This window comes from Notechis scutatus, chromosome Z (assembly GCF_049901735.1).
Source record: "Notechis scutatus isolate UNSWTSFEM ecotype Mainland chromosome Z, rNotScu1.2, whole genome shotgun sequence".
NCBI lineage: Eukaryota > Metazoa > Chordata > Lepidosauria > Squamata > Elapidae > Notechis > Notechis scutatus.
The window spans coordinates 25,884,876-25,956,964 of record NC_142025.1 but is presented as its reverse complement, the minus strand read 5'-3'; the positions used below and the strand labels follow the sequence as shown (position 1 = coordinate 25,956,964).

Sequence of the window (72,089 nt, the reverse complement as noted above, 5' to 3'; positions counted from 1 at the left end):
GCTTAGCATTAGACAGGATGACGTTCTAACATCAATAGACCTCACAGAAACATATTTACACGTCCCAATTTGTCCTTCACATAGCAAATTCCTCAGATTCTGCTATAATAATCTACACTTTGAGTACATCACCCTCCCTTTTGGACTAGCCTCTGCTCCCAGGACCTTTACTAAGGTTCTGGCAGCCCTGGCTGCACATCTCAGAAGTACACCTGTCAGGCTACAGTGTTATCTTGATGACATTTTAATTTTGTCATCTTCCTGCTGACAGGCCAAAATAGATACTCTTATTACCCTGCAGTCCCTGCAACAACATGGGTTCTCTATAAATTGAGCTAAGAGTTACCTAATTCCCTCGACCTGGCTAATTTACCTGGGAGCCATTATAGACACTGTGGAAGGCAAGGTCTTCTTATCCCCAGACAGGCAGGAGAGCATTGGACAATTATCTCAGGAGATCAGGACCATCAAACGGGTGCCCCTAGCCCTCTTATCCAAATTGCTGGAAAATGATCTCCTGCTTCTCTATTGTTCCCTGGGCCCATCTCCATGCCAGAACCCTGCAATGGTACCTGCTGCCGTACCAACAGTCAGGAAGAGACAATTCCAATGCCCAAGTCACAAAGGTTCTGAGATTCCTTCACTGGTGGACTGTCCCGACCATCAACAAGGGTTGCCAATTCTGAGTTCCGGTTTGAGCTTCTTCAGTGACAGACAGAAATCCGCGATCATGCATGGTTTTGGTCTGGGCTCACCGCTGGAGCGCCCCGAGCTGGCTGGTTTCAGGGCTAAGCCACCCTGTAGAGGTGGTGAAGAGGGGGGAGACTGCCAGCGGGATTGAGGAGAGCCGCATCTCTCCTCCTCAGCTGGCTATTACTCCCTTTCCTGAAGGCGGTTGCAGCGGTGGTCAGAAATGGCCACCTCAAAGAAGAACTCGACCGGAAAAGAATGTGCAGGAGGAAGATAAGAAGTGAAAGTTCTGGCTGACCGGGTTAAACTGCAAAAGCAACAACTAAGGTACCCTGGAATTTAAACTAAAAAAAAGTAACATTGTTCCCAAAGAAGATTCTGAAGCAGCGAAGGAAAGTGAAAAGGGAAAGGTCTGTTTTTTCTTCTTCTCTCCCTTTCCCTATATTGACAGCTAAGAGACTTAAATAAGAAATCGGGGGAATCCACTTTGACATCATCAGGCTTAGGCTGAAAATAAAATAAAATGTTAAAGGGATAATAAAGATTTCTGGACACTTAAAAGTTTTTATAAGCAGGAAAGGAGAGAAAAAGAATAAAAGGGCAGGATCTGGAAAAAAGGGAGGAGACTGCCTGGAATTAAAAGGAATTAACAGTAAAACTTCAACAAGACTTCTAAAAGATACATTTTAACTGAAACTTGGCAACTAAATAGTAGAACCCCAGGAAGAGAAAGTGAAAAAGCAAAAAGAAACAGCTAGCCTGTATTTGGACTACTTGGTGATCTTTGGATTCTTGATTACTGCATTTGAATGACTAAAATCAATCGGGTGGTTGTTTAATTTTTTTTAAAATGGCACCACTTTGGGATGAATTGAAAATGGAACTTAAAAAGTACAAAGAAGATGCACAAGAAGGGAGAGGTTCTTTTGGCTTCGTATTTCAATTCTTAGAAATGGAGATTTGGAACTATGAGAAACAACAAGAAATGCCTGCAAGACAAGAAGACTGGGACAAAGAAGAAGCCATCTTTAATGAACAAGTAATTCTATGTGGGGAAGAAAAAGGAAAGGAGGGAAAGAGAATGAAAAATTTAGGACTTAAAAAAACAACCAAAGAAAAGAAAAATAGTTTGAAAAATAAGTATAATATTGGAAAGCAACAGAAGAGGAGAATACAGAAGAGAGAAATGGAGGTAGAGAGAAGGGGGTAAAAAGGGGAGGGAGAAGAAGAGAGGGAAGAAGGAAAGGAAAAGAAGTTATAAAGGACAGAAACAAGATATAGAGAAACAGAGTCTATTTAGAGATAATGGGTGAAAATTTAATTGAAAAAGGGATTCTGTAAAGGTACATAAGATTGTATTGTTATATTAGTAATAGAAATAATTTTAGAAAATTTGAAACAATGTATGATTAAAATGAGGGATAAAATAGTTACTGTAATCTAGTGAAATGTTTGTTAATAAATAAATGAAATAAAATGAATGAGAGAATTGAATTAGGAAAGAATGGGAACATTTTAATTATTTAATGTTTTAAAAAATATAAATGAAGTGGGGGGGGGAATTAATTATGGAAAGCTCATAATTGTTCCCATAGAAGTATGATAATTAATTGAAAAGTAATGTTAAAGAAGTCAAGATTTTAATGAATATTAATATTAATGATAGAACTGAATTAGAACGGAATGAGTTGTCTTAACTATATATATTTATATTTTTTTAAAAGAATATAGTGTGTATTTTAAGAATGTAGAAATAGAAATAATAATAATAATAAGCAGAAATAGAAATAATAAGCAGAATCCGAATGGAAGTTATTTATCATATTGAATGTTATAATGTTCAAGGTATACATTGAAGCTTAAATAAGAGTTAAATGGATAAAATTAAAAGATATAAAGGTGTCATACTCCAATCAGCAACTATAGGAGAAACTTTGTTTAATGAGAAAAGATAATATGAAATTGAAACGGGACAGACAAAAAGTATAAATATAATGATTTGAATTGAGATGAGATAATTAAAATAATGTAGAAAATGTAAAACAGTAATAAGATATGGAGTAGAACATAAAAATGAGCATGAAATTGAATTTGTGTCTGTACGAAGAAGTGTAACCCGGGGCCATGTTACTTTCAAAAAAGATGTTTTACTTGTATTTTTTTGTGAAAACTCAAATAAAATTTACAAAAAAACAAAAAACAAACAAACAAGGGTTGCCAATTCAAGGACCCTCACAGATCTACCATCATGACGAATGCCAGCCTGTTTGGATGGGGAGCTCATTACCGGTCCCACATGGCTCAAGGGCATTGGACCATACCAGAGCAATCCTACAGCATAAACTGGTTGGAGCTCAGAGCAGTCCACCACAAAGCTCTTTTCCACAGCTTTGGTCCAAACACGTCCTCATCCTGATGGACAACGTCACAACAAAGACCCACATAAACAAGCAGGAGGGTACCCATTCGAGACAACTCATGGGGGAGGCAGAGATTGTGCCTTTGGGCAGAAATCAAATAGCTGTACATCAAGGCAGAGCATATCTCAGGTCTGTCAAATATCCAGGCAGACTGACTGTCATGGTAGATCAGTCAGAATGGCGCCTACATCTGGCTCTTTTTCAGGAAGCGGGCCAAAGGTTTGGTCAACCCCATCATTGACTTGTTCGCCTCTCCCATCAACTCACAACTACTGAGGTTCATCTCAAGGAACCCATCTCAGGGGGCGGAAAACATCAATGCTCTCCGTTGCCGTTGGCCTCCAGGACTTCTGTATGCGTTTCCCCCACTTCCAGCAATCCCCAAGGTGGTCCGGAAACTTCTAGAGAAGAAGTCAGAGTTGTTGTTAGTGGCTCCATACTGGCCCAGGGGGACATGGTTCGCAGACCTCAAGGATCTGACGACAACAGAACCATGGAGAATTCTGCCGGGCAGAGTCTCGCTCTCCCAAGTTCCAGTTCAGCATCTGGACCCTCAATAGCTCCACCTAGCCATATGGAGATTGAGCGGAGACATCTGAGAAGCGAGAAAATTTCCAATAAAGTCATTTCCACCATCCAAGCGGCCAGGTGTCCTTCTACAAATTGCATATACAATGCCACTTGGTCCAATGTTGATGGTACACAACATCTCATATTGACCCTACTTCTCCATCGGTGGCGCAAGTATTGGAGTACTTACAAGAAGGCCTGGACAAGGGTCTCTCCCTGAACACTTTGAGAAGACAGGTGGCGGCCCTAGTTTCGGTCATCTCCTGGGGTGATCTCCGCTCCATCTCCCATCATCCGCGCATTGACAGTTTTATTCAGGTTGCCACAAATTTGCGGCCTCCAGTGGTGCACCGTTATCCAACCTGGGACCTTGACAAAGTCTTAACTGCACTTACAAAGGGGCCCTTTGAGCCCCCGAGCACAACAAGTCTCCACATTCTAACCTATAAGGCTGTCTTCTTAGTGGCACGCTCTCTTTAGTCCCTTGTTGTTCAAGGCTCAAAACACTGCCAATTTAAAAAACGTGGATGATGAGGCCACTCCCATTCTTCCCCCTGAGGATTCAGCTGTTTGATCAACCAGAAGCCAGGAAGGAGGTGGTTCCCTCACCCAAGCTGTTTCTAAAGGTAATTAAGAAGCAGCTTGAAGCCCCTGCCACAGCTCCTTTGGCCGCTGATCGCAGGTTCTTCAATGTGGGACCTGAGCTTACCAAGATTCTTCAGGTCCCTACAGTGAATGCTCTGATCGCAGCTTTGGCCTCATCCTCATCTGCCTCCTTGGATCCGGAGGAAATCCTCAAGGCAGAAGAAAAGAAAGTGGAACAGTCGCTGCAGCGATCCCATTTAGCTGCTGCCTGGGCTGTCAAGGCTTCCTTCTTCACGAGGACCTCAATAAAATGGCTGAAGCAGCTGTGACAAAGAATTCCCCCATTGGATGTCTAGGCCCACCAGGACATCAACAAAATCATGGCGGCAGCAGAGTTCACAGCTGATGCCACCCTTCACAGCGCCAGTTTTGCCTCAAAAGCCATTGCTGCCTCTGTAGCAGCCAGGCGAATGTGCTGGCTTTGCAACTGGCAGGCGGATGGCAGGAGCAAGTGGAAATTAGCGCCTGCCCCAGTCCAAGGGGAAAAGCTCTTTGGGGAAGTCCTTGATCCCCTCTTGATTGAGACCAAGGATGAAGGGAAAATTTTGCCTTCACTCCTGAAGAGGATGGAATATCGGGCCGCACCCTATTTCAAGCGTCCTCAGCCCAGAGGAGAGTCTTCTTCGGGGTTCCATCGTCCATCGAGACCTGCTTATCAGCATCAAGTTCTGCCTCCTGATTGCTGAGGTAAGGGCAAGCAGTAGTTTGCTTCTAAACGGCCCTTTTGAGGAGGAGGAAGTCGCCCATACCATCACCAGCGCTAGTGCTCTCTCTGTTCCCATTGGTGGTCGTTTAGCATGGTTTGCAGACCAATGGGAGGGTATTACTTCAGACGCTTGGGTTTGATCTATCATTAGATCGGGTCTTTCACTAGAGTCCTACTCCACTCCTCTGAGGTTCTTTATTTCCTGCCCAGTATCTAGAGATGCTGGGAGGTGGAGTTTGATGGAGTCAGCCATCCAGCACTTGCTGGACTTAGACACCATTAAGGAGGTTCCCCTTGATCAGCAGGGGTTGGGATTCTACTCCAGAATTTTTGTAATCCCTAAGGCCTCGGGGGGTGGAGGACCATTCTCGATTTGAAAAGACTAAATAAATATGTGGTTTACAGGCATTTCAAATGCACACTCTTTTTTCCATTCTGGAGAGCATTCAGCAGGGGGACTTCCTCACATCAACAGACTTGATGGAAGCCTATTTATATGTTCCTATTTGTTCCTCCCACAGGAGGTTTCTTCAGTTCTGTTATCAGAGTAAACATTTCCAATACAGGCCCTTTGGGTTATCTTCTGCCCCCAGGGTGTTTACCAAAATTCTTACCCCTTTGGCAGCGCACCTATGCACCCTTCCGGTGCGTCTTCAATGTTATCTGGATGACATGTTAATAATGTCCTCTTCTTTTCAGAGTGCTCAACAGGATCTGCAGGCTACTATATCAGTGCTGCAGAACCTGGGGTTTTCCATCAACCAGAAAAAGAGTCATTTCTCTCCCACAAGACGTCACCTTCATTTGGGGGCCATTATTGACACTGGGGGTGTCAGGTATTCCTATCCCAAGAGTGGCTGTTCAGACCAAAAGTTCGGTCCCATTGGACCTTCTTTCTCAATTGTTGGGCAAGATGATTTCCTGTATTGGAATTGTTCCCTGGGCCAGGTTTCATGCCAGATCCCTTCAGTAGTTTCTGCTTCCATTTCAGAAAGCAGGGTTCATTCACTCCCCAAGGAAGGTTAGGTTGCCTAGCCAAGTATTAATTTCCTTTCATTGGTGGTTGTCCAAGGCCATGTCTAGGGGGCAGTTTTTCAAGCTGGAATCCTGCCTGATTCTTACTACAGATGCTTTCCTATCTGGTTGTGGGGTCCATCTAGGTTCCCTATGGGTCCTGGGGTTATGGTCTCCCCAGGAACAGGCTCACAGCATTAACTGACTGGAGCTCAGAGCTGTTTGTTTGGCCTTGAGGAAATTTCTTGGCCAGGTGGCGGGGTCCAATGTCTTGGTTATGACAGACAATGTGGCCACTAAGGCTCACATCAACAGGCAAGATGGTACCAGATCCCGGTCCCTTATGACAGAAGCAGAGTCTCTGGTTAGATAGGCGGAATGTCTTCTCTTGATCAAGGCTGAGCACATTTCTGGGTCTGATAATACACAGGCAGATTTGCTCAGCAGGACGACCATTGACCATGTGGAATGGCAATGGCATCCTTCCCTATTTCGCCGGATCTCCCAGATTTTTGATTCCCCTGTGTTAGATCTATTTGCCTCATCCCTTAATGCCCAACTACTCAGATACTATACAAGGTTTTTCTCCCAGGGTGCAGAAGGCACTAATGCATTGCAATGCAGCTGGCCCTCTCTATGCCTTTCCATCATTGCCACTCATCCAGGCGGTGATTCATAAGCTCCTGTTAGAACAGACCGAGATCATATTGGCCCTATTGGCCTCGCAGGTATTGGTTTGCTGATTTGATGGGCCTTTCTGTGAACCCCACTTGGCGGATTCCTGAGGAAGATACCTCTCTTCTCCAGGGGTCCTTGTTTCACCTGGAGCCCCCAGTGGTTGCAACTGGCAGTGTGGAGATTGAGTGGGGCATCTTAAAGAGCACCCACCTTTCCAACAAGGTTATTCATACGATCCAGGCTTCCAGGCGACCATCTATCATTCACATTTATGAAGCTACTTGGCAAGCTTTTTCAAATTGGTGTGCCAAGTCCAACATCTTACCTTGACAAGCTTCGGTGCCTGCAGTTTTAGAATTTCTACAGGCAGGCCTGGACAAGGGTCTTTCTCCCAACACTCTCTGAAGGCAGTTGGCAGCCATTTAATCGGTCTTGTTGTGTGGGAAACTGGAAACTCTGGATCAGCATCCTACGTTTCGTATGTTCCTCAGGGGAGCTTCCAACCTTTGCCCTCCTATGATTCATAGGTACCCCATGTGGGACTTGCCCAAGATGTTACAATCCCTCATCAGGTCTCAGTTTGAGCCACTTTGACAGGCCAGCCTTCATCTTCTTACTCTGAAGGTAGTTTTCCTGGTGGCTATCACCTCTGCAAGGAGGGTCTCAGAATTGGTGGCACTCTCGGTTCGACCCAACCTTTGCATTTCCATCCTCATTGGGTGGTTTTAAGATTGGATCCAGCCTTCATTACAAAGATCAACACATCCTTTCACAGGGCTCAGGAGCTTGTGCTTCTAGATTTCTGTCCTCATCTGGTCCATGAGCTAGAAAAGACTTGGCACACTCTGGATGTACGCAGAGCCTTAAAAATTTCCATTAAACATACTGCTGACTTCAGATGGATGGAGTCTTTGTTTTGTTCTTTCCCGCCTTCCTTGTTGGGGGGTAAGGTTACTCCATCTACGGTGAGCAGATGGATCAAAGCGTGTATAGCCAGGGCCTATTCTGCCAGTTCCAAGAGGTATTGCAGCCCATTCCACTCGTAATGCTGCTATGACTGCGGCATGGGCTACACAGGTGTCGGTGGAGGAGATCTGCAGGGTGGCTACCTGGACACCGTCGCCTTTCATCCATCATTATCGCCTGGATACCTTGGCATCGGCAGATGCGGCATTTGGGAGACGGGTCCTCCAACAAGTCATTTCGGAACATGCCAGTCAGGACCAGTCTTAACCCTCCCGAGGACAACCCTGCTTTGGTTTGTCCCATCCTGACCTGTTGATGCCTTGCAAGGGAAAATCGGCGTTGTTTACCTGAACACCACTTTTCCTTGTAGGTGAGACAGGTCAGCTCCACCCTTGGACTGTTCTCTTCCTGGGACCGTGGGGGGGTCCCTACTAACTTCTTGTCTTTTTCCTTCATTAGAGGCAACCCAGTCTGTCAAACAGTCTTCGCATAAACTCGGGAGGAATTACCTGGAGTGGACAGAGCTAGGATAATAAGCCTTTTGCGCAGACTCAGTCCTAAGCAGGCAATGAAGAGAACTACCCATCTTGACCTGTCTCGCTTACAAGGAAAAGTGGCGTTCAGGTAAACAACGCCCAGTCTTACCAGATGTGGAAGCTAGCTTTGGCTCCCTGCACAAGCAAAAAGCTGTTCAGTGACACACTAGAGCCATACCTCATCGAAACCAGGGGCAAAAGGAAGGTTCTTTCCTCGACGGGAAAGAAAACAAACTATCGCCCAGCTCCTTACCGTCCTCCATCCTTCTGGGCCGAGACTACCCCTTGTTTTTCCAGGTCACCCAGGTCATATTCCCAGCTCCAGGAACAGCGGCCTGATGCACCCGGCAGACAACAACATACTGCGGGTAAACGGCCCTTTCGTGGGGGAGGGGATCATTCCTTCCATCGCTCTAAGTAACCCCTCATCCTCCCCACCCATCAGAGGTCATTTGGCCTTCTTCACCTCCAGATGGGAGGAGTCAATGATGGACGCCTGGGTACTCAATACAATAAGGTCGGGTTTACAGCTGGAATTTCTCTCACCACCTCCAGAAAATTTTATGTTCTGTCCCATTTTGCGGGACAGTTTAAATAGGGCCCTTATGAAATCGGCCATCCAACACCTAGTAGACATAAGGGCCATTCAACCAGTCCCCGAACATCAATGGGGGCAAGTGTTTTATTCTCGGCTTTTCGTGGTCCCTAAGGCCTTGGGGTGGCGGCGAGCCATTCTCAACCTTAAACTTTTGAATGAGTTCATCCCATACAGACTTTTGAAGATGCAGACTCTACATTCTATTCTAGAGAGCGTGCGGGAGGGTGATCTCCTCTCCTCCATTGATCTCCTGAAGGCTTATCTCCATATTCCCATCTGGCCTCATCATTGCCAGTTTTTCTGTTTCTGTTACCAGAAACTCCCATTTCCACTATCGAGCCATTCCCTTCAAGCTCTCATTGGCTCCAAGGGTTTTCACAAAGGTCCTAGCGGCACTGATGGCGTCGCTCCGGACGGTTCCAGTGAGAATCCAATGCTACCTGGACAACATCTTGATACAGTTGTCGTACATCCACTCTGCCTATCGAGACCTACAAACTACACTGTGCTTTCTCCAGAACCATGGCTTTTCTATCAACACCAGGAAAAGCCATCCCTCTCCCCCACAATCAGATTACTCCACCTGGGAGTTGTCATTGACATTTCTGTGCCAAGTTTTTCTGTCTCCAGATCGGGGGAAAGCCTTACCGACATCATCTGTCAGGTTCAACATCAACACACTGTTCCCGTGTTACTGCTGTCCAAACTACTGGGGAAGATGATAACATGCATCGGTATCATCCCGTGAGCACAGCTTCACTTCCAATCTCTTTAATGGTTCCTGCTTCCCTTTCAATGAGCAGGAACCAGCCACATGTTGATCAGAGTCCAGCTTAGTCCACAAACCCGGCATTCCTTCAAGTGGTGGCTTTCTCCGGCTCTCTAGAGAGGTCACCCATTCAAGGAACCGGACAGACTCCTACTCACCATGGACGGCAGTGTTCTGGGTTGGGGGGCTCATATGGAGGGGTAAATAGCACAAGGGATTTGGTCCCTGACAGACAGGATCTGCCCCATAAACTGGCTGGAGCTCAGAGCCATCTCTCTGGCACTGAGACACTTCAGGGCCACGGTAACTGGATCCCGTGTAGTAGTGTTGATGGACAACATGGCCGCAAAGGCACACGTCAACAGACAAGGGGGGATGAGGTCCAGGGCCCTGATGAGGGAGGCCAAACGTTTGGGGCTATGGGCGGAGAGACACTTGTTATCCATCATGGCAGATCACATCTCTGGCGTCGACAACTCCCAAGCCGATTGGCTGAGTTGGAGCTCAGTCGACCATGCAGAATGGTGCCTTCACTCATCTCTATTCAGAGACCTTTCCCTCAGGTTTGGGACTACGGAAGTAGATATCTTTGCCACTCCCCAAAACGCTCAAGTAAATAGGTTTTTCACCAAGTTTCCTTGTCAGGGAGCGGAGGGGACCAATGCTCTTGGGACCAGATGGCCCAGGGGTCTCCTCTATGCCTTTCCTCTTCCAATCATTCCGGCGGTCATTCAGAAGATGTTGGAGGAATGGCCGGAGCTAATTCTCCTGGCCCCTCATTGGCCCAGAAGGCCCTGGTTTGCAGACCTGGTGAACCTGTCTGTAGCCACTCCCTGGGAGATCCCAGCCAACAAAATCTCCCTTCACCAGGGAGCTTTCTCCATCCAATCCCCAGTGACCACGTAGTGCTTGAGCAGCAACATTTGAGGGAGGCTAATCTCCCAGAGAGGGTTATCCTCACTATCCAGGCATCTCGTAAACCATCTATGATGCGCATCTATGATGCTACCTGGCGGGGTTTTTATCAATGGTGTTTAAAGGAGGACCTCAATCCTACCTCAGCTGATGTAGCAGAGGTGTGACATTTCCTTCAAGATGGCCTAGAGAAGGGACTAGTGCCTAACACCCTATGTCGCCAGTTAGTGGCCCTTTCCTCAGTTCTTATCCTAGGAGGCTTTTCTTTCCTTTTCACACCACTCTTCTATCTGGAAGAGGGGCTTCCAACCTCCACCCCCTGGTTGTACACAGGTATCCCTCGTGGGACCTTCTGAAGGTGCTCCAGGCTCTGATGGAACCTCCCTTTGAATCCCTTTGGTCAGTGTCTTTTCAATTCTTGACCCTGAAGGTGGTTTTCTAGTAGCAATCACATCCATTAGAAGGGTGTCTGAGCTGGCTGCTCTTTCGGTCAGACAGGATCTATGCACCTTTCATGATAGTAGAGTTGTTCTCCATTTAGATCTCACCTTCATCCCAAAGGTTAATACCTGGTTCCACAGGTTGCAGGACATTGTGTGTCCTCCCCACTAAAATCAATAATGAAAAGTGCCATAAAGTCAGGGTTTGATATTGATTTTTTTTTTGCACTTGAGATGTTTAAACATCACTATTTTTAATGTGTTCTGCACACTTATGCATGCTACTATAATAAACAAATAAACCAAGCTTTCTTTAAAGCTCAGAGGATGAACAAGATACATCATTTATTGTCTATGTAATATGAATATCGTATTTCTTATATCGAATGACACTGAAGTAAAATGTAAGACTGAAAGGATGTGGCATGTCAGCTATTATTTTTTGGTCATGCACAATGCAACTAGTTAGTTCAATACTTATTTCAATTCATCTTTAATAAGTTTTATATGAAAAAAATAGAGCAATAAAATAGAGCAATGGAGTGTTATCTTTAAGAAACTTCCCTAATTTAAATATAATTCAATGCAAAAATGAATGAGTTGTCTTCCCTAAAATAATTAACTATCAGTAAAGTCTGGTTTATAGGACAGTCCTTGAAGAATTCTTTTTGGTTTCATTTATACTCAATTTTCATTAAATCTACATGAAAAACATAATTATCCATTAAAACCAATATCAAATAATACCATGATTAGAAATTAACAAAATAAAAGTACAAGGGCAATATGTAATATATAAATAATAATTTTAAAGGAAATGTTTCTAGAAAAGATCTAATCATGGAGAAGCAAATAGAATTAGACTGAATTATTGAAAAGTTCTCTTTGGTTTTGAGCCATTTCAGTGATGACAGAGGATACATTTATGCGCTTTGGGGGTAGATTTGTTCTTTTTGTGAGAATTTTCATAGTTCAGTAAATAGTTGCCCATGGCGCTCCACATCGAAAGCATTTATACAAGTTTATCACAAAACATTTTTAATTTCAATAGCTATCACTGCTTCTTCTGAAGTATGATCTCTTGCATTGTACTTGAATGTAACTTCTCCTTTTTGAGAGAACTTCCTTTTACATAATTCTTTTGTTCTTTTCTGCCTTGCTTATTGCAATATAACTCAGATTGAATTTTAGATGTTGGTAAGCGTCTTGAGTTGTAAAATGGGCAGGGACGATGCACAAATATTTAAATAATGATATGTAGGAAAAATTATGCAGCTGTAGCAGAAAGCTAGAAAAATTCATCCTGGGAATTTTAATGTCTTTTTAAAAAGATTTTATATCTACAAATTTATAGATTAGATTTTTTGATGTGTATCATTTGGATCCACTTATCTATTGGCTTTTTAATCACAGTTAAAAATAATGGCCCACTCTTCTCCCAATTCAAACAAAATTTTGTCCCATATTTAGCTGTACAATATGTCTAGATAATCCCACCAGATGCCGCTATGTTGTTATGCTGGTTGAGAGATCAACTTGGAAATGGAACAATATCCTGTCCAAAATTGTACTGATAAATACTTATAAAAAGCAAAGGGAAATTGCAGCATAAACTCTGTGACCTTACCAAGTCAGTATGAGTCACCAGGGGAGTCCTGGTTAATCAGAGTGATTTGTATAATATGAGAAGCTGGAAATACACTTGCTGTGATACATAATATTTCTGCAGTATCACAGATTGAGATATACAGGAAAGGGAGGGAATATGAAAAATTAAACTTCAAGAATAGCTCAGAGATTATGAGGATAACATACAAGGATACAGGGATTTCATATTTCTGTGCATTAATAATGTAAGTTTATGTCTTTATAATAGTTCTTATATTTTCCTATTGTGGAATCTATATCAGTTATAGGTAGCATAGCTTGAAATATTTCATACTGTCAGCTGTTGAAATGTATGGATGAGATGGAACTGGGGAAGAGCTATTCAAAGATTTAATTTATTTTTTAATTTTGTTTGAAAGAAGTCCAGCACATCAGAATACTGTGGGTTTATGTTTACACAGCATACTAATTATGTTTTTATTTTATTTATTTCATTTTATTTATATCATGCCATCAGTTCTTGCTATATGACTATCCCATTTCCATTTCAATTCTTTTACTCTCTATTGATATCATATAGTTTATATGGATAGTTTAAATAAAATCAAGTTTGTTTGTTTTTCCAAATTTTTAAAAATAGCATGTTCCATGCCCCATTTTTTCCTATTACAGATTGTTTTGATACTTCCTTCAAATTCAATAGTTTTCAACTTGTAATTCAAGAAAGGCAAACTGGAAAAGTTAAACTTTGGGCATATATAATTTTGTAACACGGCCATGTTTTTTGACAGCAGAAAAAGTAAATACGATTTTTAATCCTGATAACTAATACTTAGAGAAACTTATTACTGTAAAAAATATGCAGGCATATATTGTATAAGATTGAGCATAACTTTCACAAATTCAACCTAAATATGAAAGACAAATTTTTGACTGTTGTATATTGTAATGTTATATCTATAAAAATATTTTCATTTGATGATTATCATTCTGACACCTGGTAAATTTCATATTTTGGGATGTTGGTTGCTGCTTCTCAATCCTTAAATGTTTTTTGCTAAGTTGTTCATGTCTTGTTTTATTCTTACTTCTGTTTTAAAATATTCTACACAATTGTGAATGGAATAGAAATATTTGAAGTTAATATGTTTAGAAAGTATTTTTACTTAGAAAACAGCTTAAAATGTTTAGAAAATGTATTTTTCACCTACTAGTTTAATGGGTCTGTCATAAATATATATTTCTCATAAATACTTAGTTGTCCATTCTTCAAGCTATAGACAGACTATGGGAATAGATCTCCCTTGTGTTTCAGCTCACATTGTTGCTGCTTAACCCTGTAAGCCAAGCACAACACACATTCATTTACACATATATATGTTTAAACTCATAAGTGAAGGGAATTAATAGATTCTTAGATAGGATAAAGACTCCTGCTAGTTTAGATGGAAGTGGCTGTCACTGATGTTAATTTAGATATAATGTAGGCAAGTCTCTTAAAGGTTAGGTTTCCCTTGGAGCGTTAGTTTTACTCAGAACATTTTTACAGATGATGTGTTGAAGATGTAATGTATCTAATAGCTGTGCCTTGGCTTCATCCACATAATTCATCAGATGTTTCTCTTTAAAACTGAATGATGTAATCAGTTGAACATATGAAAAACAGAGTGAAAAAATCTTGTTACCAATTTAAGTGTGATATTATATTTTGTTGTAGAAGCATATGGTTATTGGGAAAAAACAGAAGCAAATAATTCATTAATGGACTTGTACTTTTAAAATTTGGCTGAACCTGTTATTTGATGTTAGGTAAAAAACTATTTCTTAGAATGTCCAGTTTTTGATTTTGCTAATTAATAACTAAAATTGTAAAAGCAATGCAGATTGACTTGTTTCTATGGAAATCCATAGACTAAGTGTGCTTTTATTATGAAAAAATGTGTGATTTTATATGATTTTTTAAAAATATTTATATGGCTTTTATACAAAGATGTTATTAAAAAGAAAGCAATGCAGTACATCCTTCATTGCTCTAGAGAAGAAGTCTGCATGTTCACTTTTTCCATTTACCTTCCTTTTATGTGCAGCTAAACATTTCATTCTGGGCTCTTTTGAAGCTATAATTGAAAGTGAAGTTGTGATTGAATTCTATGTGGAATAGGATTCATAGGATCGATGTTATACAATCAAAGTTAATGTGATGACATGAAGCTGCAATTTCAGTTTGGACCTAATCAGTACTCAAGTTTCAGTGAAAGAAGGGAAAGCATAAGGGGAGGAAGTATAAAGAAAGGCAAAGGAGTAGAGAGACCAGATATTTATTCAGGAAAGTAAATGGTGACCTTAAAAACATTGTCATCTTAATAATAAGCCAGATGAGTTGAAACTGCCCAAGAGATGATAGTACAAATTTGAACTGGATTCAAGCTGAGTTGAGATAAATGTTGATATCGCTTGTTGATGTTGCTTGTCCCCTCTTGGCATAGGTTTAAACTTCAGTCACTATAGAAGAATTGTTGCCCTAAGGCTGATTCATTTCAGTAAAAAACTCACTTTGTCCAGTGTGCATTCTGAAAAATGTGAAACGCAAAAACTGCAACTGCCTTTGCTTGATCCTTTCTGTATGTTTTGGCATACAGTAAAACAGCATCTGTCTTAGACCTGTATGCAGTTTTTATTTTATTTTTATTTTATTTATTTGATTTGTCAATCGCTTACAAGATAATAGGTATAAGAATAAATATGAGTGTGAATACAGGAAATAGGTACAAAAAATTGGGGACAATAGGACAGGGATGGTAGGCACAATTGTGCACTTATGTGGGGTGAGGTCAATAGTGGATAAAGGAGTGGGGGTTTGAGGATTTAACAAAAGTCAGGTAGTGCATTCCAGGCATTGACCACTCTGTTGCTGAAGTCGTACTTTCTGAAATCAAGTTTGGAGTAGTTACATTGAGTTTGTATTTTTGTGTGCTCTTGTATTGTTGCGGTTGAAGCTGAAGTAGTCATTGACTGGTAGGACATTGTAGCAGATAATTTTGTGTACTATACTTAAGTCCAACAGTAGGCGGCGTAGTTCTAGGTTGTCCAAGCCTGGTGATATAGGGTATTCTGTTGCGAGCAGAGTACTCTTCTCATGAAATACTTCTGGACTTGCTCAATTGTATTAATGTCTGATATACAGTGCAGATTCTAAAGACAAATGAGCTGTATTCGAGTATAGGTCTAGCAAAAGTTTTGTATGCCCTAGTTAGCAATTCAGTATTACCAGAGGAGAAGCTTCGTAAGATTAGATTTACAACTGTTAATGCCTTTTTGGCAATGCTGTTACAGTGAGCTCTGGCACTTAGATCATTTGATATGAGCACTCCAAGGTCCTTGATAGAGTGAGGGTCAACAATGAGGTCATGTCCACCTATCTTGTATTTGGTGTACTGATTTTTTTAATCAATTTTTTTTACCAGTTTTACCAGTTTTTTAATTTTACCAGTTTACAATTTTGCCAGTTGTTTGACAATGACCTTCAATTCTGAAACTGTTTTAAAATATTGATCTTTTTCCTGGCAGAATAAAAGGCATCTGAATTTATGATTGTTTTTAAAGTAGACCAGCTTTAAACACAAAAGAATAGTATAATTCTATCTTGTTTAAATATTGAACTGGGTATGAAGTAAAATTGCTTGAACACAGTGCAGTCCTGTGAGAATGGAATACTCATTTAAGCCATTCTTTTCTCTTGCTTACTGAATTTGGTTAAAACACATTTCAATGTTTGTGTAAATCTGGAGAAAGAAGAAATTTGACCTGGAAGAAGTAAAAGAATAATAAATTTTTCAGTGAGCTAAAAAAATGGAAATAAATTCTTTTTCTTCCCAATCCAGAAATAAACTTACGATGGCAGAATTAACACAGAAGTTATCAAGCACATCTCTTAACTTGAAAGAAACATGAAAGAACAATTGAAATAAAAATGGTTTAATCTCGGAAGAAATTATTTAGAATGCCCAAGCACATAAGCAGAATTTCATTTTAAGTGACAAATGGTCACAAATTAAACATTAACCTAAAAAAAGATAAAAGTATATTAAAATAGTAATGTTTTCAAAATCCAAAGTATATTTTCTAAAATAATTCTTGAAGCATGCACCACTTTAATAAAACGTACTGTGTGTTCTTTCTGGATTGAATATTTGAGATTCCAATTATTAGAGGCAATGTCACAACTGCCAGGTTTAGATATCTGGTGGAGTATTATGGTTATATTAAATTATGTCTTTTTAAATTTAAAGTGTTTTACACTTCTCTTTAACTCAGAAAACTTCCAGGGCATTTTACTAATGTGGCTGGTCATTTAGCAATGGTAATAGGAAAGTGTTTTTCTACTCTCCTATTGCCCTGTTTTGTATTTTAATTGTTAAGATATAAGCTTGTTTTCAGTTATTGCAAATTTCTTTATATTGGAACAAACCCAAAAATTGGATGGTGGGTCAAAGGAAATACATATTTGTTTATGAATTTAAACCCACCAGCCTGTTAATATTTTAACTGGCTATCATCAGTTTTTTTTGATGCGCTCAATTTGTATTTTTCATGTCTCATGGAGGAGGAATAATATTCTTTTACATATTTTTGTGGTTATGTCATGCCTGATTCAGTTGAACTGGAGTTTGAAGAAATGACCAAATAAAACAAATGAGAAAAATCTTAAAATCTGTTTTAAATTAAAACTGCTATATGAAACACTGTTTTGTACCAGTGTCTCCTTGCACAACAGTTGTAGCCCTGTTTGAATGAGTCACCTAGACCAGAGATATTATTTCTACTAGAAATAAACTTTTTGATATTTTTTAATATTCTTCTTTGCTAATTTGACTATCTCTTCTAATCTAAACTCACCCTGAAAGGATTCAACACTTGATATTACATAACAATAAAAATATTGTGGCTTCCATATCTGAAGATAGGATAGATGGACAGACCCATTTGACTGCTGTTCATTTAAAGAATGGTATGAAACTTACTCTCCCATTCAATCAGATTCTTTGTTTATGTAGCTTTTGGAAGCACTTCTTTTACTTAAAATAGTTGCATACAATTCTTTGTTTTTGGAACTCAAAAGCAAAGTGAGATTTTTGAAACAATTTGATTATTTTCAATGGAGAGCAGCAGGTTGATGATACTGTGTTAAGCAAAGAATACTATTTTAGTATTTAGTATAATGAAATACATCACAATTTATTCCTTCCGTTCTGTAAAAAATATTCCAAAATGGATATTATACTGTGTCTGAATCCAGATTTGTTTTTATCATAAATAAGCCATGGCATACATCTGATTTCCTAATTTTACTTATTTGGCTACATTTAACCTGGGGAACTAATCTGAATTAACAGAAAACCCATCCCCTCTTGTTTATTTTCTTGCCTGCAGAAGGAGTGGAATATTATGGAGATGGAGGGTTTTGTGCTTTGATTGGTGCTCACTTTCTTCTGTTTAATTAAGCCAAAATTCCAAGCTTGGTACATTGAAAGCAACCATTAATATATTTGAAGCTTATGATATTTGGAATGGAGTTTAATATTTAATGATTTTTCTAAGTATTAAAATCCTACGCTTTTTTGAGCTAGATAAACATCTTAGGTTTCCAGAAAACCATTGTGGGACAGGAAAAGTCAAGCGTGTTTTCTAACTCTCCTCCTCCAATCGTAAAGTTTTTTTAAATGCAGGGAATAATATGATGAGCATCTGTTGCTTTAGTATACTGAAGTTAATTTTAATCCCAGGTGTACCATGTGTGTATTCAGTGCAGAAGACATGGAAACTCTGCCAGCCACTTCAGCTGTTTTTGGTTTTGTGCCTGCTACGTTTTTATAGTTTATTAAGTGAATTTGATCTTACAATTGGTGGGAATTTGGGGCTTGAGATTATCAGGGACTCTTTAAGAATAGCTCAACAAGTACTGCATTTGTGTATGAAAAACATATATGCTGTTTCCTTTCTTTTAATTATTTCACAGCTAACAAGCAGTCAGGAAAGCTTGTGAACATGAACTCTTCAGCACCTTTCCAGATTCAACAAAACTGACATTTATGACTTTATTGTAGTGGAGACATGGCGTTTCAATTGAGACTGTTTGGACTGTAGAGTGTCAGTATAAATAGCTATGATTGACTTTTGCATGGAACACATCTGGAAGCAATTTCTGGCATTCCAGCTAGATTAAAGCATGTTTAAAGGAATTTCATGAGCCATCTCATCCCCACTCCTACCCCCTTTGATGAATAAAATTTCAAAGCAACTTTAGCTGCTGTTTCTATTAAGATGGACCATAGTGAAGTCAACTGTAGGGCAAGTGGAAAGAAGCAACTCATTCTCCAAAGAGCAAAAAGCTATCAATTATAAAATCTAGGATATGGTAGCTGTATAGACTTTAAATGCAAGTAAATTTGAACAGGATTAAGATGCTAGAATAATCTACTTAAAATATTCCCAGAAGGACAAGATAGTGACTTGGGAAATTTCCATATTTGGAACATTGCTTTTTGTTTGCTTAAGTCAACTCTTAAGTAGCATTTTTCCAGTGTTGCAAAGTAATTCAAATATTTGTCTGGCAATTAGAGCAAAATGCCTTAACTGTCCCAACTGACTTTAATTCATTTTGCTCTGGAACAAATTTATTTTGCTGACACTGAAAAGATTATAGTGCAGGCAGGTGTTTCAGAGATTTTTTTCCCCTTGTTGATGACTAGGTCATAATAAATTATAATTTGTTGAATAAAGCACAGTGTCTGGATTATTATTATTATTATTATTATTATTATTATTATTATTATTATTATTATTATTATTATTATTATTATTATTATCTCTTTTATTCATTGAACATAAAACTCAGTCAAGTGAACATTTAAAATGTATCACAAATATCATTGATTGGCTCTGATGTTGTTATGGGTTGCTGCCAGCATCCTAGGGTATCAACCAAGTATTTTAAGATGTACGATATTCCGAGTAGTGTAGTTTTTGGCAGTTCTGCTGATGTTATTGCAGGAAGCTGCAGTTTTTTGATGTATTTTATAAAATTCTTAGACATGGTACCAAGTGCCCCGATGACAGTGGGTATCACTGTTACATGTTTCATCTATAATCACATAGTTTTGATGGCCATTTTTTCCAATTCTTTTCTTCGACTCTGGCATCTCCTGGTACAGAGATTTCAGTCATGTCTAGCTTTGTAATCAGTTTGTGCCATTTTGCTGCACTCATAAATTAAATGTGAAACGGTTTTAACTTTGTCATTACAAAGTCGGCAATTTGGATTATCAGTGGTTTTTTGTATCTTCACTTTCATGGCATTAGTTTGTAGTGCTTATTCTTTTGAGCAGCAAGTATTAAACCGTTTCTTTCTTGAGGATTCCAATCTTAAGCAATACCCATGTCAAGTTGTTATGACATTTTCCTTTTAATGTTTTTTAAGTGCTGTCCATTCAAAGCTTTGGTTTTCCATCCATTTAATCTATCATCCACCTGTTTTTTCTTATATTCTGCCTTTCTTTCTGTTGTTTTTAAAATGTTCTCCATTTTCACAGCCTGCAGCAGTGTTTCTGTACTTTGATTCACATAGTGATTCAAACTTTGTTTTTCTTCTTCTACATCGATGCCATTTTGTGGATGTAAAGTGTGGTACGTATTTAAAAGTTTGTGTGTTTTCGGTCCAAGTTTTTCAGTTCAGCCAAAGTCCAGTTGATTATTCCAGCTGGATAGCATATCACTGGAACTGCCCATATATTAATGGCTTTAATTATATTTCCAGCATTCAGTTTTGATTTTCATGTTTTATGGACCCTCCTATATATTCCTTTTGTGTTGACTCTTTGACTTTTTCATTCAAGATGTTATCTGCTTCCAATAGGTATTTGTAAACATCATCCTTTGCTAGTGCTATCACTATGCTTCCATTTCTCAGAGAAAGTGAGTCCCCCTGGAAGATTCCTCATCTGATGTTGACTTCACCAATATTCTCCCCATATGCTGTTAGAACTGTTTTCCATTTTTGCATATTTGTACAAATATTTTTGTTGATTCCAAAGTTTTCCAGACAAATGTTAATCCAGCTGTAGGGTAATGAGTCAAATGCCTTCTTGTAATCAATCCATGCCACATTTAAATTCATTTTTCTTCATTTTTTATTTTTTAGTACCATTTTGTCAGAGGGGGAATTCTACCAGTTCTGACAGGTTCTATAGAACCCCTTGTTAACTTTCTAAGCAGTTCAGAGAACCGGTAATTAGAATAAATCTTCATTTGTTTTATTCTACCCTTATTATATTCTTGGTAGTATGCCTAAACTTATTGTCTCCGAAGGAGGTTTTTTTCTTTCCTGATACTTTCTTAAAGGTGAAGGGTTATTTTAAGCTTTTTACACTGCTGTTGGGAGGAAATACTCCCCAGCAAATACTTCCAGCCAGCATGCAACGATCAGCACTTTGAAGAAGTAATTGAATAACGAAGCAGAGCTGCGGAAAGAAACTTTTTAATGACAAGGAACCAAGATGAGTGACATTCAGCAAGGCTTCTTGGCTAGCTAGAAAGATTGACATTCAAACATCAGTTTACATACCCTTTCTGAGTTTTGGTCTAAAACTGGTTTTTGGTGAAGTTTAATTCTGGCCTTGGTGACATTTAATCCTGTGTTTATTGATGGGATATTTTTTTCCTATTCAGCTTTGTTTGGAAGGAAAAAGATTAATCTCTGTTCCTGAAAAGAAACTGGGTTGAGAAATCTGGCTAGTTCCTCTATCTATTTGTTCTGGTTTAACAAGCAACATCTACTGTTGTGATTTAATTATATGTATTGTGTTTGAATTTTTTCCTGCCTCATGGTTTCTTTTTCTATTTAGGGAGGGGGTCTTCCTTCTTTCGTGGCATCTGGCACTGTCCTTTTGGGGTATACTTCCAAGAGGCAGGATGCAAGCTTGGCACTGATTTTTTAATGATCTTTCCTTAAATCTGGATGATTTCCTTAGAATATCTTGTGAGGTAATGAGACCAGCTGGTATCTTTAAGTGGTGCAAATAGATCTAAGGATTGCTTTTCCTGGGTGTGCTTTTCTGGAGAGCTTAAATGACCTCTCTGCTAAAGGGTTTCACTTTATGAGCAAGAGTTAGCTGCTGATAGTTCTCATTGAATTTTAACTATTTTAATTCCTCAAGGTGCTCTGGCATTCTGCCTGATTTGTAACTCTGGCTTGCAGGTATTTTTAATCTAATGATTGGTATTTAGGGCAGCTTTTTGCAAGTAAAGAAGCTTTTTGTATTTTTGTGCAGGTAATCCTTGACTTACAACAGTTCATTTGGTAACCATTCAAAGTTACAATGGCACTCAAAAAAGATAACCGTTTTTCACACTTATAACTGTTGCAGGATCCCCACTGCCATGAGAGGACAGGCAAGGAGAGGTGCCCCTTGATGTGAGTGACGTCGAGTTGGCCATGTCCACCCAGTCACATGACCACCAAGCCACATCCACCAACTAAGCCACCGACACAGAACCAGTTGTTAAAAAATTTGAATCCCACCCCTACATTTTGTCAATGAGCAGCTGATCTTTTGTTCCTCTTGATTATTTTTATAATTTCATTTTTGTTCTACTGGATACAAACTGGTTTCCATCAGATGATTGAATACTAAATTTGCCAGTATTCTTGTAAAAAGTTTGAACATTGTTGGCAGACAAGTAATTGGGAGGTAGTTGCTTGGTTCTGGGCCCTTTTCTGGATCTTTCATTATCAGGCATGTTTGGCCAGCTGTTAACCATTATTCGCTTGTTGCATTTGAAGCATTTCATCAAATTGAGTGGCCATGTGGTGATGGAGGCTGGTCAGGTGTTTTAGCCGGTATCCATGCAGTCTGTGGTGCTTTCCAAGTCTTGACCTTCTTTACTTGTTTTGCAACCATATCAGTTGTTATTACAATATTCTCAATATCAGTTGGGATTCAATATTCTACTACAATATTGTTTTGGGTTGCTTGTTTTTTAATATAGTTGATCCAGGAGGCAGCTTTATTGTGGGTTTTCCCACAGTTCTTTCCAAAACTTCAAAGTTTTTTTTTACATGGGTGAACATCAGTTTGGGCTTTATTTTCATCGAGTGACTGGTAGAAGAGGTATTGGTTTGTTGGTTCTTCTGAATTGGACATTTTCATGATATTGTTTTATTCGTCCTTCATATCTTTTGATTTTCTTTGCTGTTGCTATTAGACGCTGTTTTAGTTCTTCCATGATTTCTGTTACTGTTTTTTCCTTCAGGTTGTATTTTTTGCATAAACTATTTTTCAGCTCTTCATTCTTTAGTTTTCCTTCTTTCAAATATTTCAAATTGCTGACATCTCCTCATAGTTTTTATTTTATTTTCAAGTCAACTTTTCCACTTCAGTGTTTCAATGGTGTTTTTTTTTTTTTTTTTTTTTTTGCCATTTTATAACCCAATTCTGCAGTGATAATGGTCGCTGTGCTGTACATTAGTTGGTTTGTTTCACAGAGTGTGCTGGATGGGATGGAAGTTAAAATGTTGTTCAAGGCAGTTGGTAGATATTTCACTTGTTTCCTGTGCACTTTGCGAATGGCAGGCAGTCTTTTTCTTTCTGTGTTTTGTTTAATATGGTTTTCTTTTGGCATTTTTTCTTTCAGGATTTTTGCTAGATCACTTAGCTCCACACTTTCGAGCTGTTGCACAGGAGGATCTTCATTCTGTATGTTGGTTTCTTCACTGGTTGGTCATTTCTCTCGATTCTGTAGCTGTGCTGGCTTCCTTCACTGCCAGCACTCCCTGGTTTGCTTTACATTCTGAATTAGTTCTGGCAAGACTTTGGTTTATTTGTTATGGTTTATTTATTTGCAATTCTTCCAATTCTGTTTCTATTTGTGTTTTATTTCATATTATAAATCAACTTGCTCTGTTATTTCTGATTTTGGATGCTGTTTTTCCCAGAACTGGTGCATTCCTTTCAAATAGTCTCTTCTTGTTGGACTTGATCTGTAATAACAGATTATTATTATCATTAAAACAATACATTGATATGACTAATAAATAAAATAAGGCAACTGAGGAATAGAGAGCAGGGCTGGTGATGGAGTCTGCTGTCAGTCTAACAGCCAGATCTGCAGAGAGGTTTACTTGTTTATGTGGTCCTTGCTTGATAATTATTTGTTCAGCAACTGTTAAACTTGTGACAATGCTGAACAAGTATTACTACTGATCCTTGGGAGTTCCTTTGCAGTGTCCCAATGCATGCAATCACAATTTGGTTCTTCTCTGCCAGCTTCCCAATAAGCAAAGATGATTATATTGTTCTGTACAGATAGACCCTGACTTATGATGACATTTGAGCCCAAAATTTCTATTGCAAGACAGTTATTAAGTGATTTTTTTGCCATTTTACAATCTTTTTGCAACATTTGTTAAATGAATTGCTATAGTTGTTAACCATCATAAAAGTGAGCCAGCTGCCGAGGGTCTGAATTTTGATCACGTGATGCTGCTGCAAGGATTGTAAGTGTGAAATATAGTCATAGGTCACTTTTTCAGTGCCGTCATTAAATGAACTGTTGTAAGTTGAGGACCACTTTTATATGTATTTGTGTACTAATGGATTTAAGGATGAGTATCTATTTATATGTAGAAATTCATATAAAAAATTGTTCCCAGTGTTGTTTCACTCCATTCGCTGAACTAAATAGCCGCTTCCCAATCCAGTCCATTAAGAGAGGCGGCCATCTCAAAGTAGCCTGGCTGACTTTCATTGTGCCTGCCTCCTCTGAGCCCTAGGCATTCTTGGATGGGGAAGAAGAGGAGGCAGTTTTCCTCATGTCGGCTAGCCAACTGCAGTTGTGTGCTCTCTTCCTGAAGCTCTGGGCTTCCCAGCTGCAGCTGTGCCTTTCTGTCCCTAGCTCAGCCAGTTGCTCCTTCTGTTATTGCTCCGCTGTGCTTGGCCTTTCTGCTCCTGATCTAGCAACCAGCTCCTGATCTGGATGTTTCTCCAGTCCCCTTCCAATTCTTCTCCAATGTTTCTCTCATCCCCCTCCGAACTGGCATCTGGAGAGGTGTCTGGGCAAGCTTCCAAGGAAGCCATCACAATTTCATTTATTGGGCATCTGTCAAAAATTCAAGGATTACATTGTAAAAATAATAATGGTAATATACAAATAAAAAATTCCTGGGATTTGTATGTAATCATTTTCAAACTGTAATTTAACAACTTTGGTAAATCTGAATGTAATTGTTCAGCATAAATAAAACTATTCCCTTACCTATTGTTTACTTTTAAATGCTTTGACATTGGTTTGTTTGCTTCAAAAAGTTTTTATACATTTTTATGATGAAATCAAACTACGTTAACTTATACTTTCCTATTTGATGAGGCATATTTTTCATAATTGAAAAGTATGGATCCCTAATTATTGTATTTTTAAAAAGAATAGTTGCATATCACATATTAAGATGATGTAAATTGTTTTCTTGTGTAGTCTTGTTAATGATGCTCACAAGGAAGCAGATTCTAATTTTAAATTTTGTTGCTTCAGCTGTGGTTAACTGGACTTGAAAAAAGGAAATTTACCTATTTCTCAATATAACTTGAACATAAGTACTTTGTAGGAGCTTATTGATTTAGTAAAAAACACACAGGATTTTTACAATGCTTTTAAGATACTCAACTTTAGAAAACCTTGTGTTGCAATTGATATTATTTTCTGTAATAATTCTCAGATGTTGAACAATTGCCTTCTAATCTCTTACCTTTCATCTTAATTTGCTGAGCCAAATATGTAACTAAGAGCTTGATTCCAGGCTTGGCATAATCAGTTCCTGAAATGTGAATTGTTTTCTTGTATACAGTCTTGTTAATGATGCCCATGAGGACATTTCTTTTTGGCTTATTTATTCTACAAATTGGAGAAATCCCTTTGGGAAATTTCATGATAAATGTATCATGCTAATATCTGTGATGTCATCCTAACACTGTTATTAAGATCAATAATAATAATTCTACATCTAAATTGAAATGGGGTTTTTACTCCTTAGAAACTTGTTTAGAAAATGGAAAGACAATTTCATTTTATTAATGACACTTTAAAGCCACTTTCCCTCTGATAACCATAGATACTGTCAGCCTCACATTTCATCCTAATCGGTATATTTTTCTTGGCTGGTTGTACCCATTTGTTTGCTGATATGTGTTATCGTAGAACATTTGTAGTTGTGCAGTTCACACACAGAGAGGGCTCATTCAATCTAGCTCCATGCCCATTAATGGCAAAATTCAATTAACAAATATCTCAATTATCAACTAATATTTTGGGCTCAATTATGGTCATAAGTTGAGAATTATCTGTATTTGATGGCTTATAAGAGATATAGAATGTTTAACTCTTCTCTGCCAGTTATTAGTTCAATAGATGGTCCATATAACATTTCAATAATAGTTTTGGCAAAAATATATGAATGTATTGTAGAACATATCACATATTCTTGTAGATAATCACAAAACCACCAAGAACAGTTACTTGACTAGTGATCACTGTATTGCAGTCAAGAGAGACAGGCACTTGGCTTCTAATCAGTGGTTGATAGGCCAACAGGAAAAACATATGGAAAAACATATTCTACATGGTAATTGTTGTCCACTTTTCCCATTTGGTGATATTTAAAGCTTTACATAAGCATACAGTACAACTGTGTGGAAAACAATATAGCATAGTCATAATTCAAATGCCCTATTAGAAGAAGAAAGATTTTAGAGGATAGATCAAAACGCTGTCTCTATGTCTAGGCCAGGCACCAAAATTGGAAAGACCTCCAAAATATTTAGTATGTGTGTAACATAATGATGGTATTCAGCCGGTTCGCACCGGTTCAGGCGATCCGATAGTGACGATTTGGATGGGTCACTGAACCGGTAGTGACTTCTGGCTGGCTACGCCCCCGGCCCAGTTGCCTGGTTGTTACTTGCTTGCCTCGCCCACCCGATGCTTGCTCACCTCACCCGCCCATATCCCGCCCAGTTACTCCTCACTCACCTCCTATGCAACACACTGGGTCCTCGTGGCTTGCCTTTAACCTGCCTCCTCACATGATGCCTGCACCCCAACTGAACAGCCCTGATCTGCCATTTGCTAGCCCCACCACAATCCCTGGGCTCGGCTGGATGGCTTCCACACAAGCATGGCCCCACCCCAGGCAGTGGCGCTGGCTGTGGCCTAGCTATCTGTCCCCTCACTGTCCCTGGGCTCAGCTGGCTGGCTTCCCTGGCGTTGCCCCCACTGCTCGATTTCTGCCTTTTCCCAGGGGACAGCGGAATGAAGAAAGTGAGCAGCCATGGTGGCTGCATGGTCCAGCCCCTGCTGTCCCCTCTTCTCGCACCACCTGCTGCTCTGGAGCTTGCAAAATCAATTTGTTCCAGTCAGACCAGGGGTGTGCGTTTGGTGTGTGTGTGTGTGTGTGTGTGTGTGTGAGAGAGAGAGAGTGGTGTATGTGTGTGTGTGTGTGAGAGAGAGAGTAGTGTGTGTGTGAGAAAAAGGTGTGTGTGTGTGTGTGTGAGAGAGAGAGAGAGAGAGATGGAGATGTGGCTTCTTGGGAGTACATTTTGGAGAACTATCAGGAGAAATGGTAAAAGATTAATCAGTTTGGGATTAAATTCCAAATGAAATTGGTTCTTCAGGGTTAAGGAGATGTGAAGAACTTTCAACTGCATGTTTCTAAAAATCTTTTTAGGATATTAATCTCATTTTTAAATGACATTTTTAGAAATCTGCAGTTGAAATACTGAAATGTTATAGGGTTCCCCCCAAGGTCCCTTGTAAGTGTTTTTCTGTTATTCTGACACCTTTCCCTGGACCTCTACCCAGATTTTGGCATTCCCCTCCAAAGTCCCTTTCAACTGTATTATTCCTCAGCTAAATAGCTAAGAATCTGAGGATGCCAAAATCTGAGTAGAGCTCTTGGGAAAGGTGACAGAATAATAGAATAACACTTAGAAGAGACCTTGGGGGGAACTCTATACCATTTCAGAGAAATGGCTGTCCAGTGATTGAGCACCCAGGACTTCTGGAGACAAGCAGTTCCACTGGTTAATTGTTCTCACTGTCAGGAAGTTTCTCCTTAGTTTTAGGTTGCTTCTCTCTTTTTTCAGTTTCCATCCATTGCTTCTTGTTTGCATTCTGCTTCTTTGGAAAATACATTGTCCCCCTCTTCTTTCTGGCAGCCCCTTAAAAGCCTATCACACTCTTGGGCAAAACATGTGAGCCATTTTCTCCTTTCATTGGTCCATGAAAGTACATCTATAGTACATAGATAATAAAGTCAAAAAGGTGAACAACATTTTACAGAACTATAGATAAGTTGAGGCTGGGTGTAACAAGGAATGGCTGGATGGGGAGTGGCCAGGCGAGGCACCCCTTGATGTGAGTGACACTGAGTTGGCCATGCCTACCCAATCACATGACCACCAGCCACACCCACCCAGTCACATGACCAAGCACTCCACCTAGTCACATGACCACCAAGCCATGCCTACCCAGTCACATAACCACCAAGCCACGCCCACCAAATAAGCCACACCCACAGAACCAGTGGTAAAAATTTTGAATCCCACCACTGGTGTAACTTCTGATAATCTTTTTCTGTGACTTTAGAATGTTTTTTACTACACTTTTACAAGTTGGTTGAATGGTAGTGAACTTATTATTACAGCTATGGCCCTCAGGAAGCTGATAATATTACTCAAGGGTGGGATTCAACCAGTGTTACTACTGGTTCAGTGACTACATTTTGCTGCGTGCGCATGTAATAAACCTTAAGTTGTGCCACCAGGACAGCTGATAAGCGCTGCGTGCAGATGCGCAGCATTTGAAAAGCTACTTTTACTGCTTTTTCAACCTCAGCTGTGCCGCACAAAGCAGCTGAGGTTGAAAAAGCAGGAAATAAAGGATAGGTAAGAGCCCGGGCAGGAGGGTGGGCCAAACAGCATCAGACACTGAACCGGTTCGGTGTCTGCTGCTCTTCAGAGCTACCGGTTCTATAGAGCCAGTTGCATCCCACCTCTGATATTACTGAAGCAAGACAAAGGTGTCATAGGAAAATACTAAGTGAGTTGTATGATTATCACCTTATCAAAGTTATATTTTAAAATGCTGTAACGATGCACTTTGTGTACCAACTTACCCACTCTAAAGTTAAATATAATCTCATGGTTGTTGTAGCATGACAACAATAAATGCAGATGTAATTAAAATTACTGTGTACAGTAACTAAAAAAACCTGTGACTCACAGTAAAGAAAACTAAAATGTCCGAGACAAAATATTGTTGAGAGCTAAAAATTGTAGGAGTAAAGCTCAAAAACCTGAAGACATAGAATAACAGAGTTGGAAGGGAACTTGGAGGTCATCTAGTCCAACCCCCTGCTCGAGCAGGAGAGTCTATTACCTAGGATCAAACTCACACCCTCCTGATTGTGAGGTGAGAGCTCCACTTCTAGACCACTGCACTGGACAAAAGTATTGTAGGTGTCAGAATATAACTTTGCCCAGGAAACTAAAGTATTTAGAGCCAGCAATGGATAGGAGGTGTCCTGGTTCTGAGATAGGAGAAAAGCATAACAAAAGTATCTCTCTGGATTGGTATGTACCTTGTGGCTCCTAATCATAAGGATTTAGTAGCTTATCAAACATTATATTGGAGGTATTAAAATATGCATTGCAAATTGTGCAAAGACATTGATTAAACCTTTTCATCTATGATGTTCAGAGTTTTAAGATGAGAACTTATATCCATCCAAATATGTCAATGGCAGTTGCTTGATTTTTCGTTATTATATGTAATCCGATTCTCAACAACTGAGCTCACAAGTATCAAGAAATTGCAATAAAAAAAATAAAAAAAATAAAGATAAGAGATGGCAAAAGAGATTAAGTAAAGGGTTTCATTCTCCCTTGCTGAAGGTCTGAGTGAAGAACTAGGTGCCCATGGCTCAACAAGAACTGGGAGGAAGGTATTTCAATCTTTGTGGAACTATCTAGAGCAGTGGTGGGAAATTATGGGCCTTTTATGTCTTGTGGACTTCAACTCCCAGGATTCCTGAGCCAGCAAATGGCTGGTCCCAGAATTCTGGGAATTGAAGTCCACAAGTCATAAAATGACCATAGTTCCTCACTCTCTAAGGGTAGATGCTGTACAGGGAAGGCATACTTCAGGGATCCCAAGAGATGACATTGCTAAATCAAACGAACCTGTGGCAGTTTTTTTTAAATTTACCTGAGAATTTGAAAATTTTTGCTGAATTACAACTGTCAACATCCCTGAAGCTAATGAGAACTTTGTTATTCAGAAACATTTGGAGATTCTCAGAATATACATTTCAGACTTTATTTTGCTACCATAAAATGCCAATCTGATTGTGGTGCTAGTCTAAACTGGAGAAGTAAATAGAGGAAAAATCTGAGAAAAACTCATGCCCAGCTATTAAAGAAAATTTACTAGTGATCATAATACTGTGTCCCTCTTCTCTTAAAAAAAAATCAATTTTATTTTTTTATTCAGGAGACAAAAGTCTCCCTCAACCCCCACCTCTCCCAAAAACCAACAAACCAACAAGCCACACCATTCTGGTGCATGAAAATAAGTTTGGGGATAATCATCCTAAACCTTGTGTCAATTATTGAAAGCACTTTTAGGGCCTTAAGAACACACACATTGCACATACACAATCTTGAAATCTTTTTTACTATAAAAATTATGAACAATCCTGGCTGTCTCTGGCTGTCATCTGGCCTGTGAGATCACCTTCTTTCTCCGTTAGACTGCTACGAGAGTCTAGTGTGGGTAATCCTCATCTCCTTATCACATGACTGAGCCTGCCCAATTATTGATCTTGCCACCATTGCTATGGATACCCCAGCTGTCTTCTCAGTCTGCTCATCTGTGGTGGACTCCCATGGAAAGGATGAGACACAAGCGAGTGAACTCGGGATGGGAGTCCAGAGCAATTTCTAGACTTGTGGTGGACTCCCATGGAAAGGATGAGACACAAGCGAGTGAACTCGGGATGGGAGTCCAGAGCAATTTCTAGTGCTCCCTTTTTATTGAGAATTTTACACATAGTAAGCATTCACATTGTGGATTACAATAATTAAACATAATACACAGAATTATTTACAATTGTCTGAGCTGCTTGATTGTTTCTGGTGTTTACTTTTAATTTCCTTGTTTTATCTAGGTGACCTTTAGGCAGACATGTATGTATAAGGTCTTAGATTAATCATTACTCAATACTGGAGTCAGAGTTATTCCCACATCTCCCCTGTTTTAGTTTTTTGATGATCGCGGATGCCTCGGTAGCTTTTCGCCATCTGCAACAACAGCTCTCCTTCCGTAGGCTTCACCCGACACATTCCTAAAAATCCAGGGAGACATTGGATACAACAGCATACACAAAGAGAAAGTATAAAAAGCAATATCACTCCAACAATTAAATGACGAATCCATGAACCATCTGGCAACCAGGACCAAAGTGGACCACACGTCCAGTCCCTCGTCTTCCGATCGTAATGGATTCTCATTCAGGGTTTGTTCCATATGCTGTATAGTAGCTGTAATGTTTGGAGAATAATCAGAGATATACATGCAACAATGCATATGAATCACAGCGCAAACTCCCCCTTGCGCTGCCAAAATAGTGTCCACCGCATATCTGGTTTGCAGGACAAAGTCAAGGATTTTTCCTTGCTCTTCTTCAAGCAGCTTTAGAGTTTTAATTGTTTTTTTTAAACATAGTAATTGTCCAATTGTTTAAACGATGTAAATCTCTATAGTTCATCATGACTCCTAAAGGAGGAATAACTCCCCTCGATATCTGTGTCCAGTAGTCATGAGTCAAAACAGAGTTTACTTTCGTTGCGGAATGCGCATTGCGGATATGAGCAGTCCCCAAAGATTTTTGAATGAAATGAGATGGGATTACTTTCCCAAAGGTGCAGACTCCTTTCCATCGTGCTGGCATGCGATCATAGGCCATCCGTCCACACAGTAACCATAGATTTGCTCCCAGGAGATGACCAACCGTATTTGGTTCAGCATAGATTAATTGTGCAAAGGATTCCATTAACATAGCCAAATAAGTGGATGGTGGTGCGTATTTCCTATTCGCACATTTGGGCAACTGGTTTTCTCTCGTGGTGGGACAACATGTGGCAGGAATATATGGACACCTATTTTCATTGATCAAAGATGTGATATCATATCGAGAAATGTTATGTACAAAGTGAGATTTTTTGTTTTCATATCATTAGAATAAAACCGACTTCTATTGCTAATAACAATTGTTTTGTTGCAAAATGGATATGTTCCCAAGTAAGTCATATTCTCTACTGTCTCATTGTGGGTCCAACAGATACCCGCCACCTCTTGGATTCGGCTTCCAAGGTGCAAGGTATTTATGTTACTTATAGTCCAACTGTTAGACCACATCCCTGAACAACCATAGCATTGTCCCTTATACCAGTCACCTTCGGCCAGAGGTACTGCAACCATTGGAAGCCCTGATGTTTTGTGAGTTGGCATGTGCATACATATCCAACAATCAGTTTTATTATGAAGGTTTGCTAGCTTCCCCATGTCCTGGATCAACGTGTTTCTTTTCCATTCCCCCAAATCCATCCCCTTGCCCCTTTGGCTGATGATAAGGACGAACACAGCGAGCAGGAACCCAAACAACTGTCCCCTCATCTTCAACAGCAGCGTATCCTCTGCCCCAAGTTATCAGCGGGACAGGTCCTCTCCACGTTGGATCTGGTAGTCTCCTATACCGAACTTTCGGTCTTGGCGTACCTGCAGAAGGGAGGAAGCAAAATGCCTACTGGCTGCCGTAGCAGCTGTCATGTTTAGAAAATTTTAAGTATATAATGTAATATTAAGAATGTTTTGTATGTAAGGCAAGCCATATCCATCCACTTCCCCCGTTTTTGTTTTTGTGTGAAGGAGTGTCCTTTGGAAGTGGCTATTGGTCAATCCCAACTGGCAGAGAGGTTAACAATTGTAATTTTTCCATTATCCAATAACAATTTTTGTGCGAAATTGTGATAGCAAATCTCTACCCCACAAGTTTATGTGCAGGGGCAACACAAGAGGTTGAATCCTTGCGGTCTCACCAGTTTCTCTATGCAATGCCTTCAACCAATGTACACTACTTCTAGCAAACTGCATACCACCCACTCCACGAACAGCCGGAGAGTCCTCAAGCGCCCATTCATTTGGCCATTCCTTTTGGCGTATCACAGAGACATCTGCTCCGGAATCTATAAGGCCAGAAAATGATTTTTCTTGAATTTCAATTGTCATTTTTGGTTGGTCTGTAGTCAATTTTTTTGTCAGCGCTAGCAATTCTGCAGCAACTGGAGAACTGGTCATTTCAGTGGACCCAAAACCGCCAGTTCGTGGGATCCCAATTAAAGGATTCATAGGAATGTATGGAAGCAATAATAACTGGGCAATAGAGTCACCGGCCATTAATGATGCAGGAGTATCAGTGTACAATTGTATCTTAATAACCCCTTTATAATCTTGATCAATAACTCCTGGAATAACAACCCTTTTTCTGATGCAGAAGACCTGGGAAGTACCAATCCCACTGTTTTTTCTGGCAGTGGCCCATGCAAATGAGTGTCCCCAATGTACACTTGATTAGGAAAGGTCACATCAATTGAGTTCAGCATTTTAAAACTCAAACCTGCACTCCCAGTAATTGCAGGCGATGCTTTTGTGACAGCCTTGGGAGCGGGGCTAGCTGCACGCCCCAAATTTAGTTTCCGGATTTTGGTTCTGATCAGAGCGACATTGATTTGCCCAATGAAACCCTTTTTGCATTTTGGACAGATTGACTTAGGGCGAATGTCCTTAATTTTGTTTTTGTTAAATGCCATTCCCCCCAGGAGCACGGCACTGAGCTTTAAAATGGCCAGGCTTCCCACAATTAAAACAATTCCTGTAGGTTTCATCCCTTTTTGTAATGCCACAGCCAAAGTCTCCATGTTGTAAGCCTGAGAACCCACCACTGCACATGCCTTTAACAGATCAGCCAGAGTAACCTCACCTCTAGCCACCAAAGGCTGTAAGATACGCTTGCAGTCAGTGTTTGCATTTTCAACTGCTAATCTCAGCAAAAGTTCCTTTGCCGCTCCTTCATTAGATATTTGTCTGGTAATAGCCAATTGCAGCCTTTCCACAAAATCATTATAAGACTCAGATGCTGTTTGCTTAATTTGAGAAAAAGACTGTGCTGGGGTTCCCACATCCTGGATGTGGGACAATGCCCCAAGGACAGCTGCCATAACCACTGGAAATACGTGATCAGGCAAATTAGCAGCTTGATCAGCAGTGGATTCAAACAAGCCTGCCCCATAGATTTGGTCTGGCGTATACAGCCCCCCCTGAATTCCTTCCCCTAGTGATAGCTTCTCTTTGGTATTCTGAGTCAAAGACCACATACTGAGTAGAACTCAATATCATTCTCATTAAATCTTTCCAGTCACTAGGAATCATGCATGAGGTAGCCAAACTTGTCAGAAGACCCTTTGTAAAAGGACTTTGAATACCATAATCTTTAACTGCTTTTTAAATTTCCCTAAGGACAGCTAAAGGAATCGGAATCCATTCAGTTTGCATATTACCTTGAGTATTTATTTGCCTATTAACTGGAAACAAATTCATCTGGGTAATCTCGTCAGGCTCTAATTTCCCTTCATTGAAAGCCTGATGCATCATTGCTTGAACTTTCCCCGTTTGTGATTGGATTTTCTCCTCTACAGGCGTAAGCGCTGTTGGGGTTGAGAAGGCATATTCCAATTTAGAAATTGGGGGGTGCAACACAACTCCTTCATAAGGAGGAGGTTCAACTAAAGTTTTTAAAAGAGGTTGCTGCTGTGTCTCTAAAGCAGTCATAACAACCTTCCAAAATATCAAAATTTCAGCTGTTGCCCGTGGCTCTTCATGAAGGATAGTTCCAATTCTCCTCCATGTGTCTAACTTTAAAGATCCCTTCTCTGGATACCAAGGACACTGCCGCCAGATCTCTTGCAGCAGCTCTTTCACATTACCTTTTGAAAGAACTATTTGCTCCCCCTCAGAGGGTTTAAAGATAAAGAAGTTTGTCCTGACTAATCTTAGCAGCTCACTAACATGCTGTTCCTGTGGCTGAGAGAGTTTTCCCCCCATGCTCCCTGAAAAAAATCCTATTGTCCAGCAATAGTTAAGTACGTACTTTACCTATTCCAGGCAAGGAAACACGGAGGTCCGGACACGTACCACCTGCAGTGGATCACGTCAGGGTCACCACTTGTGGTGGACTCCCATGGAAAGGATGAGACACAAGCGAGTGAACTCGGGATGGGAGTCCAGAGCAATTTCTAGACTTGTGGTGGACTCCCATGGAAAGGATGAGACACAAGCGAGTGAACTTGGGATGGGAGTCCAGAGCAATTTCTAGTGCTTCCTTTTTATTGAGAATTTTACACATAGTAAGCATTCACATTGTGGATTACAATAATTAAACATAATACACAGAATTATTTACAATTGTCTGAGCTGCTTGATTGTTTCTGGTGTTTACTTTTAATTTCCTTGTTTTATCTAGGTGACCTTTAGGCAGACATGTATGTATAAGGTCTTAGATTAATCATTACTCAATACTGGAATCAGAGTTATTCCCACACTCATCAAGACAGTCGTGTTCTAAGTTGACTCTCTCAGAGAGAAAGCTAACAAATTGGGAAACCCTCAAAATTAAAGTAAAAATAAGCGTGATCGGCTTGGAGTGAACAGCTGATTGGTGTGAAGATTGCAGTGGCTCCCGGGGACCTGGGACCACTGAGAAGACACCACATGGAGGCTGGAAGGGACTTCCCCCCCAAGGTGATTCCAGGGCCAGAGATTGATCCTGGTGCTGAGGAAACCAGCGGATCAAGTCTACAGACTCTAAGTCATTGCGGAGAGCAAGAGGAGCGGCGATAGGGGTTACATTGCCCTAATTGGCTAATTCCGCTCTTTCACGCTGCCCGAAGCTCCCACTGCACAGCTGACTGACTTTATTGGAGGGTGGGAGAGATCAATCCCCTGCTTGATTTGAGGCCTCAGGGCTTTCTAGTCTGTATGGCCTGGGCACAAGTGACTGCTTAACAGTAACTCCTAATCAAAGAAATGGAAGGGGAAGCAGGCAGAGAAGAGCCCTTCTCCCTTGCAATGGCACAAGCCTCTTCAAGGCACAGCAGATCCAGAAGGCATTCCTCAGCCCAAGGGGCAGCAGCCAGGATTAAGGCTGAAGCTGTGACCACAAAGAAAAAATCCAAGGCAAAGGAATGAGTGGAAAAGCGAAGACGTGAGGCCCTTGAAAGACAGTTTGCTAATGGCTGAGAGCAAAGGGAAGGACAGGGCCAACTGTCACCCAGGGATGGGATTCTACCAGTTCGCACCTATTTGCTAGAACCAGTTGTTAACATTCTAAGCAGTTCGGAGAACTGGTTGATAGAATAAATTACTGGCCTAATTCTGTAAGGAAGGCAGGAAGGAAACATTCTGGTGTTGCTTACAGAAATTGCCTCTCCGTTAACCCTTCTTGGAAGGACTAGACTTCCCGTCTCAGGAACTTCTCTAGAGTTATTTTTTCCTCCTTTGCTGTTACTTTGCTTGTGTGGAGTGACCATTCAAAGTTACAATGGCACTGAAAAAAGTGACTTATGACCATTTTTCACACTTATGACTGTTGCAGCATCCCCACAGTCAGGAAAGACCAGGTGAGGAGATGCATGCCTCGATGTGAGTGATACTGATTTGGCCATGCCCAGCCAATAACATGACCACCAAGCCATATCCACCCAGTCACATGACCACCAAGCCACACCCACCAACTAAGCCACGCCCACAGAACTGGTTGTTTAAAAATTTGAATCCCACCCCTGCTGTCACCCCATCCAACTGTTGCTGGGGCAGATTTGGAAACTGTTAATATTCAGATCCTGCAGTCTTGGTCACCAGAGGGAACTGCTGAGTTCATTCCTGCTCTCCCTCAAGATTTTGGCAGAAAAGGCCCCAGCAACAGGCCTGTTGCTTCAGCTGCTCCTGCCCTCCCTCAATTTAGTCAGCCTCTTAGCTGGCCCTTGGCTATGATTCAATCCACTTTTACTCCCTCAGCTGCAGGACTTCGCCCAGGGGCCCTTCAGGGACTGACATGTCAGATTCTAAAAGAAAGGTGGTGTCTTCAGGATCCACCATCTGCTAAGCCCTTCTGGGATTTCCCCTGGGTTGTGGAGGGGTCATCCTAGCCAGATTCCACTTGGAGCTCCATCCACCAGTGCTAGGCCTGAATCTTCCAGTATGGCCAGACAGGCCCCTATCATAACCCACAGTGAGTTATCAGGAGGCAGCTTCTAGGGAAAGTTCGGAACGCAGTCACTCCCCTGCTTCAGGGGTGGAAGAAGGTGAGGTGAGGGGCTCTAACTTCTCAGAAGATGAGGATGTTTCATTTGAAATACCTGTCCTTTTATTTGATCACTCCCTATTCAAATCCTTGTGACACAAGGCCAAGAATACGGCCCATTTAGCCCCAGATGAGACCTCAGTAGAGCCAAGCCCTCAAGGATAGCCCCAATGGAAGCTGAAGAACAACAAGAAGAAGATGAAGATGCCATCTTCAATGAATCCCAAAATTCATCTAAGAAAGAAGGAAGGAAGGAAGCGAGGAAAATGAAGGATTTAAGATCTAAAAAAACATTTAAGAAAGAGAAAAATATGATGCAAAATAAATACAATGATAGCAAACAAGAGAAAAAGGAATACAACAGAGAAGGGATGCCGGCAAGACAGAGGTTAGAAGAAGGGGGGTAGGAAGATTTGGTGGGGGAAGAAAGAAAGGGGAAAGGCGGAGAAAAGCCACAAAGTTTTAAAATTAGATGGGAAAAGAGGAATCTTTTTAGGGATAATGGGTAAAGCATAAATTTTTTTTAAAAGATTCTGCAAGGTACACAAGATGGTATTGTAACATTTGTATTAGAAATAGAAAATTAGAATGGCTTAAGAGTTAATAAGAAATTAAAATGTTGAAATGTTTAATAATGATTGATTTTTAAAATGTAATAAAATATTGAAGGGAAAGGCAATGAGAATGCTATAAGATTTATTATTTAGATTTATTATTTAACTACGTATTTAGGAGGATATTATGTATTTAAACATTTTTGATTTTTACTCTGTTTTTATTGTTACTAAAAGTAAAAATTAGTAGATAGAATGTACCAAGCAGAATCAAATTGGGTATTAGGTGTTATTTTAAATGTTAATCTAATTAATTTAGGGAGAGGATAGAAAGGCATCATACTCTGATTAGTGATTTCAGGAGAAATTCTTTTTTTTTTTTTTTCTCATTATAAGGAATGAGATAGAGGGATAATAAAGGATGGGCAAAAGATACAAATATAATGATTTAAATTAAGATGGATTGAATAAGATAGAATTATGAAGAGTGAAATGTGTGGAGAAGTTTATATAGAAGATACAGAATGGTAAATAAAATAAGTAATGATCTGTAAGATGAGCATGAATATAATTAAAGCCCATATAAAGAGAGGTACCTGGGGCCAAGTTACTTTACTAAAAGATTTTTTATATGTATGTTTGTGTCTGTTTATGTCTTTGAGAGTATTGGTGAAACCTTGTAGAAACATAGAAAGAGAGTGACGATAATCAAGTCAGAAAGAAATAGATGAAATAATATAGAAATATATTGTATAAGATAAGGTTTTATCTGACTTGTTAAATCTATAATGGAAAAAGGTTCAAATATGTAATGGTTGATGATGATTTGTTTGTTTTTTGAAATTAATAAAACTTGCTTAAAAAAAAAAAAAAGGATAGCCCCAAGGGAATTCCTTATTCTCTCACCCGACTGTCCAGGCAGAGGTCTTACCATCACCTAGACCAGGGGTGTCAAACACAAGGCCCGTGGGCCAAATCTGGCCCGCCAGACCTCATCTGATGGCCCGCGGTGCCGCCGCCAGCCTTGCAGCCTCCCCCTTTTTTTTTTCAATGAATTTACTCCGTGCCTGCACGGAGTAAATTCATTTTAAAAATGGCTCAAGTTAAAAAAAAAAATTACTTACCTTCCGGGACCTGGCCCGACTTCTTCCTGCCCCGCACTGCTCCCTGGGTGTCGGACGTGACGTCATCACGTGACGTCCGCCCGACATCTCCAGGGATCAGAGGAGCGCGCGGACACCGTGGAGAGGAGCAAGAAGAAAGAAGTAAAAGAAAGAAAGAAATAAAAGGTAAGTAAAGTAAATGGATGGCTGGGCACTATAAAAGGGGGCAGATGGCTGGGCACTTTAAAAGGGGGCACATGGCTGGGCACTTTAAAAGGGGGCACATGGCTGGGCACTTTAAAAGGGGGCACATGGCTGGGCACTATAAAAGGGGGCAGATGGCTGGGCACTTTAAAAGGGGGCACATGTTTTGCGGATTGCTACAGCACAAGACCTAACACCAAACATCGATGGACTGACCTTAGGAAAACGATGTCAGCCATCTAGTCAGTAAAGTTAAAAAAAAGGTAATGCCTTGTGTTTTCCATATGTTTAATAAACAGTGTTTGGCAATATTTGTATGTTTAAAAAAAAATAATGTTTGTTACCAAAAAACATTTTTCAATACATTGTACAATAATTGTATATTTGAATATCTACTTGTCATTATTCTGACTATGTTTCTGCTTTCAGAGCTAGTTATTACTTACATTATTACAAAAAACAGTAATAATTGAATGCAGTGACATTAATTTATGATAATAAAGAGTGGACACATAGACCTACAGATACAACCGGCCCTTTGATGGGGACCAAACTGCTGATGCGGCCCCCGATGAATTTGAGTTTGACACCCCTGACCTAGACTATTCCTGGATGTAGTGGTGAAGCAATGCACTTCTCCAGGCACTGGCCTTAACCCATCCTTCTCAGAGAAAAAAATTCTATAATGTAAGTCCGGATTGGGCCAAGGCTTTGCATCTTCCCTCAGTGGATCCACCAGTAGTTAGTTCTGCATCTTCCTCAGGGACCCCTGTTAGGAATGATAGTCACCTAACAGTTGGGTTGGCAATATATAAACCAGGATAGTCATTTAATACTGTTGTATCTTTAAGAGAATGTTGTAATTGTGATTGGCTGAGGTTCCTCCAATGGCCATAAGATGGAGCCAGAAACCTGGTTTGTTCTCTCCTTGCATTTCCTGTTTTGCCATATTGCCTGATCGTCGTTCTGCTTGGATTGCTGTGAGTCTTGCAACTGTTAGCAAACTCCGTTTACTGAATTTTGTTTATGATACTTGACTTCGTTTTTGGATTATCCCTGGACTGATACTAACTGCTTTAACCATGTATGATTTGGACTGTTTGTTGGACTTTGTTTACCCTTTTACTGGAAGTAAAACCTACATTTCACTATTCAGTGTATCTGTATGCTGGTTGTGTGTTATTCAACACCACTCTCACTACGTTTCCCTGAGTGCCCTCATTCTCCTAACGGGGAATACCGCAACACTGGTTATCGGCCCAGGCCATACCAGGCTCAGATAACTGAGAGTTAGTGTGAATACACAGTACCGTATACAGACAGCTGTTTACTGTTTAATTGTGGGTTACTGTCCTGGTAAAGATGGCACAAGACCTGTCAACAAGTCTATCACTGATAACCTGGTTGGATGGAACAAACTATGGTTCCTGGTCTTTAAAGTGCAGTCTACTTCTGCGTAGGGAAGGGTTATGGGCTGCAGTTCAGAATCCACCGGATGTAAATGCTTGGGATCCAAATAATGACGACGATGCCAAAAAGTTAGCTGACTTTAAACGGAACAACGAATGATCTAACACTTGGACTAACACTGAGTGACCAGCAGCTAGTCCATATTTGTAGAGAAGAGTCTGCTGCTAGGTGTTGGGAGAATTTGAAGAGGATTTATGTTTATGATAGTGTAGGTGCACACATACATCTTACACATAAACTGTTTGGAGCACTTCTGAAAGGTGGAGATACGTTAGCTCATTTGAACTTTATGAAAATAACTTTTCAAGAGCTACATGAAGAGGAACTGATTTTTTCAGTGCTGCATCAGGTTTACATCATTCTTTCCTCATTGGATGAGTTATGATGATTATGTATCTTCACTGGAAGTCCTGACCAGAAATGAACTGACATTGACTAACATAACCAGACGATTATTAGAAGAGGCAAGAAGAAGGCAGGAAAGAGACCAACTGAGAGAAAAACAATCACAAGAAGAGGATTTGTCTTCAACTGCCTATACTGTTAGGAAATGTTTTTCTTGTGGGGCTAAGGGACATATAGCTAGATTCTGTAAGAAGAGAAAATGACAGAATACTGGTAATCACCAGAAGGCTAAGAAGAATGTTAATTTAGCTATGTCTAGCAATTTAATTGTAAACCATGATTTGTGGGTGGTTGATAGTGGAGCATCGCAGTGCATTACTAGAAATAGAGAGAGGTTTGTAAAGATATCCACAAGTAAGCAACATGTGTCATTGGCAAATGAATGGAAGATGAAAGCATCTGGTGAAGGTACTGCATATTGTTCATGTATAAATGAGCATTTATCAATGTTATAAGTACCTAAATTGAAATTTAATTTGTTATCAGTAAGGGCTTTAGCTAATATTGGTTATGTAGTAACCTTTAGGGGAGATAACTGTATAATAGAGAAAGAGGGTAAAAGTGTTACTTCTAATTTAGAGAATGATTTATATGTGATACATGATGACCAGTTGCAGATGGCTAACTCGGTTTATAACAATGTTAAGCCACATGACGAATATATACATTAGAGGTTGTGTTTGCTGACATAATTGGTCCTAAGAAACCCAGTTTGGGAGGTGCCTGCTATATTTTGAGTATAATGGACCATTACTCTTGGTATGGTTTCTGTTATTTAATGAAAAAACAAAACAACATTTCTTTAATTGGCTAAGGTTTGCAGAAAGAAAAATGAAACATAAGGTAATTACTGTAGTTACTGATAACGGGACTGAATTTATTAACAATAGATTTCAAACTATGTTAAAATTGGCTGGTATCGAGCATAAGCGTTCTGCATCTTACAGGCCACAACATAACTCATTTATAGAACGAAGAGGGCAAACGTTACAAGCCATGTCTCGCATTATGTTATCTGATTCAGGTTTGCCTGAAACACTGTGGGGTAAGGCCATAATGTGTAGCAACCATGTGTTAAACAATGTGGTGAACACAACAACTGGTGAATTGCCATTCACTCGTTGGCATGGCAGAAAACCAAATTTAAGTTATCTACACACATTTGGAGCTCCAGCATAGGTGCATATTCCCTCATAAGTAAAACTTAAAGGTCAACATAGAGCTAGGAAATTATTTTTCATAGGTTATGAGGTCAACCATAGATCGTTTAGATTTTGGGATCGAGGCACAGCTAATATTTACTGTAGCGCTAGTGCTAAATTTCTTGAGCACGTTGGATGGCATAAACTAGAACAGGAATCTAACAATGATGTTGTTATCGACACCCAAGTAGTCCCTAATGATGAGATAGTTAAACCATCAATAGCCATTGAAGAGAAAGAACAGGCACAGAAGGAGTTAGAAGAACAGGAGCAGGTGGAACAGGAGAGTCCACCAGTAAGCCCTGAGTTACCTAGACGTTCAACCCGTATAACATGACCACCTGATAGATATCAGGCTAGTGTAGTATGCCAAGTAAATATGGTTCCTAGTAATTATAATGAACTGAAACTGTATCCTGCTAAGGATCAGGCTGCTTGGCAGGAAGCAATGGATAAGGAACTGAAATCTTTACAAAGGTTGGAGGTATATGAAAATGTCAGGTTACCAACAGGTGAGCATAGGGTGTAAGTGGATTTATAAAATTAAGACAGGTGTGGGTGGGACTGTTACCCATAAAGCCAGGTTAGTAGCACAAGGGTTCGATCAGTCAGTCAATGACTATGATGAGGTGTTTGCACCTAGTCTGAAGACTACCACATTACGAGCAGCATTAGTGTGGGCAGCTAAGAATACACAATAAACCATTTGGATGTTGGGACAGCATAACCTCATGCACTGTTGCAACATACTATATATTTAAAGAAGCCTTTGGGGATAAAAACTGATAACAAAACTGATTGCTGGAGATTAAAAAAGAGTCTTTATGGTTTGAAGCAATCAGGATATGAATGGAACCAGTGCATAGTAAGAAATTAACAAAGATAGGTTTTGTAGCTGGCATGGCTGATTCATGTTTATTTAAAAAAGAAAGTGATGGTATAGTTTCATTGTTGCTATTATTCACTGATGACATAGCATTAATCACAAAAATTGAGCAAGAAGCTACTGAGATCTCACTGTTAGAGAAGAAATTTAAAATAAAATATTTAGGTGAGATTAAACAGTATCTTGGTTTAAAAATAGATAAAACTAAGGGAGGCTACAAAATCTCACAGGTAGATAAAATTAACCAGTTACTGAAGAACTTTAAAATGGAAGACGCCAATGACCCAGGAGTTTAGCCAGAATGATGTGCAAAGTCCTGTTTTTGATAAAGACATTTATCAATCTTTAATTGGTAGCTTATCTTAGTAATTGGTCAAGGCCAGATATAACATATAGTGTTAACCAATTAGCCAGGTTTATCGCTGAGCTTACTGAAAGGCACTGGCAAGCTGCTAAGCATGTGTTGAGGTATCTTAAACAAACGATGCATTATGCATTATATTTGGAGCCTAAAGATGAACAAAGTTTAACTGCATATGCCGATGCAAGTTTTGCTGTAGACGTACCTATCCGTAAATCAATGTCAGGTACTGTAGTATTATTAGGAAAGGTGTTAATTGATGGTGGTCTATTCGACAAAAACATCTAAGCTTATCAACAATGGAGGCTGAATTCTCATGTTGTTTCTATTATGTACAGACTTAGTATGTTATAAACAACTAATGATAGATACGGGAATTAATGTAAAGGAACCTATTGTTGTATATGAAGACAACCAATCAGCAATTCAGATGGCATCCAATCTCGCCGTAAAGACAAGATCAAAACACACCGACCTACGATATCTGAATGTGAGACAATGTGTTCAAAGTAAAATGATTATACTGGAGTACTGCATGTCAGAGAATAACATTGCAGATCATTTTACAAAAGCCCAAGGTGTAAAACATAACTTGCTGTGAGGAATATGGACTTAAAATGTAAGGTTTTATATATTGTCCTACTCAAAGGGGAGAATGTTAGGAATGATAGTCACCTAACAGTTGGGTTGGCAATATATAAACCAGGATAGTCATTTAATACTGTTGTATCTTTAAGAGAATGTTGTAATTGTGATTGGCTGAGGTTCCTCCAACAGCCATAAGATGGAGCCAGAAACCTGGTTTGTTCTCTCCTTGCATTTCCTGTTTTGCCATATTGCCTGATCGTCGTTCTGCTTGGATTGTTGTGAGCAAACTCTGTTTACTGAACTTTGTTTATGATATTTGACTTCATTTTTGGATTATCCCTGGACTGATACTAACTGCTTTAACTGTGTATGATTTGGACTGTTTGTTGGACTTTGTTTACTCTTTTACTAGAAGTAAAACCTACATTTTATTATTCAGTGTATCTGTATGCTGGTTGTGTGTTATTCAACACCACTCTCACTACGTTTCCCTGAGTGCACTCATCCTCCTAATGGGGAATACCTCAACAACCCTCACGGAACCAAAGGATGCGTTGAAGGGGGAGGATAAACGCTCAAAAAATATCCTGCAAAGGTCCCACCAGGCTTCGGCATGGGCAGTCCATGCTTCTACAGCAGCATCTTTTTTCACATGGGTGTTACTCTGTTGGTTAAAACAATTGCAGGAGCAAGTGCCACCATCTAACATCAGGATGCATCAGGATCTGAGCAAAATTATAACCACCACGGAGTTCACCACTGATGCTATTCTTGATTCGGCTAAATTTGCCTCTAAGGCCATGTCTACCTCTGTCACTGCACGGAGGCTTTTATGGCTCCACAACTGGCTAACAGACGCCCAGAGGAAATGGAAGATGGCTTCAGCCCTTTAAAAAGGGACAAGCTTTTTGGAGATGCATTGGAACCTTATTTAGTAGAGACGTGGGACAAACAAAAGATGCTTTCTTTGACATTCAAGAGATCTGAAACAACACCAGCATTATATTACCAGCCGTTGTCCTTCAGGCAAGACTTGGGTTCCAGATTCGCATGCTCCAAGCTCAGCCAGACCAAACCAGGAATGGTCAGGTAGACAATTTCCTCCCTCACTTTCAAAGAGGAGGAGGTTGTTTGGCCCGGCATTCCAAGTAACTGCATTTCTGACTCCCCCATTGGTTGCTGCTTGTCTTTCTTTGCTGCTCAATGGGAGAATACAACATCTGACGTCTGGGTTTTGCAGACTGTGAGGTCAGGACTTTACCTCAGGTTTCTTTCCTTCCCTTCGAGATTTTTTGTTAGCTATCCCATCTCTAGGGACAAGGCTAGAAGGGTCCTCATGGAATCTGCCATTCAACACTGACTTGATATTCATGCTATCCAGGTGGTTCCAGAGGATCAGCAAGGGCAGGGATTCTTTTCCCAGTTGTTTGTCATCCCAAAGGCCTCGGGGGGTTGGAGGGCTATCTTAGACCCCAAACGTCTGAATAGCTATATCCTTTACTGGCGTTTTAAAATGCAGTCACTCCAAACTATCTTAGAGAGCATTCAGGATGGTGACTTCCTCACTTCCACTGACTTGACGGAGGCTTACCTCCATGTGCTAGTTTGAACATTTCATCGTAAATTTCTCCATTTTTGTTATGATAGAAGACAATATCAATATGGGGCTTACCCTTTGGACTTTCTTTGGCCCCCAGGGTGTTCACCAAGATACTGGTGGCTCTGGCGGCTTCTTTGTGAGCCCTGCCAGTGAGAGTTCAATGTTATTTGGACAATGTTTTAATTCAATTGTCCTCAGAACTCACTGCCAGAAGAGATCTCTGAATTACCTTGCAGGTGTGCAGTCGCATGGGATCTCGATAAACATCAAGAAGAGTAATCTGGAACCAACCAACCATCTTCTACAGTTGGGAGCAGTAATAGACACGATGGCCTGTGAGGTCTTCCTATCTCCAGATCGTCAGCAGAGCTTGCAGTTGCTGGCCAAGCAGATCAGACAATGTCAAACTGTACCTTTGTCTTTTTTATCTCAACTTTTGAGCAAGATGATATCGTGCATTTCCATTGTCCCATGAGCGAGACTTCATGCATGTTCGCTACAATGGTTCCTCCTTCCCGACCAACGGGCAGGCAAGAGCCATTCGGCTGTCAGGGTGTGGGTTCCCTGAGCAATTCTCAGGTCTTTCTGGTGGTGGCTGTCTCCAAGCATCACAGTGGATCAGCTCTTCAAGGAGCCCGGCTGAGTGGTTATCACCACAGATACCAGCCTATATGGCTGGGGAGCTCATCTTCAGTCGGAGATGGCTTGGGGGCAGTGGTCTCAGCTGGAGAGCATGGACTTCATCAATTGGCTGGAACTCAGGGCTATCAATTTGGCCCTCAAATAGTTTCGGGGCAGTGTAGTTGGGAACCATGTACTTATAATGATGGACAATGTGGCAGCTAAGGCACACATCAACTGTCAAGGGGGAACCAGGTCCAGGGCCCTTATGCAGGAAGCCTTTGGGCAGAGAGACACCTTCTATCTCTGAGGACGGAGCACATTTTGGGGGTTGACAATGTATCAGCAGATTGGCTGAGCAGGGCCAAGATAGATCAGTCCGAATGGTGTCTCCATCCCCAGTCATGGACCTTTTTGCTTCCCCAGACAATGTTCAACTTCCCAGGTATTTCACCAGGTTCTACACATCGGGGGCAGAGGGGATCAATGCTCTTCGGTGACAATGGCCAGAAGGTCTAATGTATGCCTTTCCACCACTTCCTCTCATTCCGCCTGTAATCAAGAAATTATTGGCAGATAGGGTGGAGGTTTTACTCCTGGCCGCTCATTGGCTCAGATGTCCCTGGTTCGTGGATCTGGTGAACCTATCAGTGATTCCCCCATGGAAGATTCCTCCATCCAAAATTTCTCTCAGCCAGGGAGCTCTACTGCATCCAGAGCCCCAATGGCTTCAGTTAACCGTATGGAGGTTGAGCGAGGATTGTTAAGTGAGGACAGTTTCTCTGTTAGAGTCAAAGATACTATACAGGCATCTAGAAAGGCTTCTACCAACCACGTTTATATGCAACTTGGAAGACCTTTTGCACTTGGTGCAATAAGACTAGTCGTTTGGCTATTGGGGACATTCTTGAATTTCTGCAGGACGAGTTGTACAAAGGGCTGTCACCTAATACTCTTCGCAGACAGGTAGCAGCGTTCTCTTCTGTCTTATCCATGGGGTCATTGGAATCTATTGCTCACCATCCTTTAGTCCGCAGATTTCTCAGAGGGGCATCGAATCTACATCCTCTGGTAGTCCAAAGGTACCCTATGTGGGACCTGTCCAAAGTCCTGTGGACTTTTAGAGGAGCTCCCTTTGAGCCACTAAAAACCATTGGCCTGTGTTTCATGACTTAATAAGTAGCCTTCTTGGTGGCCGACGGGCTAGAAGGGTTTCGGAACTAGCAGCGCTCTCTGTTAGGGCAGATCTTTGCATCTTTCATCATAACAGGGTGGTTTTGAGACTAGATCCCACTTTTGTTCCAAAGGTTAGCTCTTTGTTCCGCAGAGCGCAGGAATTGGTATTACCAGATTTTTGTCCTAATCCGATGCATGAACTGGAGAAGAAATGACATGCTCTGGATGTTTGCAGGGCACTGAAGATTTATGTTAAAAGGACTTCTTCATTCTGAAAGATGGAATCTCTCTTTATTTCCTTTCAACTGGCTTCGTTAGGAAACAAGATTTTCCCTTCTATTATGGGCAGGTGGATTCGATCCTGCATAGCATTGGCTTACGAGATTTGGGGTCTCCCTGTGTCCAGTAGACTAATGGCTCACTCCACAAGGAGTGCAGCCACAACAGCAGCTTGGGCTACTCAAGCATCTATTAAGGAGATTTGCCAGGCTGCCACCTGGTCATCTCCTTCCCCGTTTATCTGTCTTTACTGTCTGGACTGTTTCACTTCTGCGGATGCGGCTTTTGGCAGACGGGTGCTCCGACGAGTTGTATTGGAGTGGGCGGATGAGAACCAGACCTAACCCTTGGAGCCGGCTTTGATAAGTCTCACACTAGACTCTCGTAGCAGTCTAACGGAGAAGGGACGTTGGTATAATCACCTGTGAACATCCTTTCTCGTTGGACTTCAAGAATGTCTAGGCCCACCCTGAGGAGATCTGGCAGGGAGGGAGAAGGATGTTTTAATATTTTTCAGAACATGAAAACGCCTGTCAAAAATCCTTCACCGAAAGCTGGGGTATCCATAGCAATGATGGCAAGATCAATGATTTGGCAGGCTCAGTCATGTGATGAGGAGATGTGGATTGCCCACACTAGACTCTCTCGCAGTCCAATGAGAAAAGAAGTTCACAGGTAATTTTACCAATGTCCCATTTTTTTTCCTCTGCCTTGGCCATGCTCTTTCTCTTGGAGGGACTTAATCTCCGTGCAGAGCTTGATCATATCATATTAGGGGATGTGCATAAGCGCACCAATCGTGCCTACCATCCCTGTCCTATTGTTTCTTTTTATTTTTCTTATAAATATCTATCTCATGTATTCAAAACTATGTTCATTCTTATACTTATACCTTGTAAGCGATTGACAAATCAAATAAATACTAAATATCTCTGATTAGCAGCTGATCAGATATAATGTTGGAGAAGAAGTGTATTTTCTCAGAAACCAGAAAATTCTTCTTTATAGGTAAAAATGGTCACTTTCTCAACGCTAAGCTTATTGTCCCAAATTAGCAATTAAATTTACTGCTCAGGAACAAGAAGGTAGATTCTTTTATTTCAGCAGATTGGACAATTGCAATTATATCTCTATGAAAGCCAACCGATATTTTATAAACCATAAATGTGCATCCTCATCTGTTTTCTGAACTAAGATGGATATTAATAAGATGGTGGTGATATCTTTAAAATGTTCCTCGTTTTTAGCATTAAACACATTTTTTCAGATCTACGGAAGTATTCTTTGTATTACACTCTTCTGTTTGGCTTTATACTAATTCAGTATTGGTGTTAGGGTACTTTTATTTTTTATAAGATACAAAAAAAAGAAATATAACCTTTTAGGATTAGATTTGAGGCTTTAACAAATAATGTGATATAATATAAAATGTGATAAATAATAAATTGGGATAATGCATTTGGAATTAGCATTTCTGCTCTTTACCTTATTTAACATAAATATAGACTTTGTAGCTCTCATAAGGATTGTGAATTTATTGAGAATTAGCAGGAAATATCTGTCTTTAGTGATGAAACATGCTCTGTTTCCATTACATAGTGTATAGTCAAAAGTGTTTGATTAAATAGAGAAAAAAAGATACTTAAAGGCTGCTACCATAAGTCCAGAAACCTTTATAATTCATGTACATCAAACCAAAATTAGTTCTGTAATATAATACACAAAGAAAGAGTATATTTTTAGGCTTCCAGCAGTGCATCATCAATTATGGTTTCCTGATTTCACATTTGTCATTTTTATATGCTTTTGTTTGTGGAAAGTTTTGACAAGGTGCTGTTTTTAGTGTGATTTGTTAGCAGCTTTCTCCCTTATTGTTAGTTTCACTAGGAGCTGTGGTGCAGTATAATTATTTAGCAAGCCTATAACACCCCTATTTGGTCATCTATTATTAGGGTCATTTAGGCGAAGCCTACATAAAAATTGCATTCCTACACAAGTGTCTAATTTATAAGTAACAATAAATATGCCAGGCCTTGTGCCAGATACAATTCTAAGGCTTGCAGCCTCTTAATGACCAAAGAGCAAATAAGTGTAGCAAAAATTCTTTGCATTTTTAATAATAAAACTGGAGAGGAGGGATGCTTGCCAGATCATTTTGGAGCTGCAATGAAATAAATGAATAGACTGTTCAAGCCTGCTTGGAATTTTGCAACTGCTGAACTTACTTATTGAAAAAAAAAATGCAATTATTTGTATTAAAGATTTTAAACATGTCTTGCAATTTAATTGAAAAACATCTAAACACAATTAAATACATAGCTTACAGTAAGTAAAATGGACCACTTTTCTGAATGTCTTTCATAATTTCAATTGATGGAGACCAATCCTCCAATACAAACCTTTAGAATAAATGAAGATAAAGCATAGATTATTTGGCATTTCAAGATTCCGAAATATATAAAATATGTGTTAAATCCATCTGCATTCCAAATGAAACTGTACCACTGCACAAATATTTATAAGATTCTCCACTGAGCCGAAGGGAGAATCCAGTAGTCTCTAGACTTATAGCTCTGCAGACCGAGTTGAAAAACTGAGGACACACCCCCTGGTAACAGTCCCCAGTTCTTCACTCGGTCTCAGCGTGTTCAGACCACCCTTTAAGGGCTCTGAATAGTTCAGATTGTAGAAGAATCTTCACCCCCTGGATTGAATTTTTTCTTTTCTTCAAGAGGCTTAGAGCAGGTTTGACAGTGCCAATTAGCACTTTTGTTTTTCGCATTTTTTTGATTGCCTTTTAAAAAAATTATTTGCTGATAGACTGGTTTTTTGAATTGTATTTGTAAATTTGGTTGGAGGTGCCCCTGAGAGCCCGTGTGGCCTGGGCTGGGGCGGGGAGTCAGTGTCTTATTCAACTCACTTTCTCCCGGTCCGTTCTTATTGATCTGTGCTAGCCACGAAAACTGCGAGGTGCTTCTGCCCCTTTTCGGCATTGGCGGCTATTTCAGATGTTTCTGGACAATTCTGCAGTTCGTCTCCAGGATTGTCCTTTGGGGGGTACTGGCTATCTGGATTGAATCCTGACCCCCTGTCCAGTCACCAGGGCACCGTGGCAGTTGTGAGACTCTTGAGACTGCCAAATTGATTGCGGTGCAGCCAGCACTGGCTTGCAAGCCTCTGATCTGTCAGGCTTGTAGCAATTTTAAAGACTCAGCCATTTTTTTTCCTTTTTGCTTTGACTCTTGCCTTAAATTGCAGAGCTGTGCTGAGCTCACCACTTCTGGGTCACACTAGCCTCCTGAAGTGGTGGACAGCTGCTGTGATCAAAGCAGATAGCTTTAGATCAAATAAATGTTGTTTTTATTTTTCTTTTGCCCCCCTTTTTCCTTTTCTCTCTCCCTGTCAGTGACAATTATTTTTGGCGGGCTCAAAATGGCTGCCAGGGGAGCTGGCCAAGAATTGTCAGCTCCTCAGCAGAGTAGGGAGAGAGCTGCAAGGGATCAACTAAGTCCAGGTCTACTGGGCTGGAGACAGCAGCTAGGATCAGAGCTTGGACCCTAGCCCCTAAAAGACCCTCTAGGGCAGAGGATAGGCAGGCCAGGCATAGACAAAAAGCCCTAGATAAGGAGTTTGATAAGGCGGTGAGAGACTCCAAGATGGCTGAAAACAGGGCCATCTCTCCTCTGCTCCCACAAGATGGCAGGCAGCAAAACCAATTGGCAGATAGACAATATTTGACTGCCTGGTATCCCGGTGACTCAAGTACTCAGGATTTGCAGGGAATCCTCCAAATCAAGGCAAAAGCCACTCATAATAATTCTGAGCCACCACAAGGATTTTTGATTGCTGCATCTGGAAGCCAAGCCTCCAGCAGAACCAGACCTATGCCTGAAAATAAAAAAGCCACCTTTACCCTATAGTGCAGGGGTATCAAACTCATTTTCACCGAGGGCCACATCAGAGTAATGGTTGTCCTCAAGGGGCCACATGTAACTGTATGACAGTATAAATGTAATCAAATGTAACTACTCCTAAATGTTAATTAACTCTGAATTTATTATTTATTCAAATCACAAATATTACATATGCATTTGCATAAAGGTAAAAAAAAGGTTGCTAGTAGCTCTTTAATATAACATAAATAAATTACTTTGTCAAGTTAAGAAACCCACATTACTCCATCAATCAATGATCAATCTATCCAAGTGAATAATAATAGAAAAACATCATCCAACATCAGTTATGATAATAACTTTGTTCAAATCCTTTTTGTCACAGCTAGGAGGGGCAGAATAACAGAATAAGTACAACCAAAAATTGTGAGCTGTTAAGAACATATGTGACAGATGTAGCGTTTCACAAAAACAAATGGCTGCATACAGCCTTGCAGATTTGTCTGCATAAACATATAAACCTATAAACACTAAATGTATTACTACACATATAAAGTTATATTTGTAAATAACTCAAAATAACAAAATCAGGGTTGTCTCAATTCACAACTATATTGTCTCAAATTTTTAGATGAAGTTCATGAGAAGATGCTGACTGTCCTGGAACACACAGAGTGGATCCCCTCTCCTCCATCATAATCCATTGATCATGTTCTAAAAATGACAAAATGTCAGCACAATCATTAAATTGCACAGTTTAACTATTCTTGATTGAAATACATTTTATTATATATTAATTAGGTTTTTAAAAATGCTTACTTATGCATTTTCTGGCTGGATCTTTGACACCGTTTTTCCGTAGCCAGTGTGTCAATGTCTGGTTTTAGGTTTTGTGCTGAAGCAATCCGTAGAACAGCGTGGAGGTTCTCATCAGTGATACGTGATCTATGCTTGTTTTTGTTTAGATTCATTATTGAAAACATCTGTTCGCACAGATAGGTGCTCCCAAACATAAACAGAACACGGGCTGCATGACGTCGAAGCTGTGGCATTGAACCAGGGGGTATTTTACGGTAAAAGTCCTGGATCACAACATCCTTGAACTTTGCTTTCAGGCTACGATTGCTTTGAAGCTCGATTAACTCCATCTGAAGGTGCTGGGGTGCAGTGCAGACGTCGGTGGTGAAAGGATCGGCAAAGATGGCAAAGTCTGAGTGCTGCGCTTTAAAGTCAGAGAAGTGCCGATCAAACTCATTTATTAATCAGCTCACTTTGGTAGACAACTGAGCACATGAAAAAACACTAGGAAATGAGGCTGAAATGCTTTGACAAACAGGAAAGTGAGCAAGATTGTCCTGTTTGACTTGGCACATCCACAGATCAAGTTTACGCTGGAAAGCTGTGATCATGTCGGACATCTGCGTAATGACTTGTCTATGTCCCTGCGGCTTCTGATTCAGTTGGGCGAGATGCTCGGTTATGTCACATAACATAGCAAAGTCACACAGTCAGTTGGGATCTGACAGTTCAGACACGAATTTTCCTTTACTTAGCATGAAAACAGCAATATCTTCCCTAAGTTCAAAAAATCGTTTGAGGACTTTACTCCTACTCAGCCAGTGTACTTCTGTATGGTACGGCACGTCTCCATGCTCTGAGCCCATCTCCTGCAAGAACAGCTGGAACTGACGGTGATTCAGGCCACGCGCTCAAATGAAGTTCACAGTTTTCATGACCGTGGTCACTACATGATTCATCCCCAGCACCTTCCCACACAACGTTTCTTGATGAATGATGCAATGATATGTTACCAGAGGCGTCTGACAATTACTTTTCAGCATTTTGTCTTTTATTAGTCCAACCAAGCCCGCTTTTCCTCCACACATTGCGGGTGCACCGTCTGTAGTTAATCCCACCAACTTTTCCCAAGGCAATGCATTTTTACTCATGGACTTCTCCACCATATCAAAAATGTCCTGTCCCATTGTGGTCCCATACATGGCACCTACATCCAACAGCTCCTCAGTGACAGTCACGCCTCAAATAAAAATGGATAGATGTGCTGTATCTGTGTTGTCTGTGCATTCATCAAGAGCTAATGAAAAAGCTATGTAGCTGCGTGTCTCTTGGGCCAGCTGTGTCAACAGGTTTCCTGCTAGTTCTGTAACTCAGTCCACAAGGTGTTCCTTGATAAACTGACATTTTTAAAAGTCTGTATCTGGTCGGGGCACACCTGATCACAGACCTTCAGCATGCACTGCTTCAGAAACACACCCTCTGAAAAACACTTTGAAGCTCGGGTGATTTCTTCTGCAACGATGAAGCTAGCTTTCACTGCCGCAGTGTTTTTGGTTGTGGCTTTCGTGAACACATTCTGCTGCAATTGTAGTTTGCTTTTTAATTCTTTGACAATCTGTCGTTTTTCTGAAAGGCTAACTTTGGAGTCGGAGGTAGCAGATCCCCCCCCTCCTTTAAAGACTTTTTCCAGCTGGCTCTCTCCAAGACTCTGCTGGTTAAGGCTAAGAGCACGGCTCATCTTAAAAAAAGGGACAAGGTCATCCGGGATCTTCCCCCAGAGGGGGAGGATCAGGAAGATTACCTATTCACCGAGAAAGCATCGCTGTACCTGTGCCCCAGACGTTTATGAATGTGATTAAAAAGCAGTGGGAGTCCCCTGGGGGGGTACACTCACCCCAGTGGGTCTGAGTCTACCTTATTTAATGGGTGACTGCGGCAGCTGCAGGGTAGAATCCCACCTGAGGACCTCAGGGTGCATCAGGACTTAAATAAGATAATAGCCGCAGCTCAATAGACAGCTAATGCCACCCTCATATCAGCCAAAACTTCTTCCAGAGCCATGGCCTCATCTGTAACAGCACATAGGCTCATCTGGCTAAGAAATTGGCAGATGGATGCCAGAAACAAATGGAAGCTGGCGTTTTCTCCCTTCAAGGGAGAGAGGCTTTTTGGAAAGGCCCTGGATCCCTTTTTTTGATGGAAACCAGGGACAAGTGAAAGATCAACCCCTCCCAGGGGAGGCGTCTTGATTACAGGTCTCTACCCTACTACAGAAAGCCCTCCTTTAAACAGGGGGAAGCTGGAGCAAGCTTTCCCTGTCAAAGTAGGCCTTTCTTCCAGAGATCCTCATTTCAGGCCAATAGACCGGCCTTTGCCGCCAGAGGGCATCAGAGGCAAGATGACAGAAGTTCCTTTTGGGGTTCCAACAGACCTTTTAGATGCAACAAGTGACACCCAAGCCTCCTCTCCCACAGGGGGGCCGTCTGGGACTGTTCTGGCAGAGGTGGGAACAGATTACGATGGACGCTTGATCCTGACAACTTTATGGTCAGGCCTCTCTCAGGAGTTCATTTCCTCCACCACCAGTGCCTTTGTGTGCTGCCCCATCTCAAGGGACCCCTCAAAGACAGATCTCATGGAATCAGTGATCCACCATCTGCTGGACGTTTGGGTCATCCAGCCGGTTCCTGGAGACCAGGAGAGACAGAGGTTCTATTCAATTTGGTTTGTGATTCCAAAGGCTGGGGGTGGGGGTGGCGAGCAATCCTCAACTTGAAAGGGCTCAACAGACATCTAATCTACCAAAAATTCAAGGTGCACTCCCTCCACTCTATCCTACAGGGCCTGCAGGAGGGAGACTTTTTTGGCTTCGGTAGACCTGACAGAGGCCTACCTCCATGTGCCCATAGACCCAACCACCGTCAGTTCCTGAGGTTTTGCTATGGTGGCCACCATTTTCAATATAGGGCTCTCCCGTTCGGCCTGTCATCAGCCCCATGGACTTTTACCAAGCTCCTGCCGGCCATAGCGGCATACCTCAGATCCTTACCCATAAGGATCCTATGCTATTTGGACAACATCTTGATAGCATCCTCTTCCTAGTTTTGGTTGATCATCTGGCACTTGAGCGTGTGCTCCTGAAACAGGAGTAGTTTCCCAGAAGGGTCGTTCAGACCATCTAGGCGGCCAGAAGACCTTCCACGTGCAGGATATACGATGCATGGAGGATATGATGTCGACAATCAGGATCCTTCAAGAGCATGGGTTCTCGATAAACCTGGACAAATGCCACCTAGTACCATCAAACCGTCTCTTGCATTTGGGGACTATCATAGACACCTTAACTGGCCAGGTCTTTCTCTCACAGGAGCGTTGAGACAGTATAAGGGACATCAATCACAGATCCTGTCTGACAGAGAGGAGCCTATCATCTTACTGTCTCAACTTCTCGACAAGATGATATCATGCATCGGGATCATCCCAGGGCCCGCTTCCTGCCTGAATCCTGCAGTGCTTCCTGCTCCCCTACCCGAAGGCGGGCAAGGGCGACTCACCAAGGAGGGTTCACGTCCCTGGTTCTTGCTGGTTCTTCATTCTCTCCATTGGTGGTGGTCCCCAGCCATGGATCAGGGAGCCCCAGAGGATTACCATCACCACCGATGCCAGGCTGTATGGTTGGGGAACCCACCTGGGAGTCCAGGTTAGGTGGTCATGGGACGAGCTCGCCCACAACATAAATTGGCTAGAGCTCATGGCTGCCTGCTTAACTCTCAAGGACCTAAGGCGGGAGGTGATGGGGAGACAGGTTTTTCTCCTCACAGACAATGTGGCCACCAAGGCCCACATAAACTGGCAGGGGGGCACTCACTCCAGATCTCTAATGGAGGAGGCAACTCGGTTGTGCAGGTGGGCGGAGAGACACCTGTTGTCCCTGCGAGCACAAAACATCTCGGGAATTTCCAATGTGCAAGCAGACTGTTTGACCAGGCCCACAGTCAACCAGTCGGAATGGCGACTGCATCCCAGTCTGTTCCAGGAGGTGACGGAATGGTTCAGCCATCTGATTCTGGATCTCTTTGCATCTCCAGAGAACTCGCAGCTCCCGAGGTTCTTTGCACGGTTCCCAGCACCGGGAGCAGAAGGGGTCAATGCTCTCTGGTGCAGGTGGCCCCAAGGGCTTTTCTATGCCTTCCCCCTTCCCCTGATTCCGGGAACAATCAGAAAGGTACTGACAGAGAGGATGGAGGTTCTGTTGGTAGCCCCTTACTGGCCCAGGCACCCATGGTTCGCCTACCTGGTGGGCCTGTCGGTTGCCAGACCCTGGAGAATTCCTCTGCACAGGGTCTCCCTCAGCCAGGGCCCGATCGAGCACCCAGATCCAGCCTGGTTTTGGTTGACCGTCTGGCACTTGAGCGGATGCTCCTGAAACAGGAGTAGTTTTCCAGAAAGGTTATTCAGACCATCCAGGCGGCCAGAAGACCTTCCACTACCAGGATATATGACGCATCATATGCCAGTCACCTATTGGAACCTACTGCTATGTCTGTGGCAAATGTGTTAGAGTTCCTGCAGGACGGGTTGGACAGAGGTCTCGCCCCCGGTACCTTGAATAGACAGGTGGGTGCCTTGTCCTCAGTTTTTTCGGTCAAGGACTCAACCACTCTGGCCCAACACCCCAGGGTGAAAGCCTTCCTTAGGGGAGACACTGATTTGAAGCCACCGTTTCCCCGCCTGGGATTTGCCTAGGTTCCTGCAGGCACTGACTTCTCCCCCATTTGAACCCTTGCGTGAAGTCAGTCGTCGCCTGCAAGGTGTCATTCTTAGTGGCCATTATTTCAGCCAGGTGTATCTCGGAGTTGATGGCCTTATCCATCAGAAAGGACCTGTGCATTTTCCATGCAGATAGGGTGGTTCTGCGGTTGGACCCTACCTTTCTGCCCAGGGTGAACTCCTTATTCCATCGCTCACAGGAGTTGATTTTGCCTGACTTCTGTCCAGGGCCTACCCATGCACTGGAGAGAAAATGGGACATTAGGAGGGCCCTCCGTATATACATCAAAAGGACCTCCTCTTTTAGGAGGACTGAAGCCCTGTTCGCTTCCTTTCAGCCGTCAACTTTGGGTTGCAGGATGACACCATCTACCGTGGGTCTCTGGCTTAGAGCCTGTATTGTGAAGGCTTATGAGTTACTGGCTCTTCCTGTGCCCAGGAGAATCACTGTGCACTCAACCAGGAGTGTGGCGACCACTGCAGCCTGGGCAATGCAGGCTTCGGTTCTGGACTTTTGTAGAGCTGCGACTTGGTCACCTGTGACCCCATTCATAAGACATTATAAAATTGACTCCTTTGCCTCAGCAGAGGTGTCCTTTGGAAGACGAATCCTACAGGGCATTCATGTAGAAGTGGGGACCTCCGACCAATCCAGTTCCCTCCTATAGGACAGCCATCAGCCAGCGAGTGTGGTGACCACTGCAGCCTGGGCAATACAGGCTTCGGTTCTGGACTTTTGTAGAGCTGCGACTTGGTCACCTGTGACCCCATTCATAAGACATTATAAAATTGACTCCTTTGCCTCAGCAGAGGTGTCCTTTGGAAGATGAGTTCATGTAGAAGTGGGGACCTCCAACCAATCCAGTTCCCTCCCATAGGACAGCCATCAGCCAGATTTGGTACGTCCCATCCTGGATTCTCCCTTCGGCTCAGTGGAGAAACGGTGTTGGTCCTACCTGAACGCTTCTTCTCGGGAAGCCAAAGGGAGAATCCAGTCCCACCCTGTATTCTGTCTGGTCGGAGTAGGGAGGAAATGTTTTTTTCTCGCAGTATCAAATAGGCTATCTGTTAGAGGATGAGGAACAGCTGGATTTGCTTCGATGTCGTTCAGAACTGGGGACTGTTACCAGGGGTGTGTCCTCAGTTTTTCAACTCGGTCTGCAGAGCTATAAAACTAGAAACTACCCATCCTGGATTCTCCCTTCGGCTCCCCGAGAAGAAGCGTTCAGGTAGGACCAACGCCTCTACTCTTCAAATTTCTTTGGCTTATAGTTGTTCTGATGTTGATATCTGATGATAACTAATTGAAAATCTGAAAATTCAAGATTTGTGGTGGCAGAGGCATCTGGTACTAGCAAGAAATTAATGAGGGGGGTAAATGTCTGCATTGCATTTGTTCTGAACTGGGGGATCCATGACCTTCTGTCAAGTCCCCAGCATGCTTCACTTGCTGTTGAGCTTGCTGGACGACCCTGATCACAGTCCTTTGTATCTACAGGAAAATATACAGGAAATGGTCAAGGCTGATTCAGTAGTGTCTCAGAATATAGGGCATGAAAAAATGGTCTTAAATTAGTGGTTGGTAGCTTTTAGTTGAATCTTGCTATAAATTCCTTAAGTAAGACCAGTTCAAATATGTCACATATTATCAAAGAACATAATTCCCATTGGCTAGATTCATACAAACTTGTGTATTGGATTCCTGCACTGAGAAAGAGACTGAAAGTGATACCAAAACTCTATGACTCTGTGAACATCAGTGGTGGGATTCAATTTTTTTTACTATCGGTTATGTGGGCATGGCTTGGTGGGCGTGGCAGGGGAAGAATACTATAAAATCTCCAGTCAGAGGTGGTATTTGCCGGTTCTCTGAACTACTCACAATTTCCGCTACCGGTTCTCCAAAACTGGTCAGAACCTGCTGAATACCACCTCTGGTGAACATGTATTTTCCTTCTTTCTGTCTGGGTTATTGAGTTCCCTAGAGATGGAGAAAACAGAAAGACTATCTCTTACTTATTGAACTGTATGTTAGTTAGATATATTACCAATGAAATTTAAATCAAGTCTTTGGTCAAATATGTTTAGAGATAATAAGTATAGACGTAGGTTAACCACAAAGCTTTAATTTAATAAAATGTTATGTTGGGAAATTAATTACATTCTTGTTTAAGAATGACAAAAATAAATTATTAACTATTATCTTTTTTATGTTTTATTTATTTTATTGTAATTTTTTTAGTTTGTCTTGAACCACACATGGTCATTGAGAGTTGAATAGCATACAAGTTTAATATACTATTTTAAAAATAATATGTATATATGTGTGTGTATGTGTGTGTGTGTATATATGAATGTTAACAAGGCAATGAATATATAGATATATAATTATTAAAATTTACATCTCAAATATTATAGTAGAACCCAAATGAAAAAGATTCAGCTGATGATCTAGATTCTCAGTGTTACTTTGGAGTCTGCAGTCTTTGTACTTCTTAATTCCTTTTCTAAGTTTGAGTGCAATAAAATTCTTTTAAGTAAATTAACTTTAATTAGCAGAAGCTGAGGCTGAAGCTGTTTTGTAGTGAACACCAAATAATTCAAAACTGCTTTTCATATTGTGCCAAGATGGATCTTTCAGTCAATATTAATTGATTCCCTTGGAACTGTTCCAGGTAAACTATTTGTGAAACTTAAAAAACAAGTCAGATGTGAACCTTAGTAAGGCAACAGTTATTCAATCCTGGAATTAATCAATAGGATCTTAGGTAATTACAAGAATATTTATAGCTAGTTCTTCTATACCTTAATCTTAAAAGCATAACATGTTTAATTTCTACTTCTCCCTTTATTTTAACAACATATTTATTCTGTTATGAATATGCTTTTTGTTTGTTAAATTAAAAATATTTTGATCAAAAGTATAAACATTATTTTTTTATGCATAATAGGGAAAATTTATATCTGATTGTGCACAACTGGGTGTTTTAACTAACTTTGGCAATGATTTTCAGTCTACTTTTTTTTCTGAATGAAATTATATGAGCCCTCCATGGAGAATGAGATAGCTGCTGATATCCCCACTCCTGGTCGGTCCCAACGGACCTAAACCGTCCCGTAGAGACGGTGATAGTAAGGGGCGCGTTCTGTAGATCCCAGGGGACATCGCAAGTCCCTGGTTGATCCAGAAGAAGCCCTTTTACCATCGGCGGGGAGGCAGCCATTAAGCTGCTGAAGCTGGGATAGCTCCGGAAGGAAGAGATCGTAAGAGAAAGTGTATCGGCTTGGTGAGGACTTTTTTTTTTAATATTAATATTGGGACTAAAGGACACTCTAAGAATGAGAAGAAATCTGTAAGATTATTGACAAAACTGACTTAGCGGCGATTTTTAAAGAGAAATGTCAAAGTGAGGCTTGGCTTTTTATTTTTACCTTTTTTTTTCTTTCATTGAACTTCTATGGTGATCTAGTTAAGCAGACTGGTTTTTTCTTTTATATTTACTAGTTCTTTTTTCTCCTTTTTGACTGTTTATATTTTATAAAATAGAGGCCCCCTTTAGTTTTTTTTTTTTTTTAAATTAAATATATATATTTTTGTGTTTTTTTAGGCTTTTTTAAGGGGGAAGAAGGGGGAGTGGTTTTAAGAAATTTTGCAACACTGCCAACTAGAGGCTTGAAAATATTTTATTTGAAGTTGAGAGCTGGGAAAAAACTCCTTCTTCAAGGCTATTGAAGTGATAAGATAAAGGGAAGATAGAGGGAAGAGCACTGGAGGATGTTTATACAGGTGCACTTCGGGACTTCTATTATTAATTGAATATCTGAAGCTTGGCTTTGAAATGTGTGGAGAAGCCAAATAAGAGCCTTGGTAAAAAATTACACATGAAAATAATTGAACTGGACTACGCTAATATACTTATGATGGGAGATTTTAATGGAATTGTAGACAATAAATTGGATTATACAGTAAAAGCAACACGACAAAATAGGAAGACTCTCCCTAAATCTTTTTTTAAAATGACAGATGAATTAAATCTTAAAGACATATGGAGAGAAAGAAATGCTAAAATTCAACAATATACTTTTTATTCCAATAGACATTTATCATGGTCCAGAATAGATATGATTTGGACATCAACGGAATTATTATCTAATATTCAAGAAATAAATATTGAAACAAGTACATGGGCAGACCATAATCCAATGACAATTAAATGGAAAGGACAAAAAAGAAGATCTAGATGGACATTAAATAATACTATTTTAAAGGAAAAATTTTTTACACAATGGATGGAAAAAGAATTGGCCTTCTTCTTCAATGTAAACAAAAAAGAGGACACTTCAATACAGAATATTTGGGACACAATGAAGGCATATGCAAGAGGATTAATAATAGACTATTCAAAGAAAAAGAACATTAGGAAGAGGCAAATGATTAAAGCTTTAGAAGACGACCATAAAAAATTGGAAAAAGAATTACAAAAAGCACCACAAAAAAAAGATATTAGACTTAAAATGGACATAATTAAACATAAAATGGAACAAGCAGAGAAAGAAGAACTGGCACAAAAAATTAGAAGTGCTAAACAGAATTATTTTGAAGATGCAAATAGGCCAGGTAGATGGTTAGCATATAAATTGAGAAAAGAGAAAGAATCAAGGAAAATATTACAGTTAATAGACAATCAAGGCCAAGTATGCTATGGTAATAAAGAGAAAAAAGCAATCATTCGAGATTTTTATGGACAATTATATAAACAGGAGGATCTTGATGAGGAAAAAATCAAACAGTATTTACAAAATGCTAACCTACCTAAGATACCTGATGAAACTGGGGAAATGTTAGAAAGTGCTATAACAATGATGGAATTAACTGAAGCACTCAATAGACAGAACAATGGAAAAGCACCAGGACCAGATGGTCTCCCGGTAGAATTTTATAGAACACTACAAGAATCGTTGAGCATTCCACTATTAGAAGTCATGAATGAAATTATGGTAAATAAGAAAATACCTAAAACATGGTCAGAAGCTTATATTACACTTATCCCAAAAGAAGGGGTTGACCCATTACAAATTAAGAACTATAGACCTATCTCCTTATTGAATGCAGATTACAAAATCTTTGCTTCAATCTTGGCAGAGAGGCTTAAAAATATTTAAATAATTTTATTCACCCTGATCAGAATGGATTTTTACCAAAGAGACAAATTAAAGACAATATGAGGATAATCCTGGATACATTGGAATATTACGAGGCGCATCCTGAAAAACAAATGGCTTTGATATTCTTAGATGCCCAAAAGGCATTTGATAACGTGAATTGGAGATTTATGCTATTATTATTGGAACAGATGGGCTTTGCTAGAAAATTTATTCAAGCAATAGAAGCCATATATTATGAGCAAACGGCAAAAGTAATGATAGATGGAGAACTTACAGACTCTATTAATATTAAAAAAGGTACAAGACAAGGATGTCCATTATCTCCTTTGTTATTTGTATTGACTTTGGAAGTGTTAAATAGAAATATTAGAGAGGATACAAATATAAAAGGAATGAAAGTTAAAAAGGAGGAATTCAAATTGCAAGCCTTTGCAGACGACTTGGTCTTTATTCTGGAAGATCCTCTTGAGACAGCTTTAAAATTATTCGAAAAGATAGAGATGTATGGTGAGATGGCTGGCTTGAAAATAAATAAAGACAAAACAAAGATTTTGACAAAGAATATGTTATTAAGACAAAGAGAAGAGCTGACAGACCTATTGAAAATTCAAGTTGCGAATAAAGTTAAATATTTGGGGATATATTTGACGTCAAGATGTACTACACTGAAAGAGAATAACTATATTAAACTTAAGCAGCAGATAGCATCTGATCTGAAAAAATGGGAAAACTTACAATTGTCACTGATAGGTAGAATTTCAACAATTAAGATGAATATTTTACCTAGAATGTTATATTTGTTTCAAACAATACCAATTAGGTTAGGTAAAGACTATTTTGAAGAATTAAATAAAATTGTGTTGAAGTATATATGGCAAGGTAAGAAAGCGAGAATAAAATTAAAACTTTTACAGGATGCTAGAATTAGAGGAGGATTTGGCCTTCCTAATTGGGAGTTGTATTATCAAGCTGCAAATTTAATGTGGGCTAAAGAATGGATAACGTTAAGAAAGACTAGATTGTTGGCATTAGAAGGACATGATTTACTATTGGGTTGGCATGCTTTTCTATGGTATAAGGGAACTAAATCACAGGGTTATTTTAGAAGGCATTATATACGGGAATCGTTATGGTTGAATTGGGAGAAAATTAAGAAACAATGTTATTTGAAAATTCCAGTTTGGTTATCAACTATTGAAGCCTTTTCTTATCCCATAATTTATAAGAAGGAACAAACAGTTAGATATGGGGAATTACTAGATGAAAAGGGTGAACTTAAAACGATGCAAAATTTAGAAGAACAAGGTATAAAGATGAATTGGTTTTCATATGCGCAAATACATTCAAGGTATCTTAAAGATTCCAAAATGGAAGGATTTTATGACAAAATGACTGATTTAGATAGGATTTTGACAGGTACTGATGAAAAAGTGATTAAAAAATTATATAATTATTTGTTGGAAATTAAATTGGAGGATGAACAAGTTAAAGAAACGATTATTGCTTGGGGAAGAATTTTGGATATGGGATTGACTTAGAGAAATGGCAAAAGTTGTGGTCTCAAAATTATAAAATGACAATGTCAACTGCATATAAAGAAAATTTGTATAAGATGTTTTACAGGTGGCATTTTCCCCGACAAGAATAGCAAGAATGTTCAAGAACAAATCTGAAAAGTGCTGGAAATGTCATCAGATTCCTGGTTCATATTACCATATGTGGTGGACTTGTGAGGAGGCCAGGAAATACTGGACTAGAATTCGCGCATATGGTTGGAAAAAATGACAAAGAAACATATAGATTTGAAGCCAGAGATTTTTTATTGGGAATCTTACCTGATACATATAATAAAAACTTAAAGTATTTGATTGTAAATGTATTAACAGCGGCGAGAATTGTATTTGCTAAAAATTGGAAGAGTGAGAAAATACCATTAGAGGAAGAAATCATTAAGAAAATATTGGAATGTGCTGAAATGAGTAGATTGACATTTGAAATTAGAGAACAAGAAGATAAACAATTTTATGAAGTTTGGGATCTTTTTATCAATGGTTAGATAATACAATATAATAATAGAATAGTTAGAAATTTAGGAAATAACGAATATACATTTTTTTCTTGGTCTTGATAACGCTTTTAGAATATTTTATTAAGATAGATTTGGTATGATTTTATGATCTGTTATAAAATAAAGTAACTAAATTACAGTTATCTCGCTTAAGTATGAATTAGTAAAATTATAGTCAAATGATTGCTTAATAATGATATTAGGATATATAATTGTTGATTGATAATATGAGTTATTATGTAACATAATTATTATGATGACTATGAAATGGATGCACAAAAAGGAGTGGTAAACCAACCGATACACTGTCTGTAAATATATGAAGAATGATGATGTTTTTTATGTTATGTTTTTTGTGTTTTTGTTTGTCGTTAAAATCAATAAAAACTTTTATTTAAAAAAATGTAAATTTTGTAGACCCTTCTAATGGAGAACATTGTTGTGAAGGACTTGATCATTTGGATGTACTATACATAAGTAAATTTTAATTATTTTTTAATTGAATTTGAAAGCAATAACATTAGAAATGAAAGTAATGAAATTATTCTTTGAACACTTGTTTGGAAGCGAAGCACTTTGACATTAAAAAGTGATGGAATTTATTATTAATACAAACATAAATAGATATAAGTGTATGTTACACATTAATCTATGGCTCAGTATTGGTTGAACAGGGGCTTAAGAGACCACTTTGAATAGCTCTTTTCAGATTCTTTTTAAGATGTCACGGCAACTGCAGGGTGACAAAACATTCTTCTGTCTAGGTCTAATTCTCCTCCCCCCCCTTTTTTTCATGTTCAATGAAACTTTTTTGTATTGGATTTTCTTTCATGCACCTGGATGAGGTTAAGTTCAGGTTGAAGACTCTGAGACCTGTAAGGTTTCAGGTTTTATGTTAATGAGAATTATATAATCTGTTTGCCTTTGAAAACCTGAAGGGCATTCAGAGAGCACGTGAACAATTTGAGTTAGAGTACGAATATTTTTAAATGACACAAAATTAATAAAGTAATTTTGTTCTTGATTCAGGCAACAATTTACTGAACTGGAAGAACAATTTAATATAGGAAATAAAAATGAACAGACTTTTAAATAATCTATGTGAACTTCTGCATTAAATTACAACAGAGTGAAAACGTCTGTGTCATCATTATTTAAATGTTCAGCTAATTAAAGAGTTATGCACTAACTACTAACTTCTGCTCCTTAATTCTTTTTTGTACTGGGATCAGTAGTTGTGAATATAAAAATAATTATTGTGTGATTTTAATAAAATAGGTCCACTTCTGTACAGTTATTTTGTGTTAAGTCTTGCCCTGCAATTCTTGGTGTCATAACCAAAGACAATTAATTCATTGTGATAAAACACATCAAACATAATTGCAGCATAAAATTACAGTTTAAAATGTTGTTTAGATGTCTTTTCTATTCATATTACATTTCCTGCATACTATACATATTTTGCTGTTACATTCAGTTTATACCTGATCCAAAGATTATTTTAGGTAGATATACCTAAAATGGGTCAGTTTCTGTTTCATTTTGTTATTGTTTTTCAACCTTTTAATTTTAAATGGAATAAATTAAATACCCGAACAAAGTTGAATACCATTCATATAAATACCCGCGAAAACTTATATATTCTTAAGTTTTCGCGGGTACTTACATGTATGGCCTTCGGCTTTGTTCGGGTATTTTCCCACGTCATTGTAGTTGTTCTTTTAAAGTTGTAGCAACGTTTCAGCAGAATCTCATCTGCCATCATCAGGCTTCTGTATAGTGTTCGTCTGTGAGTCAGACTTTTACAGTGGTTTCAGATTTAAAACCTCTACGGGGAGGAAATAAACAGCCAGATCAAAACCTATGAGAAACTGGAAATTAAAAGAGCAGGAATACTATGTGACCTCCAATTCCTACGCAGCTGCAGAGACAACAATACTACACCAACCTGCTTCAAATTAACATTTCATCAAAGCACAGCAGCCACTAAACGTATCCTGAAAAGAACTGAAATGGCTCCACTAAGGAACGAGCTCCACAGTAAGAGATTCCAATTAGATCAGTTAAACAAAGATCTGCTAGCACTACACCTGGAACTGAGCAGTAAAATCCACCCTCTACTCTGGGACAAGATAAAACAACTTACATCTTGGAGAGCTGAATCTGAAGGCACTTACAAACAGGAAAAACTATTGAAAAAATTAAAGAAATTAGAACATGACAAGAAAACCCCCAACAACTCACAACAACACCTGAAACAATTAGTGCACAACGTTTCCAACAGAGAACTCACCAAAATAGAAACAGATGTCCTAACCAAAGGATTCAATTATGCTATAGCACCCCAAAAAATCCCCACAGAATCCATCATATGTGCAGTAGAATCCAGCCTAACTAAATTAAATACAAATGAAGCTGATAAAATAAGACACCAAGTTACCAACATCCTATGCACAAGCAAACCACCCAAAAGCAACTTGCAGAAAAATGAAATTAAAGCGCTACAAACCCTGAAAAGAGATAGCATAATCATCCTCCCAGAAGACAAAGGGAATGCCACTGTAGTAATGGACAGAAAAGACTACGAAACAAAATTGACAGACCTACTCCAAGACTCCACATACAAACCCATAAACACAGACCCAACCACATATCTGAAAAAATTAACCAAGAAGAAAATTATAACCAGCCACATGAGCAAAGAGATCCAACAGATGATCATCCCAAGAAAAAAATCTTCCAGATGCCCCAAACTATACAGCCTCCCAAAAATACACAAAGAAGGCATACCTCTCAGACCCATAGTCAGCTCCAGAGGAGCACCACTACAAAACCTAGCTAAACACTTAGCAAAACAGCTACAGCCCCATGCCGAAACAGCAGCTTCACATGTACAAAACTCATACCACTTCTTGGAAATGATCAAAGATCTACATGTGGAGCAAGAATATCTGCTTGTAAGTTTTGACGTGGTTTCACTATTCACTCAAGTCCCGATAAAAGAGACCCTTGAAATCATCAAAAATAAATACCAACCAGCTAAACACCTCATGGAACTAACAGAACACTGCTTAACCAACACATATTTCATATACAAAGGACAAAGATACAAACAAATTGAAGGAGCCCCTATGGGATCACCACTGTCACCCGTCATTGCTAACCTGTTCATGGAAGAATTCGAATCCAGAGCCCTGGCCAATGCCACCATCAAACCCAAACTATGGTTAAGATACATCGATGACACATTTGTGATTTGGCCCCATGGAAAAGAAAACCTAAACAATTTCCTAACACACCTAAACAGCACACACCCCAAAATCAAGTTCACCATGGAAACGGAAACAAACAAACAACTACCATTCCTAGATGTACTAATCTACAAAAAAACAGATGGCACACTAGGACACACCGTATACCAGAAGAAAACACATACTAACCGCTACCTCAACGCCCAATCCCACCACCACCCAGCACAGATAAACTCCGTGGCTAAAACACTAATTACCAGAACCAAACGCCTGGCAGACAAGACACACATTAAGACTGAACTATGCACCCTGACTAAAGTACTGACAGCCAACGGCTTCCACAAAAGCAAAATCACCAGCTTGATCCACAAAAACACACTGAAACATAATAGAGACCCAGAAGATAAACAGACCTATGGAACAGCTGTCCTGCCCTACATAAGAGGTACTACAGACAAAATTAGTAAGGTACTACACAGACATCACATCAAGACTGCCTTCAAAACAGACAGAAAAATAGCAGCCATCCTTAGCAACCCCAAAGATAAAATTGACCTGGAAAACCAAGGCATATACGAAGTCCCCTGTGCATCATGCCCAGCCACATACATTGGACAGACCAATAGAAGAATAAGTACCCGCCTGGATGAGCACAAAATGCAGTCAAAAAGCTGGAACACACTTCCTCACTAGTCCAACACATGGAAGCCACAGGTCATAGCATCAACTTCAATAGCACCAAAACCCTAGCCACTATAGAAAACCCTAGCCACAGAATCATCAGAGAAGCCATAGAGATTGAAAAAGACCAGAAAGCATGAATAGAAGAGATGATTCCACCAGGCTGTCAATCATTTGGAAGCCTGCACTCACAAGCAAAAAAATCTCCACACCACAAGCCAGGCAAACACCTGGGCACAAACAGATCCCCTGATACCTCCAGCTCAAACACACCCCAACCAGGCACCCAGATGAAACCCAGCTTCCTAACTAATGATAGCCGTCCATTTACCCAAGCCAAGCTGCACTAAAGGCCTCCAATAAAGTAACACAATGCTGCCAGCCAATCAAGATACAAAAAGAGCCAAAAAACAGACAGAAGATATTAGAGACACCAATCAAGCAGAACACAGCAAACTCCGAGACCAATAAACACAGACCAAGACTCCCAACCAATCAGGATGAAGAAAAAACCATCCTGGCACAGCAATAGGCTGCCCCAAATTTAAATCTGAAACCACTGTAAAAGTCTGACTCACAGACGAACACTATACAGAAGCCTGATGATGGCAGATGAGATTCTGCTGAAACGTTGCTACAACTTTAAAAGAACAACTACAATGACGTGGGAAAATACCCGAACAAAGCCGAAGGCCATATATATATTTGTTTTCTTAAGGCCATATATATATTTGTTTTCTTAAGTTTTCGCGGGTACTTACATGTATGGTGTTCGGCTTGGTTCGGGTATTTTCCCACGTCATTGTAGTTCTTTATATTCTGTCTCACCTGTAGCCACAAGATGAGAGTCCAAATATCCCAAAGGAATAAACACGAACAGACAATATCAGGAAACAACAGAGTTAACTTTCCTCTGTAGTCGTCGTTGGCAGCTTTCCCAGAAACTGTCTTCAAACTCAGATAAGAAGCCGCACGATAAATCAGAGCCGAAAGGTAAACAGAAGGCTTCTCTCAAATTGCGAACGTAATTAACGAAATTTGACCCGAACAAGGATCTCTAGCTAACACGCCTCCTTATATTCCTTGAAGGGGCGGGTCAGTCTCTCTAATTTGTCTCTGATTTGACGTTTCCTTTCAAATTGTGCTTGACGTCTCAGCCTACATCTAGTCCTTGCATCAACCCAACATTCGTCAGTTTGATAATCACTCAAAGACACTGGCACATTCTGTGGATCAGCTGCTGACACCTGAGGCATAATTGATGTGGAAGGTTCTGGAGAGGAGGGTGATTCCGACACTTCCTCATCCTCCTGGCTCACGTCTGCATCTTTCATTAAAGCAGGTTCAAATTCCAATGCCAAACCCTCCTCATCACTCGAACCTGTGTCTTCTGACACATCAGACTCAAAGCGCAAAGCAGGCTCAAACCTCCCAGTCACAACATATATATATGTATATGTATATGTATATGTGTATGTGTATTTATTTATTTATTTATTTATTTATTTATTTGATTTGCCAATTGTTTACAAGATAATAAGTATAAATGTATACATAGTTGTGAATACATGAAATGGGTACATATAAGAAAAATAAAAGAATAAGAGAAACAATAGGACAGGGACGGTAGGCACGTTGGTGCGCTTATGCACGCCCCCTACAGACCTCTTAGGAAAGGGGTGAGGTCAATAGTAGACAGTCTAAGGTTAAAGTTTTTGGGGTTTGGGGAAGAAACTACAGAGTCGGGTAGAGTATTCCAGACATTGACCACTCTATTGCTGAAGTCGTATTTCCTGCAATCAAGTTTGGTGCGGTTTACTTTGAGTTTGTATCTATTGTGTGCTCTTGTGTTGTTATGGTTGAAGCTGAAGTATTCATTGACAGGTAGGACATTGCAATGTATGATTTTATATACCATGCTTAAGTCAGACCGAAGACGGCGTAATTCAAGGTTTTCAAGTTCTAGAATTTCAAGTCTGGTGGCATAAGGTATTCTACAACGAGTAGAGGAGTGGAGAACTCTTCTTGTGAAATATTTCTGGACTTTCTCAATTGTGCTAATATCAGATACGTAGTGTGGGTTCCAGACTGATGAACTGTATTCGAGTATTGGTCTAGCAAATGTTTTGTATGCTCTGGTTAGTAGTGTGATATTACCAGAGAAAAAGCTACGTAGGATTAGGTTAACAACTCTTAATGCCTTTTGGCTATGTAGTTGCAGTGGGCTCTAGCACTTAGATCATTAGAGGTGAGTATTCCAAGGTCCTTTACAGAGCTTGAGTCATCAACAAGATCTTGACTATTCAGCTTGTATTTTATTTTCTGATTTTTTTGCCAATATGTAAGACAGAGCATTTATTTGTTGAGATTTGAAGTTGCCATTTGTTTGACCACTCTGATACATAGTCAAGATCTTTTGTAGGGTAGCAGTATTGTCTGTGGTATTGAACAGCTTTACATCATCAGCGAAAAAAAGAACGCAATTGCTCTTAATATGATCACAGAGGTCGTTTATGTAGAGTATGAAGAGAGTTGGTCCTAGAACACTGCCTTGGGGAACACCACTATTGACAGGTACTGGATTTGATAGTACGCTCGATTTTGACCATTTGTTGTCTGTTTGACAGGAATGCTTCTATCCAGTTATTCAGTTGTCCAGAGATACCGTAGGATTTTATTTTTAGGAGTAGTTTGTCGTGTACCACTGAATCAAAGGCTTTACAGAAGTCTATGTAGATTGCATCTATTGCTTTGCCCTGGTCGAGTTGTGTCAGTCCATATGTTTTTGCAGTGTAAGAGTTGCAGATTACAGGATAGTTTTTTTCTGAAACCAAATTGTTTATTGGAGAGTAGGTTATTTGTCTCTAAGTGAAGGATGATGGATTGGTTAATAATTGATTCCATGACTTTACAGGTGACGCAGCATAAGGAGATTGGCCTGTAATTTTCAACTAGGCTTGGGTCTCCTTTTTGAAGATGGGGATGACTGTGGCTTGTGACCATAGGTTAGGCAAGGAGCTGGTTCTGAAAGATTTTTCAAAGATTATGCTTAGAAGGTTTGGCTATGGCAGTGGATAGCTTTCTTAAGAAGTAGGCACATATTCCATCCGGTCCAATAGATAGAGATGGTTTTAGGTTGCGTAGTGCTTTTTCAACATTGTCTTCTGTGAAATCGATATGTATTAGATCATTGTTGTTATCTGTGGTACGGCTAGGAAATACTGGGCATGATCCATTGCTGTTTACAAATACTGAGCCGAAGAATGTGTTAAAGATGTTGGCTTTAATGGTGTCGTCGTTGCAGTCTTTACCATCAGGTCCTATCAAGGGAGGGATGGACCTTGAGTCTTTTTAGTTTGTTGTTTACAAAATTGTAAAAAGCACGGGTGGAATTGGTGCTTAGAAGGTTTTCCTCTTGTTTAATGTGATAATTGGTGCATTCGGTCTTTATCTGGTGGCATAAATTTTTGTATCGGTTTTTGAAATTGGCAACGTGACCAGATTTGTTTTTCCGCCAGAGTGATCTCTTTTTGGATTGAAGTTTCCTTATTGATATGGGTAATCTGCTTTTTTGTTTTGTTTTGGGAGTTGTTGTTGGTACATATAGTTTGATGACTCTTTTGACTTCAAGTAAAAATATGTTGTAATGGTCTTCAACAGTATTGCATCCAGTGAATAGAGATTGCCAATCAAGGGATGAGAGATCGTTGTGTATAAGATCATAGTTGCCTTTTTTGAAGTTACAATTGGGAATTACATCATTGTGGTGATTTTTGTGTGGACGTATGTTGAGACAAAAATCAATCATATTGTGGTCGCTACTGGAAAAGGGTTCTTTAGTTTGTATTCCGTAAATTAAATTCAAACTATTGCAGAAGATGAGATCGAGGCAGTTGTTTAGTCTAGTGTTGTTGGTTACTAGTTGTTCCAGTCCCAGA

General features: G+C 40.1%; 1 long non-coding RNA gene and 1 pseudogene across 3 annotated transcripts; both read right to left on the bottom strand.

The window, feature by feature from the left end:
• Positions 1–30,687: 30,687 nt before the first annotated feature.
• LOC148128794 (uncharacterized) lies at positions 30,688–34,988 on the bottom strand. Of its 2 annotated transcripts, none has more exons than XR_015746106.1 (3): positions 34,870–34,988; positions 32,814–32,903; positions 30,688–31,003 (listed from the first exon to the last, which is right to left on the bottom strand). It is a non-coding gene; the product is annotated as an uncharacterized LOC148128794 (long non-coding RNA). The 2 variants fall into 2 exon arrangements; XR_015746107.1 differs by having other exon boundaries at positions 32,821–32,903.
• A 17,061-nt stretch (positions 34,989–52,049) lies between these two features.
• On the bottom strand, positions 52,050–55,241 carry LOC113424744 (general transcription factor II-I repeat domain-containing protein 2B-like; annotated as a pseudogene). Its single transcript, XR_015745962.1, has 3 exons — positions 55,224–55,241; positions 52,237–53,953; positions 52,050–52,131 (listed from the first exon to the last, which is right to left on the bottom strand). The product of XR_015745962.1 is annotated as a general transcription factor II-I repeat domain-containing protein 2B-like (transcript).
• Positions 55,242–72,089: the final 16,848 nt, after the last annotated feature.